The sequence below is a fragment of the Zingiber officinale genome, chromosome 8A, assembly GCF_018446385.1.
Source record: "Zingiber officinale cultivar Zhangliang chromosome 8A, Zo_v1.1, whole genome shotgun sequence".
NCBI classification, from domain to species: domain Eukaryota; kingdom Viridiplantae; phylum Streptophyta; class Magnoliopsida; order Zingiberales; family Zingiberaceae; genus Zingiber; species Zingiber officinale.
In genome coordinates this window covers 31,094,963-31,167,051 of record NC_056000.1, presented here as the reverse complement: position 1 = coordinate 31,167,051, position 72,089 = coordinate 31,094,963, and the positions used below count along the sequence as shown (strand labels likewise).

The 72,089-nt window shown below is 40.8% G+C and overlaps 2 protein-coding genes and 1 pseudogene across 9 annotated transcripts; 1 reads left to right on the top strand and 2 right to left on the bottom strand.

Moving 5' to 3' along the window:
* Positions 1-21,029: 21,029 nt before the first annotated feature.
* LOC122011663 lies at positions 21,030-21,510 on the top strand (annotated as a pseudogene).
* A 14,908-nt stretch (positions 21,511-36,418) lies between these two features.
* Positions 36,419-38,957, bottom strand: LOC122008296 (probable leucine-rich repeat receptor-like protein kinase At1g68400). The gene is made up of 2 exons (XM_042563995.1): positions 37,418-38,957; positions 36,419-37,335 (listed from the first exon to the last, which is right to left on the bottom strand). Exons 1-2 carry the CDS (start codon positions 38,799-38,801, stop codon positions 36,680-36,682), a joined length of 2,040 nt encoding a protein of 679 aa, XP_042419929.1. The 5' UTR covers positions 38,802-38,957; the 3' UTR covers positions 36,419-36,679.
* A 4,626-nt stretch (positions 38,958-43,583) lies between these two features.
* LOC122008294 (chromatin modification-related protein EAF1 B-like) lies at positions 43,584-62,110 on the bottom strand. Of its 8 annotated transcripts, XM_042563993.1 has the most exons (24): positions 61,623-62,106; positions 58,534-58,743; positions 58,397-58,451; positions 58,205-58,302; positions 56,827-58,097; positions 56,675-56,727; positions 56,473-56,592; positions 56,134-56,385; positions 54,394-54,516; positions 53,250-53,330; positions 52,814-52,874; positions 52,148-52,734; positions 52,008-52,073; positions 51,639-51,690; positions 51,362-51,555; positions 51,012-51,065; positions 50,841-50,921; positions 50,276-50,413; positions 50,078-50,194; positions 49,701-49,801; positions 49,360-49,575; positions 48,867-49,254; positions 45,444-46,894; positions 43,584-43,884 (listed from the first exon to the last, which is right to left on the bottom strand). In XM_042563993.1, the coding sequence occupies exons 2-23, from the start codon at positions 58,620-58,622 to the stop codon at positions 45,512-45,514; spliced, it is 5,580 nt and encodes a 1,859-aa protein (XP_042419927.1). In that variant the 5' UTR covers positions 58,623-58,743; positions 61,623-62,106; the 3' UTR covers positions 43,584-43,884; positions 45,444-45,511. The 8 variants fall into 8 exon arrangements, with proteins under 8 accessions (XP_042419927.1, XP_042419925.1, XP_042419926.1 ...); XM_042563991.1 differs by lacking the exon at positions 52,814-52,874 and having other exon boundaries at positions 52,148-52,813; positions 54,364-54,516; positions 61,623-62,107; XM_042563992.1 differs by lacking the exon at positions 52,814-52,874 and having other exon boundaries at positions 52,148-52,813; positions 61,623-62,107.
* Positions 62,111-72,089: the final 9,979 nt, after the last annotated feature.

Below are 72,089 nucleotides of genomic sequence, written 5' to 3'. Positions count from 1 at the left end.
GACAGTTGGAAAGTCCTGGTGAGTGAAGTCAGGCAAGGGAAATCCAGATAGATCAAGGTTGACCAGACATCTGGTGAAAAGTCCAAGCAGGGAGCTTGGCACGAGTAAAGTCCAAGTATGGAGACTTGGCACGGAAAAGTCCAAGCAAGGAGCTTGGCACGGGAAAAGTCCAAGTATGGAAGCTTGGCATACGAAGTCAGAGAGGGCTCGGGAGCTCGTTCTCTGGACCAGACAGAGTTGGAGAGGGCTCGGTAGCTCGTTCTCCGGACTAGGTCAGAGAGGGCTCGGTAGCTCGTTCTCTGGACCGGATGAAGTCGGAGAGGGCTCAGTAGCTCGTTCTCTGGACTAGGTCAGAGAGGGCTCAGTAGCTCGTTCTCTGGACTGGACGTGGAAGTCGGAGAGGGCTCGGTAGCTCGTTCTCCGGACTAGGTCAAAGAGGACTCGGTAGCTCGTTCTCTGGACCGGATGGAGTCGGAGAGGGCTCGGTAGCTCGTTCTCCGGACTAGGTCAGAGAGGGCTCCCGGACGACGTCGGAGAGGGCTCGGTAGCTCGCTCTCGGACTAGGTAGGGTTTAGGGCTGGGAAACCCGATCTGTGACCGACCGATCAGATCTTCGGTCGATCGGTCTGGTGACCGATCAGTAACCAAACAGTGTGTTTCTGTGAATTACCTGATCGGTCTGGTGACCGATCAGAAGCGAAGAAGATCGGGAGAAGAAAGAGGGGGGATTGGTCTGTGGACCGATCCACCTGAGTCCTGATCGGTCCACAGACCGATCAGAGACGAGGCCAACTCTCACAGAGAGTTGGCTGATCGGTCTGGGGACCGATTAGCCTAAGGCCTGATCGGTCCCAAGACCGATTAGAACACTCCTGGATCGATCAGGAGTGTGCATGATCGGTCCAGGCTCTAGCCGTTGCGACACAACGGCTAGTTTATGTGTCTTCTTCTTCGCAGGTTATATATCGAGGTCGAGGACCTCTACAGTACTAGTTCTTCTTCCTCACTCTTGCGATCTGAGCTTTGCTGAGCTCCCTATTCCTGAAGCTTCGTGTGAGCTTCCCTCGACTGGGTGATCAGCTGCTGTTGACATCGTGAAGTTGCTGCTTCATCGAACTCCAGTCGACGAGAAGGCAAGCAAGGTGTTTTTACATTTATATTGTTCTTGTTTTCTTTCTCTATTTGTTGTACTCCATTCTTGCTGTTGCAAGAGAGATTGTGGCGAGGTTTCTCCACCCAGAAGGAGTTCATATTAGCCGGTTATCCGGGGTCTCATCCACCGACGGATTGATAGGCTTCGTCCACATTACGGACACGCCGAGGAGTAGGAGTATCATCTCCGAACCTCGTTACATCATCGTGTTTGAGGTTTGATATTCTCCACTTTCATTTCTACATTGTATTTCTGCTGCGCTAACTAAAATTATAGGAAGAAACGCGAATTTGGGGTCGGCTATTCACACCCCCCCCCCCTCTCTAGTCTCGACCATCGATCCTAACAGTAATAACCTACTAGTACCTTAAATGAATGCAAGAAATAATAAAGTATACTAACAATGTTAGAATGTAGATGAAGCGTAGGTTATCGGTGCTCCTCACAACGTCGTAGTAGTATAAGATCTTGCACGAACAGTATCAACGGAGATGAAATGAAGTAGAGATAGAGTTGTTCTTCGGCTAAGACCTTAAGGGATCTTTATAGGCAACGTTCATTCGACTAAAAAGATATTCTGTTGACTAAACCTTTTAATTTGGTTGACGAAACCTCCTATTCGTCAACTGAATCTTGTGCCTTTACTTATTTGCTTTGATCAGATCCATCTAATCCTATGATTTTTGGTGTTCGATTGACTGATAAAGTTGATCCATCGACAGAACCCTGAGTATACCTTTTCTGCATGATCCGATCTAATCCAGAATCTCTTACCAAATGTGGATTAGTTGACAGATAAAGCTTATCGGACAACTGAACAATCTCTGTTCCAAATTTACTGAGCTTCAATTTGGTTTTGTATTGATCCGGCGGTTAGAACAGGGGACCCCTATTCTGAGGGGTCCATGCCACGCTGGAGTCAAAAGGCCAAGTGGCCGACCGGATAGGCAGACCGACCGGCCTATGCAGATCGACCGGTGAATAGCTGAGGCAATAGGCGCCCCGACTGAAGTTGAGGTTCCGACGCTCAATAGAACAGTAGCAAAGAGCCGAGCGGAAGGCCTAAGAGAAGGTGATGTACTGCTAACAGTTCTTACATAGCACCCTACCGAAGTTCTCCCCAGCATATCGCTGCAAACGGCAGTCCGGACGTGAGGAGAGTGCCGCCCGGACTGCGCATGAGATGAGATCCGTCCGGCCGGCGCGTGAACTCCCCGTTCAGCCGGACGGACAGACGTCCCGACCGGCGGTGTGTAAAGGAGAACAGGAACATCTTCTGACAGCCGTCAAGTCCTATGGCTAGGCCATACTCCAAGTCTGACAACGGGGTGTTCTGCTGTCCCATCGAAGACGTGATTGGACTGTAGCAGTATGGCGTCAGGTAAGCATTCTAACAGACACATACCGAAGTATGGGCTACGGACATGTATGTGCCTCGGTGGGCGCATAGGAACCTTTTCACCATCCTATATAACGAGCCTCATACTTCGACGGAGGTACGCGTGAGACATCTTTGGAGCTAATTTTTCCACCATCTGCTTACCTGACTTGAGCGTCGGAGGGTCGCCGCCGGGAACCCCTTCCCGGCCCGACTTCTGTGCAGATTCGCCGGAGCTTCGTGCCACCAGTCGAAGATCCACGTCAGCAGTCGGAGAGCGCCACGTGCCCAGCGTCCGCTGATTCAACATTCGGACAGGATCAAATTGGCGCCGTCTGTGGGAACGCTCCTGCATCCGAACGGAAACAATGGACGAGGCTGGACGACAACACACGGTGACGCTTTCGACGGAGGAACTCGACGCCTTGATCGAGATAAGGGCCGCCAAGCTTGTGGAGCAAAAACAGAAAGTCACAGCCGAGCGGTCGGAGCAGCAAGCAACGTCAGCGTCTGGTGGCCGAGCGGAGGCACCACAGGCCACCGTTGCATTTCATCGGGCCCTATTCCGCACCCCCGAGCCCGCAGCAACTAGAGATCGGGGATCTTCTTCTGATGAAAGGCCTAGACGGGATGACAGAAAAGGAAAAGCCCCCCCAGCGGATGCATCGCCCGAGCGAATTAACCGCCAATTTTCGGAGGTCATTCTAAGAGACCCCTTGCCGAAGCACTACGTGCCTCCGACGATCGGCGAGTATAATGGGACGACCGACTCGGATGATCATCTGGGTAAGTTTGATAATACAGCTACGCTCCATCAATACACTGATGGAGTGAAATGTCGAGTTTTTCTTACTACTCTCTCGGGATCGGCTCAACGGTGGTTTCGGAGGCTGCCGGACGGATCCATCACAAGCTTCAAGGACTTCCGAACGACCTTCCTCCACCATTTTGCGAGCAGTCGGCGCTACCAGAAAACGAGCGTGAGCCTGTTCGCCATCAAGCAAGAAGCCCGTGAATCGCTCCGAGCTTACATCCAGCGGTTCAACAAAGTGGCGATGGGCATTCCAACGGCCACCTCGGAAACTATGATGAATGCCTTTACGCAAGGCCTCGTGGACGGGGACTTCTTCCGCTCGCTCGTTCGGAAGCCTCCTCGAGATTATGACCATATGCTACACCGGGCCAACGAATATATCAACGTAGAGGAAGCGCAAGCGGCCAGGAAAAAAGAAACTCCAACCGAGCGGGCTCCTCCTGCCGAGCGGAAACAGCACGCCGCTCATCAGCCGCCCAGAGGACCAAGGGCCGAAGCAATTCGATCCCCCCACGCCAGGTCCCATGTGCAAGAGGTAGCTGCCGCCCGGCCCAAGCCAAGGAAGAAATGGACCCCGATGTTCTGCTCCTTCCACCGGACGGATACACACAACACAAGGGATTGTCGAAGTCTTCCCTTCGTGACTCATCCCGTGCCCCGGAATGTCGGACGACGGTCTCCCTCAGTCGACAGGCGACAGAGACCTAATGAAGCCGATCGGACGCGAGCTGATAGGCGACAGCCACAGACTCCCGATCGACATCGTTCTCTAAGGCAAGAGAATCGCCGAGCGTCAAGAGAAAGGTCTCGACCATCCGCTCGGGAGGAAGAAAATAGAAGCAATACTTCCCGAGGCGAGATCAATATCATTGCTGGTGGGCCGACCGGAGGAGACTCCAACCGAGCAAGAAAGGCGGGCGTCCGTCAGCTCCAGATCCATGCAGTCGGCTGTAGCCGAGAGCGGGCGAGCGGACCGGAAATCAGTTTCGGTCCAGGGGACTTGGAAGGAGTTGAAGTACCCCACGACGACGCTCTGCTCATCAAAGCGGTAATAGCGAATTATACTATCCACCACGTTTTTATTGATACAGGGAGCTCGGTCAACATCATCTTCAAGAAAGCATTCGATCAGCTGCAAATTGACCGTGCCGAGCTGCTGTCCATGACAACCCCCTCTACGGGTTCACGGGCAACGAAGTCCTGCCGGTCGGGCAAATCCGGCTAGCCATCTCACTGGGAGAAGAGCCGCTCAGGAGGACGAGGACAGTGAACTTCGTGGTGGTGGACTCTCCCTCATCCTACAACGTCATTTTGGGACGACCGGCGCTTAGCGAGTTTCGGGCAGCCGTCTCAACCTTCCACCAGAAGATCAAGTTTCCCGTCGAAGACAAAGTAGGAGAGGTACGGGGAGACCAACTGGCCGCTCGGTGATGCTACATCGAGATGGTCCGAGCAGAAGTCAATTCCGCTCGGAAATCACCACGGATCGAGGTGAATGCTATAACTGAAAAGCTTCCCTCTTTAGTTTACGAAGAAAAAGAGGAAGTACAGATACACCCCACCCGATCGGAGGCTACAACATTCATCGCGTCCGATCTGGAGGCCAACCAGAAAGAGGAGGTGATTCAATGCCTCAGGAGAAACCACGATGTCTTCGTCTGGTCGACACACGAGTTGCCCGGAATTTCACCAAGTATAGCGCAGCATGAACTACACGTCCGACCGGACGCACGGCCCGTGAAGCAGAGAAAAAGAGATTTCAGCGCCAAGCAGAATGCCATCATCCGAGCGGAGGTGGAGAAACTCTTGGAGGCCGGCCATATCCGCGAGGTGCAGTTCCCGAGCTGGTTGGCTAACGTAGTATTAGTCTCCAAGCCGGGCAACAAGTGGAGAGTATGCATAGATTTTCGGGATCTCAACAAAACTTGCCAAAAAGACTTTTATCCTCTGCCTCGGATATATCAGCTGGTGGACTCTACGGCTGCCTGTGAATTAATCTGTATGCTCGACGCCTACCAGGGCTATCACCAAGTGCCGCTCGCCCGTGAAGATCAAGAAAAAGTCAGCTTCGTGACGGCCGACGGCACATATTGCTATAATGTGATGTCGTTCGGATTAAAGAATGCGGGGGCCACATATCAGCGCTTGATGAATAAAGTATTCAGAGAGCAGATCGGGCGGAATCTAGAAGTTTATGTGGACGACATTCTCATTAAGTCCGTCCGAGCGGAAGACCATCGAACTCCGACGTTAAATATCGAGAGACGAGCCGGCGTCTATAAACGTCCGAGCGGAAGACCGTCGAGCTCCAACGTTAAATATCGAGAGACGAGTCGGCGTCTATAAACGTCCGAGCGGAAGACTGTCGAGCTCCGACGTTAAATATCGAGAGACGAGCCGGCGTCTATAAACGTCCGAGCGGAAGACCGCCGAGCTCCGACGTTAAATATCGAGAGACGAGTCGGCGTCTATAAATGTCCGAGCGGAAGACCGTCGAGCTCCGACGTTAAATATCGAGAGACGAGCCGGCGTCTATAAACGTCCGAGCGGAAGACCGTCGAGCTCCGACGTTAAATATCGAGAGACGAGCCGGCGTCTATAAACGTCCGAGTGGAAGACCGTCGAGCTCCGACGTTAAATATCGAGAGACGAGCCGGCGTCTATAAACGTCCGACCGGATAGCCATTCACATGATACAATCAACGATAGCCTGGTTGTTAAGACCAACATACGGCTGAGCGGCTCGCTTATCAAAAATATACGGAAAACCCCTTTGGGGGTAAGGCACAAAGCAAAAATTGGTCAATGAGAACTAAAGATAATTACCATACCAACGAAGGGCGTTCTCATGCCGAGCAGCTGCTCAGTCGCATGATGAAAGACGTTATTAAAAACAATCGACTTTTGTCTGACAGAGCGTGGTGCCGAGCGGAGGAGTTTTAAAAAACACTTTAGTTATGACGAGAGAAAAATTTCTTGCCAAAACAAAAGTTGAAGGAAAGGAAAAGATTATCTATTAAGCACAGGGCTAACCAAAAAAGTTACAGCAAAAATAAGTTTGGCCGAACGGCGGGGATACAAAAAAGTTCATAAGAAACACTCCTCATGCGTCGAAATCAAAAAGAGCATCAGGGATGGTGCCCATCACGGTCGCGAGGTCCTCGGGAGGGATGGTCAGCTCGGCGGGCAGGTGGCCTTTGGCCTTTAAGTGATCCACAGCCGCTTTGATCGCCTCTTCAAAGGTGAGGGAGATCTTGTCAGTAAATTTCTCCCCAAAGGCATCCGAGCGGACGAATGCCTTCCTCACCTCGTCGGAGCGAGCCGACTCCCCCTCTTGATACTCTTTGAGTTCGGCGTGGGCAGCGTCGCTGGCAGCTTGGAGATCCTTCAAATTTCCATCAAATCTATGAAGATCGGCCGAGCGGCTCTCCTTCTCGGTGGCCAGAAGAGCATCCAGATCCTTGATGTGTTGCTCCAGCCCTCTGATCTCCACCTTCATTCGGTCCATGTCATCGATGGCATGTCGCTTCCGAGTGGTCGCCGTCTTGATCTCCTTGTCTTGTTGTTTGACCATCGCTTCAAGCCGAACGACCTTGCTCGCCAGATCGGAAGCCCGTTTCCGTTCGGCTTCCAGTAATTTTTTAGCCTACTCCAAAGCGGTCGTTGATTGTCGGTTGTCCCCGACGGCTTTAAGTTTTTTCAATTCATCCTCCAGCTCGTCCAACCGATTGCTAATGGCAATCTGCTCCACCCAGTTCTACGAGCAAAAGTGAACAGGTTAAAAACTTAATTCAAATACACGAACAAAGAAAAAGAGCATACCCCGGTGGCCTGTTGGAGGTTGTTGTCGCCGAGCTGCCCGGGAGTCATCCCTTTTATTCGGCGCCGAGCGTCCTCCCAAGCTTTTGCAAGAGGGCCCGTCAAGGTAATCTGCTGCTCGGGGACCACTGGCCGATCAGCAGCAGCCATGTATTCCTCTGAGGGGAGGCGCAGAACGGTTTTAATTAAATTCGAGCCGCTCGGCTCGCTCTGAGAAGCATCGGCCTTACCGGTGGACGAGGAGGGAAGCTCGCCCAAACGCCTGATACGGCGCAGAGTTCTAGAAGGGCTGGACGACGGCACCTCATAGCTTGCCCTCGGAGAGCCATGTTGGGTCGGGGTACTCTCTAGAGAAATGGTCCCCGATATCATCGGAGCATCCGCGCTCCACTCGGGCTGTGGCTCATCCAAGGCAGTTGATGCAGATGCCTGCTCTAGTCGTCTGCGTTTCCGAGTGAGCAGGGGAACATCATCGGCCGAACGACCTTCCACCTCGGCTTGGGTAGAAGGTTCTGTGCCGCCCGCTGCCTCGTCGTGGGAGGTAGCAGCTGCTAAGGCTTCAGGGGCATCCTGAGTCCCCTCACCTAATTCGTCGGTCGGATCGGCTGGATCAAGGCCCCGCTCGGCGACCTCCTTGTTCGTCACCGCCTCAATCTGAGCGGCTTTCAATTTGAGCTTCTCGGTCGCCTTAGCACGCCACATGACTTCAGCTGCAGAAACAAAGATTAAATCAATTAGAACAAAAGAAAAAGGAGGGATGAGAATCGCTTACTCATGCTGCAGGGCAGATCGGCTGGGGTGGAAGATAGGCCGAATATATACATTACTCCTGGGAGGAGCAGCTTGTCAATGTGATAGCGCTGACCCACCAACCGCTCGGCCGCATGAAGGTAGGCCGCATCACCTCTAAATTTGCCGAGCTCCAGTTGCGCCGGCATCGCCGTCTGCCACTTGGTACGAAAAGTTGGCAGCTCGGGAAAACACACATAGAAAAAGTGCTCCTTCCAATGTTTGTTGGAGCTCGGCATACTATCAAAAAGGACGAAACCTATCCTAGACTGGAAAATAAAGGTACCCCACTCGGCTTGCTTGGGATAAAAAAAGTAGTGAAAAATCTTGGGGTCAAGCGGGATGTTGTTCAGTTTAAAAAGGACTATCACTCCGCTCAACAGCCTAATGGAGTTAGGGACTACTTGGCCGAGCGGAATGCGAACATAATTGCAGACTTGTAAGAAGAACTTGTGGGGTGGAAAACGCAGCCCGGCCAAAAATTGGTCTCGGAAAAAAAGAACTGTGCCGGACGGCGGTTCATGAGGCCGATCGGCCGGTGTGGCTAATACTATTTGGTGGTCGGAAGGAATGTCGTAAGTCCGAGCGAGACGCAACGCGTCCTCCTCGTCGAACCGGCTTTCCATGGTCGAATATCAAAGACCCGGAGCACCGCCGGTCGGCTGTGAGGTGTTGGTCATGGTATAAGGCTAGGGATGGACGCGCGATGGAAGGAGGGAGAAACAAAAACAGGGAAAGAATGCGGGATGATGAAAGAAATAGCTAATAGAGAGAAAAAAGGAGAGGCAGCAAGGAAAAGGAATCCTTACGGGCAAAGAAGATGATCGAAGGGGGCTGTAGAGTCGTCGGAGAGCTGAAACGCAAGGTCGCCGGAAAAAAGGAACAGAGGGATGGCTGGAGACGATAAGGTCGAAATGCGGCGAAGAGCTAGGGTCGGGAGCTTTATAAGGGTGGCCGCGATCAATTTACACCGTCCAATCTAGGTCGTCGATAACGAGGTCATCATCTAGCCGTTCATTTCAAACGGCGGATGTCCCATCAGAAGTGACGCCACCGCCATACTCTGACAAACGCACGATCGCCACGTGTCAGCAGAAGACTGGTCGCATTTAATGAGCGCCCCTTACTGTGCGCAGCACACTTGATGGGCAGTAGGGGAGAGCATTGGTCATGGAGTCCAGAAGAATACAAGGCATGGACAAGATACAGCCGAACGGATGAGCACTCCTAAACCTGGCCGAGCGGACTAATGTAGTGGTCGTTACTCAATCAGATCGGCAGTCCAGTCAGTCGGACTTCGCCTCCTTCGACTAGACTTGAGGGGGAGGCAAGTGATCCGGCGGTTAGAACAGGGGACCCCCATTCTGAGGGGTCCATGCCACGCTGGAGTCAAAAGGACAAGTGGCCGACCGGATAGGCAGACCGACCGGCCTATGCAGACCGACCGGTGAATAGCTGAGGCAATAGGCGCCCCGACTAAAGTTGGGGTTCCGACGCTCAATGGAACAGTAGCAAAGAGCCGAGCGGAAGGCCTAAGAGAAGGTGATGTACTGCTAACAGTTCTTACATAGCACCCTACCGAAGTTCTCCCCAGCATATCGCTGCAAACGGCAGTCCGGATGTGAGGAGAGTGCCGCCCGGACTGTGCATGAGATGAGATCCGTCCGGCCGGCGCGTGAACTCCCCGTTCAGCCGGACGGACAGACGTCCCGACCGGCGGTGTGTAAAGGAGAACAGGAACATCTTCTGACAGCCGTCAAGTCCTATGGCTAGGCCATACTCCAAGTCTGACAACGGGGTGTTCTGCTGTCCCATCGAAGACGTGATTGGACTGTAGCAGTATGGCGTCAGGTAAGCATTCTGACAGACACATACCGAAGTATGGGCTACGGACATGTATGTGCCTCGGTGGACGCACAAGAACCTTTTCACCATCCTATATAACGAGCCTCATACTTCGCCGGAGGTACGCGTGAGACATCTTTGGAGCTAATTTTTCCACCATCTGCTTACCTGACTTGAGCGTCGGAGGGTCGCCGCCGGGAACCCCTTCCCGGCCCGACTTCTGTGCAGATTCGCCGGAGCTTCGTGCCACCAGTCGAAGATCCACGTCAGCAGTCGGAGAGCGCCCCGTGCCCAGCGTCCGCTGATTCAACATTCGGACAGGATCATGTATCATGTGTAGGATCGAAAGCGCTAGAGGGGGAGGGGGGAGGGGGGAGGGGGGGGGGGGGTGAATAGCGCTCATGACTTTCACTTTTGTTTCGGAAAACTATCAAGTAAAATATGCAGTGGAAATAAATAAAACAATTGCAAACACACGAACACCAAGGGTTTTACTTGGTTCGGAGCCTGGGGTGACTCCTACTCCAAGGCCCATACTCGTTGAGCGTTTACTTTGGGCAATCATTATAAGCTCGGAAATATACAATTTTGATTTACAAGATAAAGCAAAATAGAAATTATATCGACAATGAAAAATAGAGAGTTTGAAGCTTCAGGTCGTCGGTGTCGAGTTACAACTTTATAGAATCGATCTTTGAGCAGCACACAGAAGAAGGATTGTCAATTTTCATTGTCCCCTTGCTGCTGGTCGAACTGGGCTTAAGTAGCTCGTGGAGGGTGAATCCAACACCATGGAGGGCGCCTTCAATCCCATCGAAACCGTAGCGTGGATGAGCTCTGAACTGGTTGCTACTTATCCGCCTGAGGGCACCTCCAACCTGCATGGAGGGCGCCCTCGCGCCAGTGTCCAGGGTACCTCCAAGCTCCATAGAGGCACCCTCGCGCCTTGGTGTGAGGCCATCTCTGCAAGCGACCCTGAGGCGCCTTCAAGCTCCATGGAGGGCGCCTCGGGTACTGTTTATCCGAGGCAAATGTGTCTAATTCGCTTTCTGTAAAATAAGTTAGTCCCAGAAACTAACCATACCCTGCAAAACAAAGTTACAACAACATAGACATGATAAATAAAGTATTTGACAGTCTCTGGACTGCCCCGGTTCTGACTTCGAATTTTTCGTCTGAAAATCCTAGGTCGAACCGACACTTACTGCTCCTTCTAGGGGTGAGCAGTCAACCCGTTAAACCGACCAACCCGCTTATATCGACCCAAACCAACCCGAAAAGAAAAATCCGTCGGATATAGGGTCGGATGTAGGGTCCTGATATTGCATTATCCGATCTAGTAGGGTCGGATAGTTTTTTATCCCAATAATCGAACCAATCCGATCACGATCACTCCTACTTGTAGCAACTACTGTCGATAAATTGCTACACGTTGTAGTAATTACTACCGATAAGCTATTATACGTTGTAGCAGCTAGCAGCTACTGGTGATTAGCTGCTACAACGTGTAATGAATAATGTCTATTATCATTTAAAAATATTTTATTTTTTTGTTGTTTTATATTTATATTTTATATTTCATTGGATATAGGGTCGGATATCCAAATAACTGACAACCCATCGGATATCTGAAACATAATAACCGCCGGATATAGGACCGGATGTAGGTCCTGATATTGTATTATCTGATCTAGTAGGGTCGGATAGTTTTTTATCCTAATAACCGAACCAACCCGATCCGCGATTACCCCTAATTCCCTCACCGGGGAGCGCGTCCTCACCTACTCCACTTAGGAGAATTTACCTGTTGCCAGACCGGTTCTCTAGACCGACTGGACTTTTGTTCAGCGTCCGAGGCTCTAGGACTTTCTACTGGACGTCCGCTCCATGACCCGTCTAGTCTTCCACCTGGTTCGCAATACCAGGGCTTTCGACCTAGAGTCCCCGACTCTAGAACTTTTGCCCGAAGCCCTCGATCCGCCAAAACTTTCCACCTAAAGTTACCATCCCCTAGGACTTAGGGTTACCACCCCCTAGGGTTTTCAACCTGCCTAACCGTAGCTAGGACTTTTGCCTAAGTACACTTAGGACTTTCTTGTAAACTCATTCAAACATGTTAGACAACAAATTACCTTAACTTTGAACCCTTCACCATTATCAAAACTTAGGTTCGATCGTCAGATGCTTCCCGCACCAACAATCTCCCCCCTTTTGATTATGGCAACAAAATTCAAAGTTAAGTAAAAACATAAAATCATAACATAAATGCAACATAGCATAACAACATAGCTAGATCATAGCATAAATGCAACATAGCATAGCAATTTGTTTATTGTATCTCCCCCTTAATCACTTTGCTACTTAACTTTCACTTTTCTCTCCCCCTTTGCCATATATCAAAAGTCCCACTTCAAAAATAATAGAGAAAGGAGTGTAAGATAAAAGATAATTAGCTCCCCTGAAAGGTAGCTATTACTTAAATGTAGTTTTGCAAGAAGAAGCAAAAATTTGAAAGAGATTTTAATTAAATATTGAAAATAACTTAGCTTTAAAGTACAAGCTTTAAAAGAAGTTAATTAAACACTTAGCTTTAAAAGTACTCATCTTAAAAAGTTCTGATAAAAGCGTCAGCTTAGTTAAGTATTAAAAAAAAATTGATAAACACTAAGCTTAAAAACTAATTTTACTTCAAAAATTGATATTAATTCAACAATAAGCTGAAAAAATAATTTTAATTTTGAATAAACACTAAGTTTAATAATAATTTGTTTAAACACGAAAAATAACACCAAGTTTTAAAATGACCAAAAAAAAATTTTAAGTAAAGTTTAAAAAACTTCTGTTTGAAAAAAAAATATGAACTTGGATTAATTTGAAAATCTTTCTTTTACTCCTTTTTTATTAATGTCAGTCAATAAAAAATTTAATGTCCTAGAGTCCAAGTATGAGTAACCAAATATCTACTTTCAAACAAATGTCTAACCCTTAGTTACTGGTTGTTTTACTATAAGGTAGCAGCTTTTACTTGGTTAGTCAAATTAAGTAAGTGTTCCAGTTAGTTTGACTAAGCATGAACAACTTAATTTGATTAATATGAATTTGATATTTAATGCCCAAATTTATATTGATGCACAGACATAAGCATTCTGAAGTCCAAGCAGTACTCTATGCATCTCATACCATTCTAAGTGTCTTTCATACACAAGTAAGGTAATCCTAGTGTGCTTGTGAGATGCTCTAGCTGAAACCTAGGGGTATATGCTTTCTAGGAGGTAGATACCTAAACTAAGTCGAAATTTTGAAAGTAACTAACAAAAATGAAATTTTGAAAAATATTTTCCCTAGAATTTTAAAACAAAAAAAAAAACAACTTTGAAATAGCAATTAAAGAAGAACTAATTTTGAAAGTAGATTCTATACTGCTAAGCATGTTCATTAAACAAACCAAAACAAACTGTCTATAGATAGCATGTCAATCATATACAATACATAGGAATGTATATAGTCTGATCAAGTCAGATCATCACCAATAGGTTGTGGTAGTGGTCGCTCAGGAGCACGCAGAGTCTGAAGAATCTGCTAAAGTCTGGAAGTCATGTCATCCTGGAAAATAGTCATCTCCCCCCGGAGAGCGTTGAACCCATCCAAGATGGACCGCTGTAACTGTATGGAGGACTCCTCGAGACGAGTTAGTCGATCCTCAACAGACAGTGAAGTCGAGGGCTGGGTCGAGGTCGAGGGTTGTGCCGGAGAAGGAGGATGCCCAAAGATCTCTGCCTCCGTAAGCTCTAACCCCTCCTCTCCCTTGGCTGGGACATAAAACTCATCTCTCGCTGGAGCAACTAGTTGCGGCCGACCTTTCCAAGCTAGGATTCCCTGAGCGGTAATGTCTACATGCACTAAGGCTAACTGACACTAATCGAACTCGTCATAAGGATGTAACTCTCCCCTGGGTCGTGTCTATCTCTAAGGTCGAAAACATATATGTCAAGACATGATAATAGGGCATATGGACCTCGAGTCTAGTGACAAGACCGGATGCACGTATGATGTTATGAAACATATGTAATGCTATATCTATATCTAAATGTTGACTGAGGGCATACAAAAAGAAGGAATGAGAGGGTTGCATCGTCGGAATGTTCCAAGACGTGATCGACAAAATGCAGGCAGTTAGGACCCGATACATGATATAGTCCTGGACCCTAAGAGAGAGTGACCCAAAGTCAGTCACTACAGGTGGTCTCTCCTCCCCAAAAAGATACATATAGATAGTATCTAAGGTAATATGGAAGTAGGGCTCACCAAATGACAGGTCCCTACTAGGGTAACACAAAAATGAACATGTGAATGGCCTAAGTCCTAGACTAGTGCATAAGAGGGTGGGAGAAAACTGAAAATCTTTTCCACCAACTCTGGTGGAGTAAGTCAGATCATCTACTCTATCTAGATTGTTATAAAACTGAGCACACAAGTCGTGGTTAACTGCATGGTTGTAGTAAACCATCTTATCTAGCTGGTAATGCTCAATCATTTGGATAATAGTAGTATAATATTTAGCAAAAAAAGATCTACTTAAATATCTACACTTTAATAGGGAAAAGATATATGCCTAATGAACTCTAGCCTATGCCGCTCAGTAGGAAACCTAGCATCGGTGGATGGGGTACTATTGGTTGCTACACTTGGATTCTGTTCTGTTTCCCCTGTACAAAAATTTGTACAAGCACAGAACTTAACCTAACTACCCATGTGCTCTACTGAAGTTAAACTTGGATTGCAAACGATGCTTAACATTATTAATCCAAGTTGCTCTTCAGAAGTTAAACTTTGATTGGAAACGATACTTAACATTTTTACTCCAAGTTTAACCGATGTGAGTCAATCCAATTTGGATCGTCTGGTCTTGACTTTTAGATTTTCAATGAAACCCTAGGTCAAACTGACGTCTACTTCCCTATCAGGGAATGTGCTCTTGCCCACTCCTCTTAAGAGAGATTACATGTTTGTCAAACATCTAGTTCTCTAGACCTGTTTAGATTTTTACTCAGCATCTAATCTTGACCTTTTGGATTTCCTGGTAAACTTTCATATTAGGATCAAAAGAATTCACATATCTTCATAATGATATGATATTATCCACTTTGGGCATAAACCCTTATGGTTTTATTTTTGGACTTTACCCAAAATGTCTCATATCAATAGAAATATATTTCCCTTAAAAGTTTATGATATTTCCCATGTATTTTCAATGTGGGACTTTATTTGTAACCTTACAATCCCAACATTCCCCCCCCCCCCCCCCCCCCAACAAAGGACCACAAGGTCCCCCTCAAGCGGAAAATATATCCGTTTGACGCCTGATCCTTGACCCACTAGGTCTTCTTGCCTCTCGGTTCAACCAACCTATTAGGATTTCCTTGCCTAGCGACAACTAGGACTTCTTCGTCTGGCTGTCCACCAGGACTTCATATCTGGTGTCTGGTTCTCTTGATTTGGACATGGGAGCTCTCATTTTTTTTGTTCGATGTCAATATTCTACTTACATAGCTCGATTAGACCATATCTCTTATGCACAATTGGTGGTTAGATCTATTGACAGTCCGAACTCTGATACCAATTGTTAGGATCGAAAGAATTCACATATCTCCATAATGATATAATATTATCAACTTTAGGTCTAAATCTTCATGATTTTATTTTGAACTATACCCAAAAGGTCTCATACCAATGAAAATATCTTTCTCTTATAGTCCCATGATCTTTCTCGAATGTTTTCAATGTGGAACTTTAATTTATTTACAAGCTTACACCTCAACAGTCTAATCTTCGACCCGTCTAGACTTCTATTGGTATCCTCGCAATCGACCTACTTCCTCCTTTGACTACACTTATAGAGGAGACTTATGATGTGGTGTAGACGTCAGGGGCCACATGGTAAACCCAGAACTCAGTCAATATGGATCTCGATCAGGTCAAGCATGTCGAGATGAACCAGCTCTTTTGAGATTGACTCCAGTCAACTAGCCTAGGACTTGGTCAACGCATTCAGAATGAGTCAGCCAACTCATAGTCAAACTTAGGCTGAGTCAACCAACTTATGATCTAACTCAAGTCAAATCAGCCGACTCATGGCCGAGCTCAACCCAAGTCAGCCCAAGTCACATCCAAGTTAAGTCTAACCAGCCAAAGCTCAGACATGACACATCAGTTACAATAGCATCAATTACAAAAAACTTGCGCCCTTGGTAGAGAGGAAAGAGGTACATCCCTTGGGAATCTTGGTCAGCTCTTCGCTACTTATATAAGGTAATAGTAGCAGCGATGCACATTGTGATATTGATATTTACAGCCTTAACTTTATTATTATCATCTATCTTCTCTAGATTTTGACTTCAGAGGGTCTCGCCAGGATACGGCGCCTTGGCCTTCTAATCCCATTTTTTCTCCTTTCAGTCGTCGTCGGCATACACCCTCACCGAATTCCTGTGTTGCTCGGCCTGACAACGGCCAACCTAGCAACCGCCAAATCCAACAGAAGTCGAGCTGAGCTGAGATAAGCCGACCCAAATCTGACTTACCAAATTAAAGAGCTCGGCCACGAAGATATCAAATTAATCTACCCCTAATCTCAAACCGGATCATTTAATAAATTCAAGATTTATCAACGATACGTTGATCAAACAATTAAATTCCACTCTTCATGAGCAAATTAACGTCGTCATTTAATCCTAATGAATTCGGTTAATTATACAGTCCACGTTGGATTAGATTGCTTTATGTGACTTCTTTTAGCCAACGGCTAACTCGTGACATTGCGTCTTACATGTTGCTATCGCCTACGGTATGTGATATACATGAAAATAAATAATAAATTAATAAGGACCACACATTTATACTCTGTTTGTTATAAGACATTAAAAAAAATGTCAAAACAACATCCATGTATTTTTCATCTCAAAATATTCTTGTTTCTCTCTCTCTCTTTTGCATGTTAGGAAATTCTTCTGTTTTTTTCATACATAGTTTTTAATATAATAATTTTCATTTTCTTGAAACTTTGATTTCTCAAAATTCTATTATATTTTTTTTCAACCCAAATGGACTCAATAGTTTTTTAAGTTAGTCAAAATTAGTATATATATGAAGCATTGTTATATTAAAATGCTGTTTATCAACTTAGTTAACTAAGTTAAAGTGGTTTCAATGTTTAATTTTTTTTACCAAATTGATAAAAAAAAAAAAACAATTTGATATAAAGGTGTTTCATATGCAGTAATTTTAATAATTTTGCTTTATATTGTAACAGCTATAGTCTAATGTATCTATATAATAATATTAGAATAAAGATATATTTAGATAAAAATATATATTAATATTTTATAGGGATTTTTTTTGTGCAACTCTCAAGTTTTAAGAATCTTAGAAAAAATTCAAGGATAGATAAAAAAATAATGGGCCCATAAAAAATAAAAATAATAGATTATAAATTTATATATCTATCCTTAGATTTTTTCTTAAGATTTTTTCCCCTACCTATAATAATTATTCTATTTGAATATGAATATCCCATTAGTAGTATGAAAATTTAGGATTTTAAATTACAGCACTAGTAAAAAAAAGATAATTTCAGTTAATTTTATTAATTATTTATGAAGTGATCCTCTATTCACGCACAAGTATATATTATTATTGATAAAATCTAACTCCGGATAATGATATATACACACTTTCGTCCGCGGGCAAATTGAATCATGAGTATATGGACTGTGCGGAGGATTTATATGGACAACTAGGCACCCTCTAATATGGCAAACATTTGCATGTCCAAAGAGCAACGCGACTATGAATTTTGAGACTAAAGGTGTGAAATAAGGTTTTCCTACCCAAAGTCTTATGATCATGGATAAGCAAAGTTCATTATGGATTAAATGAATTAATCACATATACTTGAGGCATGCAAACTTACAGCCCTAATAGATGAGTTTAGATCCCTGGTTTATAAAAAAATAGACTAATTAATGGACTCATTATAATTACGGTTAGATTGTAGTTGTGATCTAATGATAATTGATTACGATCTCTTTTTAGATTCATCTCCCTTAATTTGTAGTCTCGTCATTTATCCACCATCGGTAGTCTCCGGACGGTCTATGACCATTTACTTCGATCCAAATTATAATATAGAGAAGACGGTGAACCTAAGAGGAATCACAATTAATTATGATTGGATCACTATTTAATTATACTTATAAATGATTCATTTTTTGATCCCCTTTTTTAGACGAGAAGATCTGTCCTCCTAGAGGATACGTATTAGGACTCAGCTGAGAGGAATCAATTACACAAAATCCAACGGACTTATAGTCTGATTCACCCAAGCAAACAAAGGGGTTGATAGAGTTATGAGTACTTCAAGAGAACAGGGTTCATGCAACCATGGGTTAGCACTGTGTGAAACCCATATATCCAGTTTATTGTTGGTTTATGGTCAACTGACCACCAGAGCCGACTTGTCATTTGTAGAAGTTAAGTCATGCTCTTTTGTGCCGATACAAATTAAGGACACCAAGTGTTGGTAATCGACCTTTAAAATTTAATAATTATTTAATAATATATTTATCGGTAAAAGCTTAATTAATCAAAATTGATGGAATGACTGATAAAAAAACGAGTTAGTCAGAAATCTAAAAAATTTAAAGTTGATCATATATTTAATAGTTAAGTGTGAAGTTTTGACAGGTCAAGATTGATTTAAACAAGTAAAAAGTTCAATCGGGTTAAGGTTGGTCAGATGATTAGCAAAGAAAAAAATCCAAGTAAATTAAGGATGATCAAATGTTGACAAAGGAAAAAATTGTAGGTGAGTAAATCTTATGAAGTAAGAAGTTTTAGAGAAGTGAACTACAAACAAGTGCGATCGATCAAGTATAGTGTTGCTAACACTATTTTGAATTACTACTTCTATCTATTGTGATAATTTAATGTTGCAAGAAAGTCTCAGTGGATCAAGTCGATTAGACACTAAGTGAAGAAAGTCCAAATAAATCATTTAAACCAGATGTTTGACAGGTAAATAAGGTAAAATTCTAGAGAAAAGAAGTCCTTTTGAAAAGGTGTGAGGATGTGTTCTCACTTTGAGAACAACATTAGGCGTTGATCCAACCAAAAAAATCAACAGAGATTTTTAAGTTGAGATCAGACAATCGTACTATCAAAATGAAACAAGTATATATAAACTATTTCAAACTCTGTTTTATAAAACTATTATTATTGTTATACTAATTTTGTTTTATCAAAAAATAAAGTCTCTTGTGACCGAAGGATTCGGTTGACTGAATAAAGTGCTTCAGTCGATCAAAGATAAACACAAATCAAAGTCAATCTGAACTCAAAAAGAAACAAAGGTTTAGTCGGCTAATTAGGATGATAATTAGTCAACCAAATGCGTATAAAAATCGAAGATCGAATGCGATCATATCAAATAACAAAGGAATCCTTGAGGTTCAATCGACGGATTAGAAGGATCAATTAACTGATCCAGCAAAAGCAATGATATGATTGGATCATAGAAAGCATGAAAAGAATAGCAGTTTAATCGACTGATAGGAGGCGAGATTTGATTGGGTTTAGTAGACGGCTCAAAGCTGTATAAGAATCTCGGGATCCAAGACACAATAACAAGTCTCAATGATCTCTCTCCGCTCCTCCGTTCATATAATTAAGTATTGTTGTTGATATACCGAGAGACTCTCCGACAATCTATCATGAAATTCTATTCTTTACATTGACGATATATTTTAATAATTATATTTAAATTAAAAGAGATAATAATATATTACTATTCTCTTCAGATTTTGTATGAGCTTTCCTCCTTTTCTAAAAGTTCTTCTGTAAGGAAAGCATTAGTAAATTGTATATTCAAAATGATTCACAAGGAGATCACCTTAGAGTAGCAGTCGGATTGTGAATAAAATAACTGATAAGTTCATTCGTTTTAATATTAACGCTGCAACTATGTTTTGTTTTCTAGAATATATTTTTTTTTTTCAAAGAGTGATATTCAATCATGATGGTAAAAAAATGAATATACATTTACCCCTAATGTCTCCGTCAATTCGTCCTAGGATCAACACGAAGAAGAAAATAAATCACGGATGATTATTAATTTTTAGAATAATAATTAATATATAAAAGATGGATTTATTTCGACTTTATTAAAATTCGAAATTTAAATTTAAAATCTTGATAATATTTTATGTATTAATCACTGAATCATTCCGAGAAGAGAGTGATATTCAATCACAAACTTTATTACAGAGGATCATTCCGAGAAGAGAGTGATATTCAATCACAAACTTTATTACAGAGGACGATCTGACCATACATAATACATGTAACAAGTGATATCTATACACGGGAGAATGTCCAGTCTACAGCAATATCGAATTCGGATATATTCTTTAATTTGAGACTATCGTGAGAATAATGGATAAAAATGGCATGGTTGTTGAGTTTTGTGCTTAATTCCAAGTATTTTTTTTTATTTTAGTTATTATGGTAATGTATATGTGAATGTATTTAGTCTCATCTATATTACTAAGCTAAGAAGGTATGGATCCCTTCCATCCTTACTTAGTAAAGTTAAGGAGACCTGTACGTATGCGCGAGCCGAGCCCAAATCAAGTGGTTTCGGGGGGGGATTGGAATCGGAAATCTATAAATCGGGCGCAACACACGTAATCGTGCAAATCCCCAGCTCATGAGTCTTACGTTTGCAGGCGACCTAGTTTGTTTTGAATCGACGCTTTTGTTCGTTGCAGTGCTTACTGCTTCTAAGCGAATAAATATTGTACCTCTGTTCCTCGTTTAAAATCACTCGAACATTCTGCTCTTCTCCTTCTTCCCTCTCTTTGTGTGTCCTGAAGCTTGGTTCTGAGGTTAAGTTCGAGTGCGTCGTTCGTCTGCACCTACGGACGATGCGAGTAATTGTAGGATCTTTAAAGGATTAAACGTACAATTTACTATTGTTTAATACCCTCATACAACAACAATGGTCAGGGTCTGCATCTTTCTAGATGCTTCGAATCTACCTACGTGGCTATATGAGCGCTCGACGCCATGGCAGCTCAAACATCGAACAAGAAGCCATAGACGCTCTCTCGAGTAACTCAACCAAATCCCGTACGTCTGTAACCGACAGTATCATCGCAAGCCTACCGATCTCATCAATGTCGATCGTCAGACGCAGCAACGTCTTCGATCCCTTCTCCTTCGACATCTTGGATCCCCTCCAGGGATTCCCCTTCGACGCCTTCAGCTAGCTCGCCGAGACGCGGCCCGGGTTCGTCAGCGACACCTCCGCCTTCGTCGACACCCGCATCGATTGGAGGGAGACCCCCGAGGCGCACATCTTCAAAGCCGATCTCCCCGGCCTCAACAACGAGGAGGTGAAGGTCGAGGTGGAGGAAGCTGGACGGGTCCTCCTCATCACCGGCGAGCCCAGCAGAGAAAAAGAGGAGAATAACGACAAGTGGCATCGCGCGGAGCACAGCAGCGGTAAGTTTCTGCGGCGATTCCGGCTGCCCGAGAACGCCAAGGCGGAGCGAGTGAATAAAGGCGAGCATGGAGAACGGCGTGCTCACGGTGACTGTGACCAAAGAAGAGGTGAAGAAGACGGAGGTGAAGTCTATTGAGATCTCCGGCCAGTAACTAGCTAGACGCATGCTCAGGTTCGTGTATGTTCTCGGCTAAGTGAATTTTCTGATATGCGTGTACTCGTCATATGAGTAACAATGTGCAACTTGTACGAGTTCTTACTTCTTACCAATAAAATTAATAGCAGCTTTCCTCACATTATTACTGAAAATATGTCTACTGTTGTCGTAAAGGTGGTTTTAAGAACACCTCAAGTAGACCATAAATAGGATGTTAAATGGATATTATAATATCTATTTAACATTTTTTTTAATTATGAGTGAGTATTATAATACTCATTCATAAGAAAAAGGAGAGAGGATGTTCAAAAAGATTTGAACATCTTTCCCATTCTTTCTCTTAATTTTTTTTATTTTCTTTGTTTTTAAATTATAAATTTTTTTATATTATTTTAAAAATTAATAAAATTATTTTTTTACAAATAAGATTATTATTAAAAATAATAATAATAATTTAAATATTTTAAAATATATTTATTTAATATGATATAATTTAAAAATGAACGGTAGAACTCATAAATAATAAGTGTTAATATTAAAAGGGATGTAAATGAAAGAGATATGTTGTTATAATGAGTATATGACAGTTGACTCCATATTTTTTAATGAGATGGTGAGTGTTATAATGGCAATGCATTGTGGATGTTCTAATAATTAATAAACAACGGTCCATTGTATTGGTGGATTACGATGGACTCGACTTCTTTAACGAGGACGGATCCTTTGGTCCTTAAATTACGGATCAAAGGATGGTTCATTTTTTTAAACCCTTGATTTAGATGGATCTCACTTATTTAAAAATAGAGTCCATCCAAATTAAGAAAAAATTATCTTTTGATTATAATTTACAGACTAGAGGATCACTATCGTTCTTTAACAACAGTTAGATCCATTCCAATAGATTAATCCATACAGACTCCGTCCCCATTAATGAGAGCATCTATAGGAGAGAAGCTGCTTTATTTTTACCAAGTGTTTCTTCAAATTTTTTTAATTATTAAAATAATTTTATTTTTTTAATATTTGTAAGAAAAAAACTATCACAAAGGCTAACAAATTAGCCGGTGGTGTACAACGGTTAATTTATTAGGAACTTTTCATAATAAAATTTTAATTTTTTTATTAAAAAAAAAAGTTATAGAAACATCTCCAATCTCTAATTTTTTTTTTATTAATCATATTCCCTTATCTCCCTACTTCTTTCTCTCTTTCTTTCATTTATTCTCGATAAAAATTTTAATATTTTTTTAAAATCAGTTGAATTCTTCAAATGGGAAAGAAATGAAATGTCCAATATCCTCACACACATAATACCCTCTAAATTTTTTAAAATATTTTGTATGCTCCACAATATCTTCTAAATTTTCTAAATTCCCAAAGTCATGCCTTCGAATGAATCAAGGACATCTTTCAGCGATAAAGAATCTCTAACATCATCATTTGTTCCAACAACTAAGTGGCCAACTCATCACAAGAAGAGCATAAAATTAAACCAGAGAAAGATGACTTAAAATGAAGATTTTGGTCTTTCAATGAAGACGTGGTCCTTGCAAAGTCATGGGCAACTATTATTGGGACCTTTGTGCCCGCTAGAGGGGGGGTGAATAGCGTTTCGTCGCGCTCCTTGTGTCGTTTGCTTCGTCTTGATAATGTACAGCGGAATACAAAGACAAAACAAAACACAATACTCACAACGCTAACACCTATGGTTTACTTGGTATCCGCCTCAAGAAGAGATGACTAATCCAAGGATCCACACACCGAGCACACACATCCACTATGAAACACTCCTTCTCGGTCGCAGCCAAAGGCGGAGAAGCCTTACACAAACACCTCACAACAATAATCACGCAAACAAGAAGAAAATACACAAGTATATAAAATAAAACCTCTCCTTGCTTGATCTTGCTGATGTAGGTTGCCTCTTGAACCTTGGAGATGCACCCCAAGAGCTTTCAAGAACTGGCGATGAAGATCGGAAGAAGCTCGGTGAAGATCGCACAAACAATCGCAGGAAGAACGCAAAGTTCTATCGAAGAAAACGCTCCGCGCCAGGCTTTATACAGTGCTCCCAATCGATCCAAATTAGTCCCAATCGATTGCCACGGCACATTTGCACAATCCCAGCCGTCCATTGCTCGTTTCCTACTCAACGGTCACTTCCCAATCGATCGACCGATCGATTGGGATCATCCGAATCGATCGGTCGATCGATTTAGAACCATTCTGTGCTCTCGTGTCCGTGAGAGAGCTTTTCCTCCCTAATCGATCGAGTGATCAATTAGTAGCTCCCAATCGATCGACCGATAGATTGGGATGGCTTCTGTGCTCGCGAGTAATGCTCCCAATCAATCGACCGATCGATTGGAGCCATCCCACACTCGAGCACACTCCAATCGATCGACCGATCGATTAGAGCCTGGTTCAATCGATTGAACAACCTGGACTTGACTCAAACTCAAGTCCAAAGTCTCCAACCCAACTCCCGGTCAACCGTGACCTGTTGAGTCTCCATGCCTAGCATTTGGCCACCCCGACCAACCTCGAACTAGCCTTCTAGCCTCCTCCATTATTCTTGCGTCCCTCGGATATCTCCCATCCTTCACGCCTTACCTTCAGGAGCTTCCTTCGGCCTTATCCTAGTTGTCGGATTATACGCGACACTCGATCAACCTCGAACTAGCCTTCTAGCCTCCTCCATCAGCCTTGCGTCTCTCGGATATCTACCCATCCTTCACGCCTTACCTTTAGGAGCTTCCTTCAGCCTCATCCTAGTTATCGAGTTTTCCTTGCCAAATCACACTAGGACTTACCTTGCTAAGACCACATGCTTGGACTTACAACCTTTGTCAAGATCACACTTGGACTTCCCAATTGTCTGATCTCACTTATCAAGACTTTCACCACCAAGTCTGGTCAACACTGACCTACTTGGATTTTCACTCCTGCCAACCTTCTTGTTGGGCTTACCTTTGCCTAATCTCCAATTAGGACTTTCCCAGTCAAGTCTCCTATCAACTTTGACCTACTTGACTTTTCTCTTGCCTAACCTCCAGTTAAGACTTTTCCAGATGCCTACTCTCCAATTAAGGCTTTCTCATTACCTAACCTCCAGTTAGGACTTTTTCATTACCTAAACTCCAGTTAGGACTTTTCCATTGCCTAAACTCAAGTTAGTACTTACCCGATCAAGTCTCCAGTCAACACTGACCCACTTGACTTGTCTTCTCATCAACCTGGTCAATCCCTTGACCATCTCCATAATCGGACGACTGCTCCAGCAATCTCCATATATTGTCAAACGGACGATTGCCCTAACAATCTCTATATATTGTCAAACATCAAAACTCAAATCCCGACTCAAGCTTGACTCAACTCAAGCTTAGTCAAACTGGTCAAACTTGACCTAGGGAAATTGCCCCAACAATATTTCCCTTTTTGATATTTGACAATTCCTCTAAGTTAGGCTAAATCTCACAGCCTTAACTTCTTCCTTAACCCAAGGCTAAATCTCATAGTCTTAATCTTTTCTTTATCACAAGGCTAAATTCCATAGCCTTAATCCTCTCATGAGAAAGCATGAATGAAGGTTTCCTTCATTCTCTCCCTTTCCTAGAGGGCATACTCCCTCTGCTTGGGATGAAAGCCTAACTCAACCTTCCATTCTCTCCCTTTGTCACACATCAAATCAGAAAACAAACTCTTCTCCATAAGAGTTAACTCTATGATGTTTACAACCTCATATGTTGTTAACAACCCCACAATGACGATCTCATATTCTTCATTGTCTCCAAAGCTCCCCCTTGAACTCTATTTCACTTCACAATGCTCATCCGAGAGCATTTTCCACTTTACCAATGAAGGTCTGATCCCCTTAATTAAACTCAATGCTCCCCCTTGAGCAAACATCTACTCCAAAATACTCATCCAAGAGCATTTAACATCCTAGCAATGAAGATAACCAACCTTCCATTGCTCTCCAATACTCGACCCTGAGTATTAATTCATCACGAAGGTTTAACCCACCTTCCAAGGTCTTTGAAAAGATTTTTATGTTTTCAAAAAGTAACTCCCCCTAAGAACATGGTCAAATTTTTATCATTGCACCAACAATGACTTGGGGTTCCTAAATAATTAGGAAAACCAAAACTCAAAGTTTTGAGGTTCAAAATTCACTAAAGAAGCTAAACCTCAACCTAAACTTCACCTAAGTCTACCTTAACCAATCCATACTTGCTTTCAATATGAAAACTCCCCCTAAATGGATACAAGTGTATGCCAAAGGGTTAGGAATGGTTAATGACCCTTGAAAACCAAAACCTGAAGTTTTAAGGTTCCAAAATTCAGAATTGAAACTAAACCTTATCCTAAACTTCACTTTAGTTTCTTTTAACCAATCCATACTTGTTTTCATCATGAAAACTTCCCCTAAATGTCTACAAATGTATTCCAAGGGATTTGGAATGGTTATTGGGACTCGAAGTGACTTGAAGTGCTGAAATCAGGCCCTTCCAGCCAAACTCAGACTTCCCAATCGATTGAAATCACTTCAATCGATCCATTGATCGATTCCGCAAGCTATTGCTCGCAGAAATACCCTCTGAATCGATCGACTGATCGATCCAGACTGGGTCAATCGATCAGCTGATCGATTCACTATCCTTCTGTTCACGGGAATTGGCTTCCCAATCGATCGACTGATCGATTGAACCCAACCCAATTGATCGGTTGATCGATTGGGTTTCTGATTTCCTGAAATTCAATTTCAGCGAACTTCAGAAACTCCCCAAAAATTCTACAAAAATTATGAAAATTCATGTAGACACTACTTAGAGTATATACTATCAAGGAAAAATAGTTTTCTATGAAAATACTTCCTATTTTCAAAGATTGATACAAATTTTAAAACTTACAAAAATTTTAGTGTTTTCTTCAAGTTTGTGTCTAATTATTCTATGATGATTACTATCAAAAGATAGTCTTCACCAAGGTTTTCCAAAAGCATTTTAAAATTACTTTCAAAACCAATATCCAACCATGTTCTTTGGGCTCAATGCACATGACTTGTATATTAGCTTTCCCAATGATTGGAAAACACATAACTATGTGTTTTGGTGAACCTAAAACTCAACAATATGCACTAAATCAACATCTTGAGTTTTGTTCACCATCCTAACATCTCACTTGTATCTAATGTGTACTAAAACACATACAAGTCATTTTATTGTTCTTTGTGAGATGTATATTTGGTTTTACCCTAACCTAAGGGATCATGTATATCTATCTAGGCATTATAAGACTTATGACCATTCACCTAGAATGTCATTTGGTATAATCCCACTAATTGGGATATTTACCATTCATGATAAATACCTTTTGTCCTTAATTACAAGGAAATTGACATAATGCATGATGATCAATGGCATACATCAAAATAAGCAATTTTCAAAAGAAAAGCATGTTATAGCTACATGATGTATGTATGACATGACATGATATTTTTGGTATTTTTCATAATAATCAAGAATACAAAAATAAATATGATGTCATGACATATGATGGGCAAACAATCATGACATTTTAGCATAAACAAAATATACCTAGATGATCTATCTAAGTACCCTTAATTCTTAGCTAAGCCTTAAAATTAAATCCTTGATTGCCCAATGCCTCCCTTAAGAGAATGTCAAAACCCAACTTGACATTTCTTTCCTTTCTCTATATGTACCAATTTTAAAATTAAAATTGAATCCTCGAATTTTACTTGGCACGTTTTACTTCTTTTAAGGATTAATCTTTGAGACTCAATTTTGCTCTTGCGTCCTTAAGAACATACTGAGATCTCAACTAGTCATTCCTTATCTTTCTTCCAAGTGTGCCAACTTACATTAAATGTGATTGCTTAAAGTTTGGCACAACCTTTTTGCTCTTTAAGGCTTAATTGCACTTGATTAAGGCTTGGGCCTTCTCCTCATTTCTTAAGAAAGTATCAAAATTCTAACTTGATTTTTCTTATGTCTTTCTTAAGTGTGTCAATTTAGATTAAGTTCATCTTTTTCAAGTTTCGACACATATACTACTCTTTCCAAGAGTAACCCTATAATCCTTTTCATTTTCAAAGGTTAACAATAAACTTGAAAATGCTCTTAAGTGTCAACTTTAACAAGGTTGGGTTAACTACCCTTCCAATTGGAGTTGACACTCTCTAAACTCATCTAGGATGTAGAGAATATGCTCCTAAGAACCCAAAACCTATTGGTGCTCCTTGTGTTCTCTAGGTGCTCACTAGGGATGACTTCCCTAGATACCTTCCTAAGGACCTTTCTAGGCTTCTTAGAAGCCTTGGTCACTTCTACTAGGTCACTTCTAGGGATAACTTCCCTTGTAACCTTGTTTGTGACTTTGTTTGGCCTTTTTGAAGCCTTAGTCACTTTTACTAGGTCAACCTTAGGGATGGCCTCCCTTGTGACATTCTTTGTGACTTTGTTAGACTTCTTAGAAGTCTTAGTCATATTTGCCTTGCCAAGGATACTTTTAGGGATTCCTTCCCTAGAATTTTTGGCTTGACCTCTAAACCTAGGGTTGGTATCATAACTATATGGAACCCTATGAAAAGAAGTCACATCTTTCTTGGCTTTAGGTTTGTATCTCAAACCTCTATAGTCATTGGATGGCTCTTGTCTAGCTTTTCCTAGGTTATGCTCATTTTGACCCTTTAGAAGATTTTCCACTCTTGCTAGGGTTCTTTCCAAGTTATCAAGTCTTGACCTCAAGACTTGGTTTTCCACTCTTAAATCCATAGATTTAGATTTTTCTTGATTCCTATGAGCATTCCTAATTTTAGGCATGTATCTAACGTCCTTAGAGTTATTGCCTAAATTATTACTATCTACCTTCCTAAACTTAGTTGTGGTAGTTCTAGCATAAGGAGGAATGCATTTTTCCTTAACACCATCACACTTTCTATTTTCATGATAATTTGTATTAAGAAGATGAAAGTTATTTCTAACATGCATTTTATCATGACTAGGAGGAATTACACTATTAAATGTTACCTTGGGTTTGCTTTTCAAAGCTCCCCCTTGATTTGTGCTTCCTCCTTTAACCTTGGTTGGCTTCTTCCCTTTAGGACATTGACTTCGGTAATGTCCTCTTTGATTGCATGAGAAGCACACAATATGTTCCTTACTCTTGCATTCCATGGGACCAACCACCTTAGCCTTCTCTTTAGCCTTAGTTGTCACTTGGCCCTTTTTCTTGGCCAATTTTGAACACTTGCTATTATAGTGTCCATGCTCCCTACATTCAAAGCAAATGATATGATTTTTATTATTTATAATTGAAATTTATATACCTTTACTTATAGGGATGATGCTCGATTCTCCATTTGATGTAACTTGAATTGTGGATGTGACATCATCTTCTATTTCTTCTTCTCCTCTTGAGAGTGTGGGTGCTTCCACCTCTTCAACCCTTGAGGATGTGGACTCTTCCACTTTATCATCTTTTGAGGATGTGGAAGATCTCTCCTCTTCCACCTCTTCCTTCTCTTTGTTTTCTTCCTCCTCTTCCTTTTCCTCAAATGTTGACCTTGTGTCAACATCGGATTGGTCCTTTTCCTCTTGGACCAAAGAACACTTCTCCTTGGACTCCTCCACTCCTTGGAGTTGTGTAGGGTTCTCATGATGGGCAATGATCTTTTTTCAAAGATCACTTGCACTTGTATATTCACCTACACTCACAATGACATTAGACGGTAATAAATTTAACAATATATTTGTTACCTCCTTATTGGCCTCCACTAGCTCCTTTTGTTCCTCGGTCCAATATCGTGCTTTAAGGCGTTTACCATTCTTATCCGTTGGAGCTTCAAATGGGTCCTCCAAGACCACCTATTGGTTCCACTCCATTTGGAACTAAGTCTCCAACATTGTCCTCCAAAAATTGAAGTATTCTTTATCATATGGAGGTGGGATTCTGATATCCCATCCAAGTGGACCTCCCAAGTCCATCTCCTTCCTCTAGCTTATTGCTCTCTTGGCGGTTTGTCCGTAGAAGAGCGACCTCGCTCTGATATCAATTATTGGGACCTTTGTGCCCGCTAGGGGGTGTGAATAGCGTTTCGTCGCGCTCCTTGCGTCATCTGCTTTGTCATGATAATGTGCAGCGGAATATAAAGACAAAACAAAACATAATACTCACAACGCTAACACCTAGGGTTTACTTGGTATCCACCTCAAGAAGAGGTGACTAATCCAAGGATCCACACACCGAGCACACACCTCCACTATGAAACACTCCTTCTCAGTCGCAGCCGAAGGCGGAGAAGCCTTACACAAACACCTCACAACAAGAATCACGCAAACAAGAAGAAAATACACAAGTATATAAAATAAAACCTCTCCTTTCTTGATCTTGCTGATGTAGGTTGCCTCTTGAACCTTGGAGATGCACCCCAAGAGCTTTCAAGAACTGGCGGTGAAGATCGGAAGAAGCTCGGTGAAGATCGTACAAACAATCGGAGGAAGAACGCAAAGTTCTATCGAAGAAAACGCTCCGCCCAGGCTTTATACAGTGCTCCCAATCGATCCAAATTAGTCCCAATCGATTGTCACGTCACATCTGCACAATCCTAGCCGTCCATTGCTCGTTTCCTGCTCAACGGTCACTTCCCAATCGATCGACTGATCGATTGGGTTCATCTGAATAGATCGGCCAATCGATTCAGAACCATTCTGTGCTCTCGCGTCTGCGCGAGAGCTTTTCCTCCCTAATCGATCGAGCGATCGATTGGTAGCTCCCAATCGATCGACCGATCGATTGGGATGTCTTCTGTGCTCGTGAGTAATGCTCCCAATCAATCGACCGATCGATTGAAGTCATCCCACACTCGAGCACACTCCAATCGATCGACCGATCGATTAGAGCCTGGTTCAATCGATCGTCCGATAGATTGAACAGCCTGGACTTGACTCAAACTCAAATCCAAAGTCTCCAACCCAACTCCCGGTCAATCGTGACTTGTTGGGTCTCCATGTTTAGCATTTGGCCACATCCGACCAACCCCGAACTAGCCTTCTAGCCTCCTCCATCAGCCTTGCGTCTCTCGGATATCTCCCATCCTTCACGTCTTGCGTTCAGGAGCTTCCTTCGGCCTTATCCTAATTGTCGGATTATACGCGACACTCGATCAACCTCGAACTAGCCTTCTAGCCTCCTCCATCAGCCTTGCGTCTCTCGGATATCTACCCATCCTTCATGCCTTACCTTCAGGAGCTTCCTTCAGCCTCATCCTAGTTATCGAGTTTTCCTTGCCAAATCACACTAGGACTTACCTTGCCAAGACCACATGCTTGGACTTACAACCTTTGTCAAGATCACACTTGGACTTCCCAATTGTCTGATCTCACTTATCAGGACTTTCACCACAAATCTGTTCAACACTGACCTACTTGGATTTTCACTCCTGCCAACCTTCTTGTTGGGCTTACCTTTGCCTAATCTCCAATTAGGACTTTCCCAGTCAAGTCTCCTATCAACCTTGACCTACTTGACTTTTCTCTTGTCTAACCTCCAATTAGAACTTTTCCAGATGCCTACTCTCCAGTTAAGGCTTTCCCATTACCTAACCTCCAGTTAGGACTTTTCCATTACCTAAACTCCAGTTAGGACTTTTCCATTGCCTAAACTCCAGTTAGTACTTACCCGATTAAGTCTCCAGTCAACACTGACCCACTTGACTTGTCTTCTCATCAACCTGGTCAATCCCTTGACCATCTCCATAATCGGACGACTGCTCCAGCAATCTCCATATATTGTCAAACGGGCGATTGCCCTAGCAATCTCGATATATTGTCAAACATCAAAACTCAAATCCCGACTCAAGCTTGACTCAACTCAAGCTTAGCCAAACTAGTCAAACTTGACCTAAGGAAATTGCCCCAACAACTAGCAGTACCAACATAGTCATTAGTAATGACCAGAAGGATCAAGCTTTTTGGAAACATATAGCATTGATTACCCCACTAGAACTTTGACGAGAAATCGATAGTAAATGAATATTTTGCAACTTTTAATAATTTGTATACTTGTCATCAAGGTGGTTGGAGTGATGAGAATGGGTTGAAGAATGATGCATGTGTGGAGGGTTCTCAAAGAGTATGAGAAATATGCTCCACAATCAATTGCTCATTACTCTAACAAGAAGGTAAGAACATCTGAATCAGGGGAGAACACTTCAACATCAAATTTAGATAGGAGTTTTGATGTGGATGACTTTGAAATCCTCATTCGTCTGATAAGGCAAAAGGCAACTGATCTAGTTCAGAAGCTGAGTTGGATGGAGGGGAACCTAGAGAGGACTGGGGCTGGAAACCGAAGATACATCGCAGGCTTTGGGCCCTCAAGTGGAGCAGGGGGAGATAATAGAAATGGTACCCATGGACCTCCACACACCACAGACAGCTCACACGAGGGCGTTAGAGCGAGAACCAGGAAAGAAGTCTCTGGCGTTGGCACTCCGATACTCAATTCAGAAAGAGGCCTAGCTAAAAGAGTACGAGAAAGTAGAACAGTAGTAGATGTGTATGTGCGTGTGTACCTGGCTAATGGAGAGGACTCTCTTTTTATACCGCATCTCGTAACCTTTGCAATAATGAGGCAGTCATAGAATGTTTGGTATCAGAGTATGTCTAGTGATGTAGGATGTATGATGGGCTTCTATTGGGTGAAAGAAGGTTCTGCAACATGCATGTGGTAGAGCATCAGAATATTCCTTGACAAATGGTCGTTATTCTCTGACAGGTGTTGTAATTCCCTGACAACGTTATCTCCTGAAGGTAATACGGCCAGCTTTGAAACCGACTAGGAGTGAACTGGGAGTCGTGCCTATGAGCGAGATAAGTCCAGAAGATTTGACTTATACTAGGACTGCCCGAGAGTAGGCTAGTTGTCTTGGAGACCCAATTAGTACTGTAACCGATCAGGAGCAGACTAGGAACCTTGCTTATGAGAAGTGACTATTTTGGATATCTGACCGACACTGGGATCAACTGAGACTAGGCTGGGGTAAGAATCTATGAGACGCGTGAGCCATGCATGCTTATAACTCACACTGGGGCGAGAGTCTAGACCCGACCGACTAGTCATTCGACGTGTGGGCCATGCATACTTATAACTCGCACTGGGCCAAGAATCTGGGACCCGATTGGCTAGCTGTTGGACGCGTGAGTCATGCACTCTTATAACTCGCACCGAGAAAAGAGTCTGGGATCTAACCAACTAGTCGTTGGGTGTATGAGTCACGCATACTTATAACTCGCACTTGGGTGAGAGTTTGGGACTCAATCAACTGGTCGTTGTATACGTGAACCATGCACGCTTATAACTCTCATTGGGGCAAAGTCTGGGACCCAACCGGCTGGTCGTTGGATGCATGAGCCATGCACTGTTATAACTAGAACTAGAGCTAAAGTCTGAGACCCAACCAGCTGGTCGTTAGGTGTGTAAGGCATACACACTTATAACTCACACTGAGGACGAGAGTTTAGGGCCCGACTAGCTGGTCGTTGGGCGTGTGAGTCATGCACACTTATAACTCGCACTGGGGCGAGAGTCTGGGATCCGACTGACTTTAACTGGTCGGGAGTGGAATGGGAACTATGTCCAAGAAGGACTAAGCCATGTGTACCCGACCGGTTAGGTGTTGGCCGATAATATATAGGGAGCCATGCCCATGAGGTGTACCCGACCGGTTAGGTGTTGGCCGATAATATACAGGGAGCCATGCCCATGAGGTGTGAGGGGAACTAAGCCCTGAGGATCTAACCAGCGTTATGAATCACCTGAGAATAAACCGTGAGCAATGCCCATGAGACGTGAAGGGCTGAGCCCTGAAATCTTGGTCGGTACTGGAACCTGTTGGTGCAGTCAGCACCAATGGTCAAATCTAAGTTTTGATGAATGACAAATAGGTTAAAGTTAGACGTGTTGCGATCTAACCTTGTTACCGAGTGTACAAAGTTGACTAACCCTGTCAGGATATTTGATTCCTGATTGGTTAAAGATCGGATGTGTGATTCCAACAAATCAGGATGTTCAATTCCCGATAGCTTGAAATCCATATGTGGGATTCTGGCAAGGGTCAGGATATGCGATTCCCGATTGAGAAGATCGGATGTGTGATTCTGGTAGGTCGGGATGTGCGATTCCCGATTGGAGAAGACCAGAAGTACGATTCCGGTAAGTCGGGATGTTTGATTTCGGAAGGTAGATCTACACCTAGTAAGTAGAGGTAAGATACTAGAGAAGAGTGACTAAGTGAGGACGCACCCCCGTTTGAAGGGGCATTAGGCGAGGGCTGGAGGGGGTTTAAGCCCTAGCCAAGATTTGCTGGAGAAGGAGCCAAGGAGGAGTCTGTGGCGTGAGACGTTCGACGTCCAACAGAAATGCAACTACGCAAGCCTAGGAAGAAGGTTTTCATCTATTTTTTATAAATAAAATACATAAGCCTCACTTTACAGCCCAAGCCCAATAGGTCATCTATTTTTTTTCTCTTCATTGCACTTGCGCTACTCTCCCTTTCCACGACTCCGCCTCAGCACTATGTTGTTTTTCTTTGCCAATGCCCGTCCGTCGTTCGTCATTTGTCATCTGTCGCCCTTCAGTCCGCCACCCACCGACTGCAGCAACCGCCCACTAGGTCTACGACCTCCTCTCTAGTTTTTTCTCTACTTTTAATTTCTTTATTGTATTGATTCATTAATTGGATTATGTGTGACTTTGTTCTCTTCTGTTTTAAATTGTTCTATTGACTGCCAACTACCAAGTATGAAAATCAATATTATTTTAGTGATATTCAAAGTAAACAGTAAACTCATTAAATGTATTGTTTTCTTGGCTTCTCACTTATTTTGCAGAGTCATTGCCTTACTGGGAACTAGGAAGCCCCAGCCAAAGTCATTCACATAATTCAAAGTTATTTTTTTTTTTTACTTTTTTATTTCAATTTAAATTAGAGACTTTAGGGTTTAAATTAATTAGGAATATTAATTTAATTACATAATATATATGAATTTATTTTTAATTATTTATTTATATAGATTTTGAAGAGGTTTTTTTAAACATAAACGTTTTCATGAGAGTTCTTCCGGATCCTAATATTAATGAAGTGGTTGAAATTCAATCTAATGTGGAATTAGAATATACAAAGAAATATATTCGATAACTTAAAATATACAAATAAATATAATTAAATTAAAATTCATAAATTTATGAAATATTAAATGGAAATGATAAATTAAATTAAAAATTATACATTAATTAGTTTATTAATTTAAAAATATAAATAAATTAAATTAAAAATCATAATTAATTAAAATATTAAATAAAAATTATATAAAAATATTAAATAATAATAACAATAATAATAAAGAAAGACACGGTAATATCTGACTTAAAACAATGTATTGAGGTTTTTTTTAGTGCCAAGAAAGTAGTAAATCTTATACTTATGATTTATGATGTGACATATTAAAAATTATAAAAAAAACTCATTAAATGATTTAACCATTAAATTTTTATACTTATAATTTATCGATCAAACATTAATTTGGTGAGGAATCTCTTGTTATTTAACGTTGTGCGCCGCAAGTGGGAGAAACTAACCTTATCCCAACGTTTAGCCCAAGTACAGTCACCTGCGGACGTAGCCCAAGAACAAAAATTTCGTAGCCACGGCCCGCCGTCGTTCAAGCTTAATTGGCTATCGTTATTGGCTAACCTAAACGACATTCCATCTTTTTGTCCCTAATCTGTAGCTCCTTATCTATTCTATTTTCTCCGTCAATGCCTCTTGAATATAATTCTCCAACAGCAAGAAATCGAATATGACAAATTAATTATTACGTGCCCACCCGGCCGTGTTTAAACTTATCGACCTACATTACACATACATGTATACTGGGGCTGCAAGGTGGTGTTTGCAGTGGCAAAGTAATAATAATATTCTCCCAAAAGGTTTTTAAAATTCTCCACTTGTAATCTCTGAGACGCCATACTATTCGTCCGTGTTAAGCGTTCAATGATTGTTTATTTAGTTTCGTTAAAAATAAAAAGCATCTTATGAACGTGAGATCCAGAAACTCAATTGCACTGTTTGAGAGATTAAGTAAACACCGAGATGAACTCCTAAACTGCTGCCCTGTAGCCGTCACATTAGCGTACAGTATGGACAGATGCTAAAGACTGTAGCCATCCCCATGCAGCACATCACGGAACAGCGATGGTCCCGCGTTGCTACCTGCCGAACTGTACATCCATCCCCAATGTATTTATCATCGCACAAGAGACAATATATCTACAGCGACGTAAACCAAGCCAACCACGCAATCAGTGCGCTCCTCACCTGCCCACTCAATCCCCTGTGCAGGGAGGGAAGGGAGGGGGATCTCACTTCTCACCCCATTTTTACATTATTAATTATTGTACTGGTCCTGCCGTTTTAGCTGGCAAGAGGAGGATTCCATTTCCATCCCAGCAGTTTTGCAATTCTGCTCGCGTTTCTTTAATTTCTAGCCGCCCTTGTCTCAGTTTCAGTAAAAATAATTAGAATCATCAAAAGCAACGTCTGACACCGAGGGTCCATGTTCTAAATGCTCCAACCGCTATCTTTCATCCCCACTGCACTAGTTATGCGTGGATTCCGTTTTCTTGTCCCTTCTATTCTCAATTCTCAATTCTCATTCCACGAGTGGCACGTTACATGAATGCTCAGTCGGTGCGAGCGCCGGTGCGACTTGTTTCGTCAAACAAATTTCAAAAGGTTTCGAACTGAAATTCATCAGATTAAATAAATTTAGAAAGAAAGAAAAAATTATATATATAATTGTTTTTAAAGAGCAAAATGCAGTAGAAATTGTTTTTATTTAAAACCAAAATGACACGTAGTACGGATACAATTCATACGGACCAATGCTGATATTGTCAGTTCACAACAACGTTGGAACTTCACTGCCAGTGGCAAGACTTCGACACACGACGCACGAGCAAACTGACTCGATGTGATGTCGTTCGAGGAGCTTTAATGGGATGGATCGCAATGGATTTGGACTAAAATTGAGTGGAGATAAAACAAGGGACGTCCGCGATGTTTTAGATTCGACCAGTCAAGTGGCGTCGGAGGCGGAGGCGGAGACGGAATCCGATGCCAAGTGGCGGGATTGCGAGAAGACGCCTCCGCCGCCGCCGCCGCGAATTTCTTCGAGCATATTCACGACGCTGCACATCTTGGGTCGTTGGTCCGCCGCCACCACCGTGCAGCTAACCGCAATCTGCAGCATCGCCACCATCTCCCCCTCGATTCCCTTGTACCGCATCAGCTCCAGGTCGAACACCTCCGACGTCCACTCCTCTCGTACCACCGACCGAACCCACCCCGGCAGATCAGCGCCCTCCACGACTCCGTCGCCGACCACCACCGCCGGCTTCCCCGTCAGCAACTCCAGCAGCACCACCCCAAAAGCATACACGTCCGCTCGCTGCGACGCCCACGAGCGCCGCCTGTCGACCGGCGCCTCGGGGGCCCGGTACCCGCCGGTGAGGCAAGCCGCCGATGCTGGACCCAACGACGACAGTCCGGCGTCACAAAGCCGCGCGTTGCCAGCATTGTCGAGGAGAATGTTGGTGGACTTGATGTTGCCGTGGGCCAATTTAGGCGACCGAGTCGTCCCCTGGTGAAGGAACGCTAATCCCCTCGCCGTCCCTACTGCAATCCGCACTCTCGACGCCCAATCCAGCGGCATCCTGCCCGGCCCTCGGTTGCCTGCAATTAAAAATCGCATTTTTAGCACGAAATTTTAAATTGTCAAGGCAAGTTGCAATTGAGGAGCGCGGCATTGACAGACCGTGGAGAAGAAAGAAAAGATTGCCATTGGGCATGTACTCGTAGACGAGGAGCTTCTCGTCGCGAGCATAGTAGTAAGCTTTGAGGGAAACAAGATTCGGATGCCGCAATTGGCCGAGGATCTCCAACTGGCTCTCCAAATCGCGCTTGTGGGTTTCACGGAGACGCTTCACCGCGACGACGGTGCCGTCGTCGAGCACCGCCCTGTAGGCCGTCCCATATCCTCCCTTCCCCAGTATCTCCGCCGAGGACCGTAAGAGATCTTCCAGCAAGAACTGCTTCGTTCCTTCGAAAAAAATCATTTTCCCCCTCTGGAATCCGCCACCGGTGGTGGTACCGGCGGTGCTGACGTGGGATGACGCGTAGGGACTGGAGTAGACTATCTTTTCCCCCTCGCGAAGGCTGAGGGGCGCTCTTCGGGCGAACTTGCGCCAGAAGTAGCAGAAGAGGAGGCCGCAGACAAGGATGAGCACGATGAAGTCGCCCACGACGATGGTGACCACCACCACTCGATTCATCTTCATCCCCTGGCGATTATCGCCGCCCGCGGTTTGGCCTGGATTTACGAACTCAGGTTTGGCATGGGGAGCAGACGCCACGGCGGCCGGTGGGACGGTGTCCACCGCACCGGCGGTGGGGCGGCAAGGAAAGAAGGGCTTACCGCAGAGTGCAGTGTTCCCCGCGAAAGCGGCAGCGGGGAAAGCCGAAAACGAGGGGGGCATAGCGCCAGAGAGAAGGTTCGAAGAGAGGTTAAGATCCTGGAGGCGAGGGAGGACGAGGCCGGGAATGGAACCGGATAGCCGGTTCCGGTCGAGCCGGAGAGTGAGGAGGCGGCCAAGCCGGGCCAGCGAGTTGGGGATCGAACCAGTGAGGTTGTTGGAGGCGAGGTCGAGGCGGTAGAGGCGAACAAGTGAGGAGATCGACGGCGGGATCGGACCGTAGAGCTGGTTGTGGGAGAGGAAGAGGAGTTTCAGTGCGGAAAGCGGGGCGAGGTCAGGGATGGGGGAGGCGAGGCGGTTCGACTTGAGACTGAGGACGCGGAGCTGGTCGAGACGGGTGACGGCAGGGAGGCAGGCCGGGCCGGCGAGAGAGAGGCCCTCGAGGACGAGGCGGGTGACGCGGCCGCCGACGCAGGTGACCCCGTGCCACGACGCGCACGGAGACGGGTCAGAGGAGTTCCAGCTCGCCAACCTCCCGAAGGAGTCGCACGCCGCCTTCAACTCCAACAGTGCGATCCGGTCTGCTTCCAAATTACCCGAAGAAGAAGATGATGAAGAAGACGAGACCGCCAAAGACGACATTTTGAGAACAAACAGCAGCAATAGCAGAGCTGTTTGAGGTAAATGCAGAGAGAAAAACAACTTCTTCTTCTTCTTCTCCCCCATTTTCCACCGTCTTCGAAGAGGAACACGATGCAGGGAAACAGAGAGCTACGAGAGGAGTCTGACAGGCCCAGCAGCTAGCGCCGCTTACATTAATACTTGATTGCCATTTTATTGGTTTTTTTCATTTCTTACCTCCATAGCTCGCTCGCTCTGTGGCCTGTGTTCCATGGTCAATGAGAATTCGTTGGCGGAGGAGTAACAGTCAAAATTTAAGCAGGACGATTATAATACAACCTGTAAAGCATTATATATATATATATATATATATATAAGTTACATAATTTTATAAATTACTAACAAATGATCTCAACCGTATCAACAATTTTGGAAGGCCATCGTGCCACCGAAATCTACCATCGTGGTGAAATGCCAAATTGAACCATAAATCCATAATGAAGCAAAGGTTGATGTTGCTGAGGTAGAGGTCATTCAACTTAAGGTGAATAAAAGATTGATTAAATCAAATTAATTAATTCAATCAATCTAATTATCTTATTAAGTAGGGTTAGTTATATGAATTTTTTTACATCATTAAACTCTATCTTTAATTATATCATCATCTATATTTAAATAAAATTTATCTTATTTTATTATTACTAATCAATTTTTTTTTGTCTTTCTCTTTCTCATTTAATATATGTGGTTATCATAGTTTCACATCGTCTAATTGAATATTTATTGGTCGTCTAAATACATACATGCCCGTACCATCTTAAACGTGTTTCTCAAAAAATTTTCTCAATAGATACAACTCCGACTTTCTTTCTAATGCTCTCATTTCTTATTCTGTTCATTCTCGTATGTCCACACATCCACCTTAACATCCTCATCTTTACAACTCTCATCTTCTGCTCATGTGCTCAAGTCATATCCCAACATTCAGGTTCATATAACATAGTAAGTCTAAATATGATTTTATAGATTTTTTTTTTAATTTTAGAGGTATTTTACGGTCACAGAAAACACCTTATGCTCTCTTCCATTTCAATCATCCTGCTTGTATTCTATATAAATCATTCTCTCAATCCCTCTACTATTTTATAAAAATGATCCTAAATATCTAAACTTCTCGATTCCGAGTAACTCATCGTCTTTTATCTTAACAATTGTCTCATTATATCTAATATTACTAAACTTAAATTTTATATATTTTGTCTTTATTCTACTAAGTCTAAAATCTTTCCCTTCTAGTATTTCTCACCAAGATTCTAGTTTAGCATTTACTCCTTCACGTATTTCATCTACCAAAATAATATCATCTGCAAACAACATACACCACGGTACTGTGTCTTGAATATGTATAGTAAGTTCGTTCATAATTAGTGTAAAAAGATAAAGATGTAGAGATGATCCTTGGATCCTTGATGTAACCCTATCGTTATTGGACATGTTTTAGTTGCTCCTCCTAAAGTTTTTACTCTAGTCATTACATCCTCGTATATATCCTTACTTAGTTCAATATATATTACGTTAACACCTCGCTTTTCCAGAATTCTTCATATAATTTCTCTTAGGACTCTATCATAAGTTTTTTCTAAGTCAATGAATATCATGTGTAGATCTTATTTTTGCTCTTGATATTTTTCAATTAATTGTCTATGAAGATGTATAGCTTTTATTGTCGACCTTCTAGGCATGAACCCAGATTGATTTTCGATCACCGTGTTCTCCTTCCTTAATCTTTTTTTATTGTTTCATGGTATGACTCGGTAGTTTAATATACCCTTATAGTTTGCACAATTTTGAATGCCCCCCTTGTTCTTAAATAAGGGAACTACAGTACTTATCATCTATTAATCAGACATTTTTTTTATTTTTAATATCATGTTAAATAATTTTGTAAGTCATTCAATACCTTATTTCCCTAGGCACTTCCATACCTTTATGAGAATATCATCTGGTCCAACGATTTTTCCATTGTGCATCATATTTAAAGCTTGTTCTACTTTTGAAGTTTGAACTTTACGATAAAAATTAAAATTTCTATACTCATTTAACCTACTTAAATTATCTAAGTTAAGTTGATCATAAATCTTCATTAAAAAGTTGATGAAAATATTTCTTCCTCTTTTATTTCCTCCTCATTTACTAATGCCCTATTACATTTATCTTTAAAACATTTTATTTAGATAAGATCTCTTGTCTTCCTTTTTCTCACTTTAGCTATTCTATAAATGTCTCTTTCTCCTTCTTGTATATCTAATTCTTAATATAATTTTTCAAAAGTTTCATTTTTTATTTCATTCACTACTCTCTTATCTTCTTTCTTAGCAATATAAATGTATATTAAATTTAAAAAAATTCAATTAATAAATATTAATTATTTTAATTAATTCGATTCAGTCTTATTTTAAAATTTTTAATTGATTAAATTAAATAAATCAATTTATTTTAATTTTTTTTTACTGCCACAATTATTAAATATTAATTATTTGGACATAGACGGAGCCATCACAGCCCAATGTGAGCACCCACACTGGGCCCCTGGACACAAAAAAACAAAAAAAAAACTACTAGTCAATAAAAGTATTTCACAGAAAATTTTATTAAGAGTCCTATTAACTGAAATAACGATGAATCTTCCACATTTCTTATTTGATCATATCAACAATAAAAAAAGAAAACAATTAAAGAGTATTAAAAGAAAATACTTGATAACTTCAATTCCTTCCCTAACTTTTTCTATAGGGTCGTTGAGAATACCAATTTGTCTCCAAGCATTATTAATTTGTAGACTTTGGTGTGAAGATTGATTTTGAAATCAAGGAGAAGACTTTAATAAAGTGATCGAACTGATTAGAATAAACTTGCTAAAACAAAAATTCAATTGTTTGCTTTACTACAAACTCCATGGCATATGTCCTTGTGTTCATTTTACAACTATTGGCAACCTAGTGCAGGGCATCAGAAATTATACATCATTAAGAAATAATAGCCATATTTTATGAGGATAATGGACCTTATTTACAACTCAAGAAGCATCCTTATTTGTTATTTGGGATAATTTCCAAGGATTTTTTATTGTTGTTTATGCTCATCTCACCCTAAAAGCATTCCTTGTTGCTTGCAAGCACTACTCACGAGCTGCAAAAGCCTCTAGCTATCTTGGTACTACTATCAAGCTTGTCGTTGGAACTAGACCTAGAGAGGCACCCTCCGTAATGTGTCCATCGGTGGTAGCCACAATTTGTTTACACTGAACCAATATCCTAGCTCCGTCTATGTATTTGGACAAAGAATATTATATAACTTGTGATTTTGTATAATCTTTAATGATATCACGTTCTCAAAGTTGTCACTAGCAATGATAGGCAAACATACATTCTGAAAGTTGTTGACTTGAAAGTTAAAATCGGATAGAAATATATTATTATTGAAAACTTTGATTAATTTTGTCGAAAATTATTTTATTGGTTCAGTTTGTTCGATTTTTATTAGAAAGTTTGATCGGTTCGGTTAGATCAAAAAAAATATATATTGTTCAATTTCAATTAAATCGGTTATATTTAAACCGATTGCTCAACCCTAATCCAACCCAACGTGCACAAACTAAAAAGAGCATCAAAGAGCAATAGAGTTATCAAACAAAATCCCTCTAATATTTAAGTTACACACGAGTAAAAGTAAAGAGAATGCAATGACATTAAAAATAAAGAGTGCGAGATTAGGAACTTTATTCTAGTATATATATTTTATTATTTATAGATGTTGATAGGTGGAAGATCATACTCAAATATAGCCGAGACATACCAACATGTTGCGGTATGATCTGGGCCTACAGGAATAGATAGTATGGGGGACCATATGCAAGAACTTGTTTAAGAGCAGGTATGAGTATCAAGAGCAAGTAGAATGGAAGGTTGTGTTTAGGTATGGTTCCAAACAGCCTCAAGAACTTGAGACAGAAAGCTCGAGCATGCCAACCAACCAAGTCGGTGAAGCCGGCCTTTTGACTTGGGACGTGGTCTTCGTGCATATAAACAGTGAGTTGACCTGAAATAAAGACATGTGGATATGGCTGGTTAATCCGGAGTATGATCGTCCATATGAAGGTACGAGTCACTTTGCTCATTTCAGATATATCAATTTTAAGGTTAAATTCGTGAAAATTTAATGGATGTTAACTTTTAATATGATTTATAAATGTTATGTTTTTCTACAGAGAACAGTAATTATATTATTTTGTTATCAATTTAAGTTTGCGAGAGCCAAATATTCTGTTAATTTCTAAATTGGGTGATTGGTATCAATCTCTGCTTGCATGCTGGTGAGCTTCGTGCCACACTGAGATTAAAACAACTTGGATCACAGGCAATGAGTTCAAAGTTGGACAGAAGAAAAGGAATAATAAACGAGAAGAGAGTTTCAGTGTATCACTAACCACTAACAAGTGCAAATCCATCACATAAAGAAACGACATAGTAATTGCCAAACAAGTGCAAATCCACTCAGAGCTACGCAAGAACAATTAAATATGAAGATATTAATCGAAACTAACGTAAATTAGTTACAATAACAAGCTAATCCTTGCTATATCTCCAGCAGAGAGATTTATGACTGGCATGCATGTACCTAGAGTCAGTTGATTCGACCACCCGTGTAGATCATTATGCCTACCCAACATCTGTACAGTTTGATTTGAACAGTGGGGGGCATAATAGATTATAAATAATGTTGTGAACATTCTGTTTTGAACAATTTTTTTTTAAACAAAAAAAGAGAGGCAATTTTTATTAACCAACTTGTATTACTAGATATTTCGGCCAAAAAAGGAACAAGAACTTCTATACAAATTTTCATTTGCACTCACTAAGCAGGTCCAACAACTGTACTACACGGACAAGAATGTGATGGGCACAAAATTTAATTGAATGCCCAATTACAATGCATAACTACAAAAGCATTTTGGCTTACAATGACAGACATTTCTGTCCTGCATGCTAGAGTATTTTGATCGAGTTGGTGTGTGAAGCCTACATTTGAGAACGCAATGCGCAAATTGTGCCTGTCCCTTGATAAACTGAACACCAAATAAGAATGAAAGAGCACAGGCAGCGTTCCTCATCCTTCACTACCTGCAAATCTACAAAATGGAGCAAATTTAGGCAAACCAAAAAAGGTATCTTTTCACATAAGAGCACAAGTCATACAGTCAAGTCATTTATGATCATTATATCTCTAAATGTGAACTGCATTAAGCAATAATGGCACATCTTCAGGAATACCAGTTATTTAATTGATTCACGTAGCAGACAACTAAGAGAAGCCAGTTTAGGTAACTCTTGATTTATGTTAATTTAAAATCATACATAGTTGTTACATGTATGCTTGAATTAACTGTACCATATGTTTTTTTCCCCAGAATGCTGCCAAAGTAATTAACTTCATAGGATAGGCTAAGTATAGGCACTCATGGCAAATCTCAAAGTTAGCCAACAAACATTGATCAGAAAACATGCTCAAGCAAGTTTTAAAGAATCCATGGGTATCTAGAAATCTGGATGGACTGGTAAAAATATATCCCCTTTCAAATGCATTCAGCATAATCTAGCAATATGGATGGACTAGTAAAAATAAATCCTATCTTGACTGATTCAGGTTCCCATGCACACAATGAACCACTAACCATCTGTGAACAATCATTTCAGTGATGTGTGCAGACCTCAATAAATCATGTGGCAAAAGGCGATTCGCTCGCCCCCAGCGCTCCCCGCCAACCCGTCCCTAGACCAACACGAAGAAGGTAAATCACAGGTGGCTACTAGCCATTAGTGCAAATGGCCAAGACATAGGGGAGATTATGCTCGGTCACGCCGAGTTTCAACCCCAAGACCTCATGTGGCAACACCCCATGCCTTAACCATCGCACCGCCCCGACGGGACAGACCTCAATAAATCAGTCATGGATAATCAAGTACAGTATGAATTATACTGATAATAATCTGACAATTCTAATGAAAAGTATCATCCGAATACCCAATTAAACTGCACTGGATTACCAACCTGGGCTGCCTGCGACTTCAACAGCTAAGAAGTAATAACAAAGCCAGATGGCAAGTCTAAGCACAATGTCGCATCCAAAATCAAATGAGCAACAAGAAAAATACCTAAGGGATGAACTAGTAGAATTTGCAAACAGCAAGAGCATGAACAGTGAACGTACTTATCACTCAAAAATGAGTTGGCATATTACCCATGATATTTAACAAGAAAAATATTTGCACTCGCCAAACAAAAGATGCACACCTATTTGTGTAATTACTTTCTCCAATTATTTTCTATAATTGGATAACGAAGTGTGAGTTATAAAGGAGGCATAAATTCTTAACTAAAAGAAATTCAATTACCCCACTGAGAACAAACAGCATGGCTTAGTATATAATATCTGTAGCCACAACCCAAAACAGTGAGGTTGTACACTATGATTAGCTGTATTATTTGAATCTTTTACTTCTTTCACTATAACAAATATACAAGATAATCCCATTAGTATTGGCTTAGGATTATTCATCTTCAGGTATATGCTCAATCTGTTAGAACATTAATCTAAGAGGACTGAACTGCATGTCACGAGCATGAACTCCTGCATGGTTTAGTCTATTATTGACTACCCAAATTAATAGTATGGCCTACAATGTTTACCTGTACACTAGTGCTACATAAGAGTTGGAGACTGTCTTGGAAGGGAAGGTCCAAGTACTAATACTCAATCACCCAGCTCCCAAATCTGAATTCCGAGAAAGCTGTTGCTCATGCTGCTGCTGAGATTGATGTTTTAGTTGTTGCTGCTGCCACTGTCCCCCATTGATATTACCATGCACTGACATATCTCCAGATAATTGATGTGATAAACCCTGACTTGAAGAAGGTACTAAAGTGTCACTCGCCATAACAGTTTCCTGTGCTGAGCTAACCACATACCTTGTTGGATTAGGTGCATCCTCATCGTATAATGGCTCTGGATTCCACTGAGTTGATGATGAAACCACAGAAGAAGTTGAATCAGCACACTGAGCAATTGATGCACTTGTAACCACCTGAGCAACTGAATCCTGATCAGTTGATGCATGTGTCGTCCTATCAGAGTTGATGTGACGATTTTGCTGAACTGATATTCTCTGAATGCCAGGTTGAGATTGATTCAAGTAGCGATGCTGAGACTGTTGTTGTTTAACTAGAGAAACAGATGGGACAGGAGCTTGCTGAGGCATTAACATGCTATGTCTGGGTGAATTTTGAGTTGAGCCCTGATTGCTTGTATCAGAAACTGGTGATGGTTGCTTTGTAGATTGTGGAAGTGGATGAAGGTAGATATTTGCTTGATTTCCAGGTTGGTTCGAAGTTGGGTTCAGACCTGAGCTAGCAGGGAAAAAACCTTGGCTTTGTTGCAAGATGTTTTTATCAGAAAGTTGATTCTTTGAAGCTGTTGAAAAGCCACTTACTTGAGAGGAATCCGCTGATAAGTTATGGTTAATTAACATGCCTCCTCTGCCTAGCCCTTTCATAAGTTTGGCCTGCTGTTGTGAGGGTTGTCTTTGCTGTTGTTGTTGTTGTTGTTGTTGTTGTCTTGGCTGATTTTGTTGAAGCTGTTGCCTTTGCCTTTGGTTTATCTGATTTGGCATTCCAGATGATGGGTTCCTTGATATGTTTTGCTGTTTCTGTTGACCTTGTGAAGAGACTGGAAGCACAGGAGAAGATGACGGTGACTGAGATTGGACTTGCGCATTAGTTTGAGTAGGCGGTACTACATTTGGTCCAGAGATGTGACGTTGCAGTTGAGGTATCATCCGTTGATGCAGTTGCCTTTCTTTCGCAGCTCGCATGGCATATGCCTGTTGATGAGAGCTTGAATGGTTTGTGCCTTGGATGTGAGGGTGAGAGTTACCAAGTATGTGGGGTTGTTGCTGCATCATTTGATGAGGTTGTTGGTGTTGCTGAACTGGAAATGTTTGAGCTGATGCAGGAACTGTCGTTGCATTAGGGAAGGAGGCACTAATACCATTGAAAGGAGATACAGGCTGCCCATTTGTCTGTGAGGATTGCATCTGCATTTCTTGCATCATCTGTCTGTGTTCATCAGGACTTTGACCGGGCTACACAAAAGAAAATTGTAATAATCAGGCTAATCACCATCAATCAATAAATAAATGAATCTCTACAAAAAAAAGGTTAATGATATTCCTGAAACATATTTTCTACATATACTGAGATGCCAAATTTGTTCATTATCTTGGTGGACTAGTTATTCACTGTTTTGCACACTTATTATCCTTGTACAGTCAAGGAAATGGTTCAAATTAAAAAGTTGTAAGATGAATCTGAGTTATGATGACAAGTAAAACATTGCAACTCATTCTTGAGCTAGCAAAAACCAAGTCATCCCTTAATTCACAAATTAATAGATAGTCCCATGACGTGCATTCCAATCCAGTTTGTTTAACCAAATTCCTTTAACATTTAAAGATAGTACAACAAATATGCTTCAAGTTGTATCTTCACATACACTGCTTTATAGCCTTGATCATTTTCTTCGCTTGTTGAAAAAAAACCACAAAAAAAAAATCTGTATCAACCCTACACAATTATGCATCAATTTTATATAATCTCATTATTATTTTATATAATACTATTTGTTTTATTTCTTTTTCTTACTTTATATGCAGATCTAAATGAACATAGATAAGTAAAGGCTATTACAATTTATTGTTATGTTCAATCCAACCGTGGCCAAGTGAAATGCTGCATCTTTTAGATTAATACTAGACGCCAAGAAATGAGAGAAAGAAAGGAAGAGGGAGAATAAGAAGAGGAAGGTTAGATAAAGAAACATAAAGACAGTGTAAGCAGTGCTCCACGTGTCATCTAGGGCTCAACCTTCCTGAGCAACAAAGGATACCCAAAAATTTAAAAGCGAAGGACATTGAGAGTTCCTTGGTTCAGTTTTGCCTTTATAAAGATTCATGAAGAATTATCTAACTTGCAAGTTAGAATATGAAGTACTGCAATTTTGTGGGCTCAAATGTAGCATTATCTTTAATGTATTTCAATGAAACACAGACCATGACGATCTGTATGGCAACCAGATGCAAAACTGTGAAATTTCCATTAATTTTTTTATAAAATGAAGATATGCATAAATAAACAAGTGATAATATGGTGGTGTTTAATAATCAGCATGATTGCAATAACAACAACAACCAAGCCTTATCCCACTAGATGGAATCGGCTATATGGATCCTTCTAACGCCATTTCGCATTATCCACTACTATATCATCATCTATATTTAAATAAATTGTATCTTATTTTATTGTTGCTAACTAAGTTTTTTTTGTCTTCCTTTTCCTCGTTTGATATGTATTTATCATAATTTCACATCGTTTAACTGAGGCATTTATTGACCGTCTAAGTACTTATTCCTACAATATTAAGCACGTCTCTAGGAGTTTTTTCTCAATAAATATAACTCCGCTTATAACTAATTACCCTGCCATGGCCGGTCCTAAGCCCGGATAATGGAGGCGGGTTGCGTTAAGTTGTCATCCAATAGTAAAATATGGCAATCTGCATGATTGCAGCATAATTAAAAACCTAAATTTGATGATGTTCAATAATCCACATGATTAAGCATAATTAGAAACCTAAATTTAATAACAATGATCACTAATGGAAATAATGGAACAGAAAATAACTTGTTGAATGTACACACTCAAATCAAAATTTAAACCAAAAAATTGTGTTATGTCTACTAAAAGAGTAATCATAAAACCTGTTTGTCCTTTTTCTTATTTTTCTTTTTTGCTTTGTTTCCTGTGAGAAAACAGAAGCCTTTTCAGAATAATAAGTCATGTCCGATAGAAATATGAATTTAAAATGATGAACAGAATAACTATAAGGTCAACACAGAAAGACATTATATTTGTCTGGAGATTGCCATTCATATTGGAAAACAGTTATTTTTGTCAAATAAGTCTTTGAAAGGGTGTGAGCAACCGACAGTGTAGAAATGCAAGTTGTACTAAAACTCTATCTGAGATAAATGAGAAAGCCAAAATGGATATTCTAACCCGTATCATTTGCAAGGGATCCCGTGACCGCATCGTTGAGTTTCCTTGGCTAGATACAGCACTTGGATGAACATTGACTGGGTTTTGAATTCCATGTGAACCACTTGAAACCATGTTTCCACTCGTGACCATGTTCAACATGGCAGGGGAACTTATTCCTTGAAATGTTGGCCTTGGCATTGGAATTCCTCTCCCAGACATCAGCCCCATACCACCAGGAACAGGCAACATTCGAACACCACGGTCAGCTCCCATTGGTAAAGTCCCAGATAACACATTCGGTTGCTGATGATTTCTTCCTGGAATCATTTGGCTATATTGCTGCATTCTTTGTGGATCATCAACAGAAACTGCAGATGGTCTTGGCACACCAAACCTCTGGGGTTCCCTATAGCAACACATACAATACGATAAGAGCCAGAAGTACAGATGAATGCACATAAAATTCAAAAGAGTTCACCATAAGCACGAAAATAATTATAATTCTCATTACCTAGAAGAGGGATTCAACGGACCAGATGTTAAAGGTAAGCTACTACTTAGGACAAGACCAGTAGACCCTTGTAACATTGTAGAACTCGATGTGGCAAGGGCAGAAGTAACAGGACCCTGATGGCTTGGGACTGCTAAGCTACCAGTGTGAGGCCCCTGATATGCAAGTGAATAGACATCTGGGCTTGAAGACATTGATTCACAAAAATCAAGTGGCCTATACAAAAAAAAAAAAAAGGAGATCTAAGAAATGATTAAGCAAGCAAATATCTAGATAAAAAGACTGAATAACATCTAAGCAAAAAATGACAACCATAAAGGCAGATAAAGAAATTAGCTTACGTCAAGATCCCTCCATTCAAGTTGTTTGGGCATACTTGGGAAAGAGCAACTACATGAGAACTATGAGCTGTTGTAATTTGTTTTGGTTCCTGATTACCAATTTTCAAACAAAAACATAATATTTAGATAGAATCCTTTTGCAAAGTAATAGCTATTGAGAAGAAAAACACAAAATTGGAGAGTTTGCTATCAGCTTTTATAAATACAAAAAATCAGAAAGAACACTTTAAACAGAAAATCATCACCACTTTTACAAACCAAGTTGCAATAACTTGGGAGAATACAAACGAAATCTCAGAACATAACAAGTTAAAAAGGGAAACGACTATCAAAGTTATTGATACAAAAATTAAAATGTGATGAATCAATATAAGGACCTGGCGACTACAGGAAGAAAGCTTCTGCCTATGTGAAATAATCTTCTCAAAATGTGTCTTCAATATATCCTCTTCCCTTGGTCCCTGAAGACGCTGAAACAATTGCCGTGCACTTCCCTGATACACATTGCAAAAATTAATAATGTACTATCTGGGGAAAACAGAAACATATGAAAGGATAAGCAACCAAAAGCTTGCCTTTGGAATGCCTGGCAGAGTGGATGGATAAGGTTGTGATGAGCCAGAATCTTCTGCAGAATCAGCTCCATCACCTGCACTTTTGTCCATCAAAAATTTGTGTCGTTCTTTGCATTCTTTGGGTTTCCGGAATATACACTGATACATAAAAGCATGAGTTTCATCAATACAATGAATACGGTGGGCAGATTAAATATTCCTAATGAAAAAATTTTCACCAAGTAAAATGAATTAACCAAACAAAGTGCAGAAAGGTGTTCTTAAGAAATCGACCATACTAATTTCCAAGAAGAGCAACATATGGCTCAAGCTACCACAAAGTGGCAGATTGCGGAACTCATTGCAGTAAGAAAAAATATGCATACACCATTAAAAGGTAATCATGCAAGAAATAAATAGAACAAATGGAAAGTTTTATGAGAAATATATATATATAAAGTCTGGTTATTGGTTAGGAAGAACTTAAAGCAATACCAGAAAATAAGCACAGAAATAATAACTGTAATAGCAAGATTATAGGCCCATGAAAGTTATTCCGAGCAAAGGACATAATTAATGACTCCACCTTGAACTGGAGCGTGCTGTTCATTGCATCACTGACTAGCTCCCAATTTGGACCCAAATCATGTACAAGGACAACAAGTGCCTGTAATCGGCATGGCATTAGGTATTGTTCAAGAACAAGGAAAAACATTGTTACAAGTAGAAATGACAATTCAAATAAACAAATAGCAACCTGATCCTCAAAATTTGACCATGGACTTCCAGGTCCAGATTGTCCAGCAGCCATCTGCCTCATGGAAACAGTTAATTTTTCAGTAACAACAAAATGCTGATGTCAGGATAAATATGAATATGCACATAGCACTAGCAGACTTATAGATTTATTGTTCCACAAAGAACTTCAGATTAGAAAATTAGATACCCAAGGAAACAATTTCAAAGAACTGATGAAACCAAAGATAGCTAATGAGCTTCCAAAAACAACTTATATATAATAAAAATACTCAGAGTTCCCTATAGATCTAGCTATACTATATTTCAAGTAGAGCTTGCTAAAAAGTTCAAAAAAAGAAAATATTGTACCTTTAATGTGGTACACTTTCTGGCACGATCCCTGCTAGCTATGATTTTGAGAAGCTTATTTGAGTTGGACATATTGCTCATCTGGGAAGCTACCGGTGAAGGCAATGACCCAGCAAAAGGGATAAGGCCATCAGGAGATCCCTCAATCATTTGCTTCAATACTTTGGGCTTCTTGGCAGCATGTTGCCCAAAAACTATTGTAATCATGAAATAGTAAATATCTTATTTACATTCCAAAATTTTAAATATTCAGTTTAAGGAAATAAAAAGGAACTACCTGTGTTTACATTTGAATCAAAATTTTGAGATTCCATTCTCCTTTTAGAATTCTGTAATAAACATGGAGCATAGACAATTAGTGTAAAAATGCACTACAACCATGCAATGACTCAATGGAAAGCGAGAGGCTCGGTAACATTTTTTGGATGCTAGGGAATAGGAATAATTTCAAGGCTCCTCCTATAAGCTACATATTTAGGCAAAAAATGAAAAAGAAAAAGAAAAAAAAGGGTGGGAAAAAACATGGGACTCCATAATGGAACATTCTTGGAGATGGCAAAATTCATATGGATCTCATGTAATGGTCCTTCAATTTTCATTAGACCGCATCATGTAAAGCATTCCGCAAAACATATTCCCAACACACCTGTTCACGCTGAATTGTAGAGTCAGTTTGCAACCTTTGCTCATATGACGACCGAATTGAACCATGCTATAATAGATATGAGTAAGCGCTGTTACAACCAGAAATACATATAAAATGGTAAGGAACAAAAAAGATTTTACCTTTTCAGGAAGAACCAAAAGACCAGGTTCGCCCATATTTAGCGAATTCTTATATCCTAAATGCTTCGGTTTCTTCTTCTTTTTCTTAGATTTTGATGAAATTTCACCATCAAATGGCAACTGCCTGTCAAAGTCTGCAATAGTTTCAACTCCCATGTTTTTCCTAGCCATAGGTCCACCATGTAATGAACTCTGATCATCTAGGAAAGAACTTGTGTCTTCACTTGATGCATCAGTTTTACTAGTCATTTGCAATGGCACAAGAGCTCCAGAAGGATAAGGACTGACAAATCGCTGTCTACTAGCTGTCCTCACACGTTTTGTTGGAAATGAACCCACATGAAAGGTACTTGAATTTCTTTTCCCGGTCGATATAAAAGGTTGATTTCCCGATTTGCGTTCTGAGCAAGGTTTATAAGAAAAATAAGCACCATCTCCATTGTGTCTCATGGCACTGGATTTTTGCCTCGTATGCTTTCTGTTCTTGTGAGCAAGCCTTGATGACAGGCCACCTTCAAATTTTACAGGCAGAAGATAAGTGCCAGTTTCACCTTCCTCTTCTTCATATACATCCTCTCCATGTTCAGCTATATCGAAATACAATGACAGTAAGGGTTTCTTCACCATAATATCAAAATTGGAATGCTTGAAAGTAATAATGGTCACCTGCAATTGAATTACAAAGAGATGTCTCACACTCTTCCTGATGCACAGAATTAGCAAGTTGCTAGGAAAGATCAAGTAAAATATTTGTGTTAGTCAAATATTTCTGAAGTTTGATGATGGTGAGATAAAAGAAAATTGTTAGTGATCTTGTTAGCCAAGCCTCACAGCATACTTAAGTTAAGACTATGCAAGTTATGAGCATTCACATAATAAACTGGTGAAAATGATTTTAACCTGCTATAGTTATTCATTTTGAGAAATTAAACTTCAGAAACAAATATTTCTGAAAAAGATTGTCAGGATACAAGCACTAGAGGATGTTTTTATTGCTAGTGTCAACAAGTATTGTTCTCCAAGAAAATTGAAATGGCTGCAAACAGCTTGCTTCATTTTATAAGTTTCGGTAACAAACTAACATAAAGGAACAAGGATTTACTTTGTAATCCATCCATTGGGTTTCCATGGCTTCTCTGTATGCTTGCATCGCACCATGAGGAACTTCATAGAAAAATATTTCCTACAAAAGCAAACCAGTGGCAGTATGAGATGAAATCAAATGCAAGGTTCCCAAATTGAACTACATATTGAGAATCCATGAATTTTGGAATAGTTAATCATAAATACTGTTAAAATTTTGTAAAATAGGTTCCAAAGTTTCTACATAACAGTTTATATATATATATAAGAATGATATAAGTAATGTAGCATGGAGATCATCACACAAACAAAACAATAGAGTTTCAAATCTCACCCTGATCAAAAAATTAGAAATTAGTTTCTATTACACTTTATCTAAATTTGAATTCAAATGGACAATGGGACATTTGATCCTTAATTACTTCCAACAATAGTATACTCATAGTACACTTCACCTTCATCATCAATTCAGAGTCAATAGGATTAATGCAACTTAAGAGATGAATAGGAGAAAAAAGTAGCACAACATGAAGAGAGGAAGGGGAAGATGAAGGAGGCTTCAATCGGCAATACTTCTTCTAAGCCACCGTCAACTACATTCTCACTCAAGTCTTGATGTGGCAAGACTTATGTTTCTTTTCAGACTGTGTCAAGTGTTCAATTTTTCCTCATATCATCTTTGAGTCTCCATACTAAAAGGTTTCTCCTACATAAGACTTCTAACAATTTGACTCTCAACTCTCCATTTTTATTGTTGTACCATGTAATAGAAAATTCATCTTTCCTTTTTTATATATGGTTTCAGGTGGAATGAATTTATTATGATTGGTTGAACTTAATTCTGATTGAGTTTTCTTTCTTGTCTAGAATCATACTAAAAATGGATTCATGAGACATTTTCCAATTCACATACGACATGTATTGTTACATGTATGAATGATATCTTACAATAAGAGTTATACATTATATGATTCTTACAACTATGACGATATGTGATAAAACATGAGGCAGAATGTCTGCAAGAATACTACCACTCAAAGAAGTACCACGGATATGAAGCACTTTCTAAGATCAAACTGCAAAATGCCATAAGAAATTATGCTATGTATAGTAGGAAGTAATTTAATCCATACTTCAAAAAGTTTGCCTTCTGAAGGTATTACCAAAATGCCTGGACCATTTTGGCAGTCAGGAGTTGTAGGTGCTTCTACCAAGGTAGAGTGACATGATGTGTCGCCATTATGTTTCAGGAACCTAACTGCATAATCCATGACAGAATCTTGAACCTACTCCAAAAAAAAAAAAACAAAAGAAAACATATCATACATCTATACGAATAACACCGCAATGCTTTATAAGTCTACAAGAATGCAACAGAATGATACTTAACAGAGGATAGAAAGTATCATACAGCTCATGATGCTATTTTAGCAAGACAAAAGCAGCATGCTTAACAAGATGGCATTTTATTTCTACCAACTTATCATGGTAGTTTGATAGTTAATTGAAGAACAATACAAGTTCGTTAATGAGATCTGTAGTGCATGTAAAGTAACACTGGTTAGAGCACCTAGGAATTCATCTAAGCATTCTTTTAAGATGGATTGAAATCTTAAGCCGTGCTGGATATTTATCATTCCACTGTGAAATCGTGATGCAGAACAGCTCTGGAATATCAAAGAGTTAACAACAATAACAGAAAACCTTCTTCCTCATGATTCCTCATTCTGATTTGATGGCAGTGACCAAATCAACTATAGCGAGTGAGGTTGCGAGCAATCCTCCTTGCGATCTGCCAAAAGTGAGCAAGAACGTCGAGCGATTACTCCCTTTGGCAACAATGAGTGATTCTCTCACGGTTCTACAACGTTGGTGATGCGAGTGATTCGTCCTTCAAGTGATTCACGATCCTTCCTCCTTTTAGGTTCTCCAATGCAGTGACAAGGTAAGCTTCTTCCTTATTTTTCTCCTCGGTATATGTCTGCACTGGTAAAACAGACCTACACTATTTCATTCCAACCAAGGACTAAAAGCCTGGCTAGGAACAAAATTTAAACCTTATTTTTTCAGTAGCAAAACAACAGAGAGATTACTCCACAATGACCCAAAAGACCAAGATTCAAGTTCTGAAAAAACTCCTTTGAAATTGCTGTTGATCCTCTAGACCACACATTGGTGGCTTGAATCCTCCAAGATTCAAGCCATCATCAGACCAACGAATTTATTAAAAATAAAAAATAAAATTGACTTTTTAAGTTTATATCCTATTATTATCTTAAATGATTGAAAAATCTATATAACAAAATAATAAGTATTTCCCTCATTCTTTCCTTCCAGGGAAACGGTGGAACAAAAGACATAATGAGTATTCCCCTTTCCTTCCGAGGAAAGGTGCAAAGATTCCATCCTAGTTGCAATCCTCCCAGGAAGCACAAATGAGAACAATTTCTTCCACCTCTCCCTTGATACTTCTTTCCATTCACTCATTTCTTTTCCTTTGTGCTTTCTCTCCTTTATAGGAAACACATCAATGAAGATATTAATTATTATTAATCTGTAGAAAGTATCACAGAATAACCATCGAAATGTTATTATTCTGAAATTTGATTGTGGTAATTCAATTATTAGCACTAGAAAAATTCCAGCATGGAACCATTCATTTTACTATGGAAATGTTGAATTTGATAAGGTTGAGAAGTCTGATTCTATAATTTTAGGCTCTTAACAACAATAGCAATTTGAACTTACAGAAATGGTCCAAAATAAATCTCTAGATATGAAAGAATGGAGAATTGGATGAAAAGCAATCGAAATCATATTAACATGAAGTGTTTTAACCAGCCCCACTATTGTAGAGACATAAACATGAACTATATAATAATACATTGTACTAAAAGTCAAACCTGCTCTCTCTTCACTTTAGCCTCGTTGGCATCTGATGCCCTAATACTATCTGATTTGAACTCTTTTCCATTAGTTGTCTTGTCATTACAAATAAGCTTAGCTGTATGCCAAAAATTGATAACAGACTTAGCCAAACTTCTAGCAGTACTTTTTTGCTTGCACAATAAGTTTTCCTGTCTGAACTTCGCTTGACCACAAGAAGCAATTAATCTAGAAATTCGAGAAGCAACTGTAGTCTTCCATAATCGCTCCTGTTTAAAATTAGTTTAAGTAACGTTGAAACAAACCATTAAGACACTGTAACAAAATGATGACAAAGAATCCCGCTCTAGATGTACCTGCATAAAGTCATTTGCCATCCATGCCATTTCTTCAAGCACAAAATCCCAGTGACATTTATGATGCTTCTCAAGATACATACTACTAACGGATAGTTCTCCAGCCTTTTTAAGCCTTGCCTGTAGAACAAAATTTATTGGATCTTTCTAGTTGAATAATCACATGAATTTGGCATGCACCATGACGACATATGCATTATACCTCTATTAATTGTGCTTCTTTTAGTATAGCATCTTCATGTGCCTTTTTTTGATCTGCAGTGGAAGTTTGAAGGACAGTGATCAACAAGGAGCCTTTGTTGTTGTGGATGACCTTTGCATATTCAGAAGCAGAGGAAAGTAACAAGCATGTACCTGCTTTTTGTATAGAACTTGGTTGACTTAAAGAATTATCCACTTTTATTTCTGACTCACATATGATTTCATCATTCAGTTTCTCAGGTTCTGAGTTGGTAGCAGGCGTGACTTCACTTACAATCACAGTTTTACCATCAGAAACATTATCTTTCATCCAGACAACTAAGTCACTAAGGTCTTGATGAAGTGGCCTAGATTTGTTATTAGCATTAATGGAGGCATCAGAATTGAATGCCTCGTTGTTTTCTTTCAAAGTGCTAGTATCTAGCAGAGACTGTTCAGCGGTTATCTGCTCCCTAACATCTCCACCTGATCTACCATTTGTGGACCTTAGCATCAAGGACTGATCATCATGAGGATGTTCACTGTTAACAGCACCATTTGCAATAGTATTTTTGTCCCTAGTATCTGAATGTAAGTTTTTGCTAGTTGGGCCTTCAGCAAAATTCTTAATTTTTATATCATCCTCATTGAAACTGGGCTTAGTTTCATCATATCCATTGAGTTTTCCAACATCACATGAGTCCTTAGAGTCCAATGGGGTAGAAGGCAAACTAACTGGAAGAAGACCATCCTTTCCTATAATAGCAAAAGACTGAGAGGAGGTTTCTTTAAAAGCTTTTTCAGGAATAGATGAATGTTTAATACAGGAGTCACCTAACTGCCTAATTTCAGTAATCTTGATTTCTTTCACTTCCTCAGGCATTTCGTCTACAGTCATGTTAGTGCTTGTGTTATTATTCTGCTCCATATCTAAAGGGATATCCACTTGATCATCTGCCACTAAAACATTAATAATGCAATTTTGATTTTCTTCCTTTGCGCTTGAAATAGATGAGAAAGAACTATCTTGGGCTTTTATATCCTTAGGAGTAGGCGCATTTGACGATGCAACAGAAGCTTTGTTGCCATGACGGGAAGCAGAATCAGTCAAACTTAGATTACCAGAATCACGAGCTGTTCTCGATCTATTACGCCGTGCATATGCTTGTCCATTAGCCCCAGGGCGAAAGATAACAGAGTCATCTGTTTCTTTCATATTGTGATTTACACCAACTTGAGATGATTGTTCCAACAGAGCAACACTACCTCTTTTACCTCTATGTTTCGCATATCTCTCTCCATGAACTTTGATGTTTTCCCATTTAAAAAGCAACAAATTATCTCCAATATTAGTTTCACGACTCATGGAACCACCAGGTTTCCCACTGCTTTCAACTGAATCTCCATGTGGTGAAGCATCCAATGTGAAGCTACCTTTAGCTTCACTGTCAAGCAAAACCAGGGGGGAAAAGAAGGAAGATAGCTCAATAATAGAACTGTAAGTGATTATTACTATAAAACCATCTTATGTACATTGACTGAGGAACAAAACCTGGTTACATATGGCTCAGCATGTTGATCTGTAAAAGAAGTAGATTGTACACTGGCAGAAGCTCCATGACCAAATTTAAAATCCAAGGGATTTCCACCCTACAACAACCAAAAGTAGACAACCAAATAAGGAAAATGCTGAAACGATCAGCATGACAGTTCAATAAGAATTAAGACATTAATCTGCAAATACTTTCTCAAGAAATTCCAGCTCCCTTCTTCGCGCTTCCTGAATCTCAAATTCGTGCCTGTAGTTAAGAGATGAATACATTTAATTCAAAGCAATTACAAATTTTATAAGCCGAAACAACTTTATCAGCGAAAACCTACTGTAGCTCAGCCTGAGCCCTCTCAATTTCTGCACGACCTGGTGAGAGTTTGGTGTCTACACCAAATGCACAGTCTACAACGCCTCCCATGGGCTGTTCTTTAATCTACTGGAAGAGAAAACACTGGGCTATGCCCATACTTGTATTTGATGCTAAATCATCACTAAACCAATTGTTCAATCTCTGGTCTACACATTTCTACTCCTGCAAACTAAAAGAATATTACAGTCAGCAACTATCATAAATATAACGGGAAAATAAACAATGTGTAAGCCCATTTCCACATCCAAAAGGTTTAAATAAAAAATATAGTTGAGGATCAATGAAGATTTTTTAGTTTCTTAGATGATTAACATATACTTGTAGCCTTCTGTATGGGTAGAGTGAGGTTAAACATGCATCTACACTGTTTCTATCTGGAATTATTTCTGAAAATGCTAGCCAAAAGTTATAAGTTATAAGGTACATCCCTAAACATAAAATATAGCATTAGACAAGGCATGGTAGATGGAAAAAATGGATTCCTTAACCCCAAATCCCTTTTCTGGAGACCCTGCAATAAAAAAAAAAAGGACAGCCCGGTGCACGAAGCTCCCGCCTTGCGGGATCCTGGGAAGGATCCATTGTACGCAGTCTTACCCTGCTTTTTGCAAGAGGTTGTTTCTAGGATTCGAACCCGTGACCTTTTGGTCACATGGCAACAACTTTACCGTTGCGCCAAGGCTCCCCTTTACCGTTGGAAACCCTGCAATACATTTATCTAATTAATTTACAACATTTTGATACACAAAGAAGTAGCTCCAATATGCTAGTTGGCTCAATTATGATTTTTGTACCTTTAAGTCCTCAATACAAAACATAAGTAGTAACCCAATACAAGAGCAATGAAGCTGCTTCACAAAATAGTATTTTAGCCAAGCTCCAGCAGCAATTTCAAAGAAGCCAACAAAATGATAAATTAAAATTTAAGGAGTGTAAAGAAATACTTTGATGCACAATGAAACTTTGTTTCAGATTTCATGCGAATATTAAACAACTATATGATTATTGAGTATAGAACAAAAAATAGTCTCATTATGAAGATGATAAAATATTAAAATTTAAGATCTATATACTCTTCTACTAATCAGAATTTTTAATTTCTGTTTGTTTGTTCAAGTGCCTTTTTTTTTCTTTTCCAAACTTACAGTGCTATTGCAACCAAAATGGTCACAATAAAGGGCAGTAATCAGCCAAAAAGGAGAGAGAGAGAGAGAGAGAGAGAGATGCATTTGAATAAAACAGTTAGTTCTTGACAAGAAATGAGACTACAACAAATTAGGAGAGGAAGTGTTCCAGGATGAGATTTTACCACGGGATAAGAATTGCAGATAAAATTCACAGAAACTTCTGAAAAGGTCTACTGCTAAAACAAGCAAAAAAAAGCATTAACATCTTATCCAGCAAAAAGAAAACAATAGGATAGTGATCCTGTATTGAGTCTTCTTCAGACAACTGAGGAACAAAACCAATATTCCCTAGCCTGTGGGAATATTTTGGTTACATTTACACATTACAAAACTAAGACACATTGGCCCAAACTGGTATTGGAGAATCACCTAGACATTAGCTGATGATGGAAGTGGTGAATGCAAAAGTTTAGTAAATTTAGAAGTACAATAAGTGTTCTTGTTCTTGACTATTCTTTCTTCTCATATGTGGCTAATGGCTGGTCATGTTCGTAATTTGATTATCAATATGGTACTGGTAAGTTAATTCAATTACATTAACTAGAACTCATAAACGAGGCCACATCTGTATCTGGAGGATCTTTCTAAACCGGGATATCAGAATCCAACCTCAAGCATATCTTGGTTAGCCAAGGTCTAACCCTGGAACACTAATTACACCAGCTAATTTATCCGTGCAGTTCTCAGTTACAACTTCTGGGGACAAGATGGACATCAAGTAGCCACCAGGCAGTTTGGACTCCCATTTCTTACGCAATCCCTTGGGATTAGAATTTTTTCAGTCAGATGTAACAAACCAACCAAATCAACAATGGAGATCCATCTAATTCAACTCCATGATAGATAATTATATCGTTGGTCATCAGCATCTGTGTTGTCACCTTTATTTTGTTTGTAAATGGATTAAAGAGGTTCTTACACGAATTAGGTGTGTATGGCCACTTCACATCATGTCCATACCAAACTACTCTATATATGCTCCATCAGAAGTCCTTAGAAATGCAAATTTCTATTTTTATCCCCAGCCTTATATAAATTAGACAAGGGACAAGATACCAACAGAACCCACTCTCTATGGACACTCTTGATTGACAGGTTCACCCTCCATAGTCTTAACACGCTATTAATTCCACTTTCCACATTCAGAGTGTTCTCCTCCAGAGGCTGAACCCAATAGAAAATTGACTCCAAGCATCATTATAAAGAGAGCCTTCACCACTCAATTTCCAATCTTGTTCCTTGTTTCATCAATGTCGTGTTTAGTTGTTTTTCTATTCTTCAAAACTTTAATCTTTGTACAATTCCATTTTAGTGGACAAACCATGTCAAGTCTATCTAAGACGAATTTCACAAGCATTATGTAGCATACTTCACCATGAAATGTATCAAGAGAAACTATCATCTTGCTCGTAGGGCTTTAAGCAGTTATTTGTGGATAAATGAGAAAAAAAATTAAGGTAGTAGAAATAGCAGAGAACAAACAAAATGATGGAGAAAGACCACACGGAACAATTTCTGGAAGCAACAAGAAAATTAACATCGATGAACTTATTCCTACCCTATGCATCCTCTCGCGAAGCAAAACAAAATCGATGGAATGCATAGATACACCTTTATGATTAAGGTTATATAAGCAACATTGGTATTCCTAAAGCAATTTGCTCAAGACGGGTAGTAGACCGCATTGAGATCTCATTCTAACAAGTGATTGCACACGTGCAATGACTAGTAGCAGCATTGAATACACGAGAAATAACTGACGATATACTAAACCAATGCTAAAGAGAACAATTCAGAGCTTACAACTGCAAGACCATATCATTTGCATTCAGAAAAACGAAGCAGGACTGAGAAGTAGGACCTTTGCAGGAAAATTTAAGAGCTGGAAGTCGTTTTCCGCGCCAGGATCACTTCAATTCAATCGAAAGGAATGGCCCAAACCAGCGTAGCAGGCAAAGGTCGTGCTCCCTTGCTGAAGGGAGGGAACAAAACAGCGTTCTCTGACGTCGGCCGGAGCACGGAACTTAAATAGTAAAATGTAGAAGAATCAGAAAGAGGTAATTGGGGAAGAATGAGCTCGCCTGAGGACTAAGGAGGCGGATGGATGGCTAGGCTAGGGTTAGGGCTCGACGTGCGAATGAATGGAAGAAAGCGCCAACAGGGATCGAGTTGAATGCCAAGATTTTGCACAGCCGGAGGCCGAGAATCCGAGGAGATCGCGGGAGGGGAGAACAGTTAGGTTCCTCGGAATCGAGGCTTACTAGGGTTCGTGATCGAAGACGAGAGCAGAGGAGGGAGGAGAAGGTCGCGAAGGGGAAGATGGGACAAGGAGATGTAAGAGCCCCAGAGGTGGTCTGGTCGAATCCAACCAGCTTGGCGCCATGGACAGAGCCCGACGCCGCACTCGAACGGAACGCAAACTAACGGGTCCGGATTTAGAGGATCCACTTACTCGATCTGGAGACAGGAATCTGGAATCCAATTAGATATCTCTCTGACGAAGACTAATAATGCGTACTCGTAGATGCAGTCCTACTGCTATCTGATCATCTTGAATCACAACGAGATTTGAATCTCAGAATTGGATAAGTACTTTCCGATTTACATAGATTGTGAAATCGAACTGTCTATTTTAAAAATAATCAGATTATAAGATTTAAATATCTAATAAGAAAATAATAATAATGTTCATCCCTCTCAGCTAGATTAATTAATTCTTGGCACGTACAATAAATATAGAGCATATTATATGAGTTTTGAGACTATAAGTGGCATCGGCGCTGGCGCTGGTGCCGGTGCTGGGAGACAGTGGCCGGCGGCGAACGGCGGACTGCTACAGTGGTGGCCGGCGAGCAGCTACTACGAGCAGCTGCGACAGCTGCTGACTACGATGGCTAGTGGTGGCTAGCACGGCTAACGACGATTGTGATGTACCAATTAGTACCGGGAATAAATAAAGAGTATATTTAACATTTAAATTTTAACAAATATTAAATTTGGAATATAATCCAGAGTGATTATATGTTGTTTGTCTTATAAATCATATTATAAAATTTTATTATTTTTTATAATTTAAATTACATTCAATTATAGTAAGTGCATTAAATTATAACAATTTATTATTTTTATAATTCAAATTACATTAAATCATAGTAAGTGCATTAAATTATAGTAAGTGGATATATCCGTGGCGTAAATATCTAAATGAGTCAATTTCAGTCGTACTAATTTATTTATTCATTTATTAAATATTTTATCAAGCTCGAATTAAATTTAAAAGTTAAGAATATTTTTTTATTTTTTTTCATCAGAGTGTTTATTTAATATATAAAATTTATATTATTTTTTATTTTAACATATGTAATTTAAGATTATAAAATTTTATGAATAGATATATTTTATATATTTAAATAAAAATTTAATAATTAAATTATATAACTTAATAAATAAATGTATTCATAAATAATTATATTTTTGTATATTGTGCACTATCAAACGAATATAAATGAGATTTATTGAATGGGAAAATAAATTTATTCATAAATATCCAATTTAAGTTTTTGGAAAAAAATATATAACATAATTTCAAATCAACTTTTTTCTAAAATCAAACTCAACTTTGTGCTCAGTCTCTAGTCATAAAAAAAAAAAAATTTATTCTGACTCTCTATATGTAAACTTTCTTTACTTAACTCTATTCCAACTCCTTAATGCAAGTGATTTATCTCATTATCTTTATTATTTTAGTAAAAAAAGTCTAAAATAAGATATAATTCCTCCTAAATATAATACATTTAAATTAAAATTTATTATATTTTCTATCAAATTGAGCACAATTTTTTTTACTTGACCAATCGATTAATATACTCGTTTTTAGTTAAATAGTGTTGAATTTAAGAAGAATTATACCATTATTTTTATCTAAATTCAGCATCATTTAACTAGAATCAAGTATATCAATCAATTGATCAGACAAAAAAAAGTCATACTCAATTTAATAAAAAATATATTAGATTCTATTTTAAATATACTGAATTTAGATGAATTATATCTCATTTTTTACTTTTTAAATTTTAAAAAAAAAATAATTAGATAAATCGACGTGCATTAGGTAGTTAAACAAGAGTTAAAGGAAAGAAAAATTTACATGCAAAAACATAAAAATAAATAAATAAATAAATAAAACTAACATAGTAGGGAGTTAGCATAAAATTGAATTTATATAGAGAGTGAGAGTTATGTATATATAACAAACTCTTTCCACTAAAACCATTTTTCAAAGTATACTGATCATGTCCGAGCGCTGAGTCGATGGACGCTGGGGACGTGGCACGCTCCGTTGTCTCCGAATGTTGGTGTAAGTCTCCGGCAAACCTGCAAAGAAGCCGAGCCGGGAGGGTTTCCCGACGACGACCCTCCGACGCTCAAGTCAGGCAACGAGAAATAAGAGAGGCAACGTAACTGTGGCTACAGTAAGGGATCGCGCATACCTTCGTCGACGTCTGGGGGTCCTTATATAGGATCCCGGGGAAGCACGGGCACGCTTCTCGATGCGTGCACGCTTCCCCAAACATACCTTAACGAGCCCATGTCAGAAAAGTACCCCTGACGCCATTCCGCAATCGTCCGAGCATATCCCGGATATGACAGTGGAAGCTTCCACCATATGATCCTGTGTACGGCTCGGTCGCCAACCCTGCTGCCTGTCGGCGGCAGACGTCTCGAGGATGATGTTATCCCCTGTCTCCTTTCGTCCTCTTGCGCCTCCTGTCTGTTCCAGGGCCGAGCGGATCTGCCGCTCGGCAGGCATATCACTTCTGCCCCGGTTGTAGGTATCAGTCTGACTGGGAGGACTCCCGGTCGTATGCTCGAATGAGATTGCTCCTGCCTGTCTTTGTTGCCTTGTGCCCCGGCCGAACGGGCATCCCGCTCGGCCCTAAAACCTTTTTACCTTGAGCATCGGAAACCCGACCCCTAGTCAGGTTATCTTTCCTTCGGCTCGGGGGATTCCCGGCCGGTCAGCCTTCTCAATCCGGTCGCTCGGGAGGCCAGTCGGCCCTCTCAGTCCGGTCGATCGGGTCTCAGGGTTGAATCTCTTGACCTTTGACCTCCACGTGTCGTTGACCTTTCGCCAACGAGGGTCCCCCGTCCTTACCACCGGATCACATGCCTCCCCCTCAATTTTAGTCGAAGGAGGCGCTAAGTCCGACTGACTGGACTGCCGGTCGGCCGGAGTGACACCGCTCTGCCACTTTCTGGAATGTTCCTCCTCACGGTCGCTTGGCCTCTTACTGCCGCTGGCTTTGCTACCGTGTCGACGGTCAACGCTGACGCCCTTCGGATCTCCTCGGGATTCGTGTAAATCCTTTCCATTAAGACCGGGCACGCGCGCTGCGCGCCGTAATGGCGCTCATTAAATGCGCCCCTATGGCATGGTGCCACGTGGTGCCTCCGCGGGCATCATCGTACGCCTCGGCGATGTTTCCTATGGGGCATCGGCGGTTTGAAATGAATGGTCCGATGCGGGCCTCGGTTCTTGTAACCTGCATCCGACGGTCGAAGTCGATCGGGCCCGACCTTATAAAGCCTTCACCTTCTTCCTCCGCCGCACCTTTGCCTTCGCGTGTCCCGTAGCCTTCTTCGGTGCTTCAGCGTTCCGGCGACTCCGATTTTTCGTTTTTCGACGATTCCCCGCCTACTTCCTTCGATCCCCAGCTTCTTTGTAAGGTTCCTCCGCCTTTCTTCACTATTTCCCTTGTGTTTTTTGTCAAGTTCTTGTCTTCTGGTCGCTGTCCCCTTTATCATCTTCTTCCTTCTGCCGTGTGTCTTTTTCTTACCTTTTGCTTTCTTGCCCGGTCGGACAATGACCAGTTCTTCCCGACCCGCAGATCTCACTTTAGGCCCCTGGTATACTACCATGGAGTCTCGCTTCGATCGGCGCAACGCCAAGGCCTTGCTTGATGGTTATGATATTTCGTCCGACTTTGAACTCGTTCTTCCCTCACCATCCGCTCGGCCTCACAAACCGCCGAGCGGAGCTATCTGTTTTTTCCGCGACCAATTCACAGCCGGTCTGCGGTTTCCTCTCCACCCCTTCTTCGTCGACGTTTGTAATTTCTTTGGTCTTTCGCTCGCCCAATTAGTTCCCAACACTTTTCGCCTTTTATGTGGAGTGGTGGTATTGTTCAAGATACACCGCATTCCTCTCCGCCCGGAAACTTTTTATTATTTTTATTATCCCAAGCAGTCCGAGCTGGGTACCTATCTATTCCAGGCTCGGCCCGGCCTAGTCTTCTTTGATAAACTTCCCTCCTCCAATAAACACTAGAAGGAGTATTACTTCTATCTTCGTCTCCTCGAGTGAGCTCCCTTCCAAACCAAATGGCAGGTCGGGCCGCCTACTTCTCCCGAGCTAAAAAGATTTAAGACCCGACCGGACTATCTCCAGGCCACGAACATGCTTGCCGGTCTGAAGCTCGATATCAACAAGCTTCTGCCTGAAGGCGTGCTGTACATATTCGGCCTAAATCCGAGCCGAACTCCACTCCCGAGCAGCTTCGGTAAGAATTTCACTTGGGTATGTACTTTGAGTGCTAACTGATTTTCTTCTTTTTCCTTTGCAGCGAATATCGTCATGGAGTCCGTGATACTCGAGATTTTGAAGAGAAAAGCGGAGGCGCTTGAGGCGGCAGCCGCCAAGGAGATGGAGCAACTGGGCATCACCTCGATCGGCTCTCACGAGGGTGAGAGCGGGACCAACGCGGAGGAGTCGGCCGCTCAGGCCTCCCCCGTGGAGGTGACGGGAGGCGCCACGTCAAACAGGGAACCGGCCATCCAGGAGGAAGGCTCCGATCGGGAAGGCGAGCGCCCGCTCAGACGAAAAAGGTGCCGAACGGAGATGCCGTTGCGCTCGGCTACTTCCGCTGTTCATGTGTCCGAGCGGACGGGCTCCGATTCTCGTGGGAAAACCCCAATGGTGGAGGCATTATCCTCCGATCGGACTCCGTCTCAACTGAACCCGCCTGCCAACCCTATCGAGGCTGTGCCGATCAGCACTCTTCCACCTACCTCCCGCCGGGTCCAACGCTCGGTCATTTTGTCCAAGTTCTCCGCCCCGGCCTCTGCTCCCTCTGCGTCTGCTCACACGACTCCCGGCCGGAGCCGCACCATCAGGGCCACCCTGCACCTTCCCACCGAGGAGCTTTTGGCCGAGTCTGATCGACCGACAGCGCCCGAGCATACGATCACCATGAAGGGGCCCCTCGCCGAGATGTGGACCGACGCTCGGGCCCGTGTTTCGATGATTCCACTCGGCAAGCTGGTTAATACCACATGCAGCAGTCCACAGGGGTAAGCTCTATTTCCTCATCTTTATATAACCTTCCCGATTGGCCTTTTAATCTTACTGTGTACATCAGGGATGGGTGGAAGAAATTGTTGTCTCCAACCGACTGGCCATGGTGGATGAAGAGATGAAGAGGCTAAAGAGTTTGGGCGGCCCGTCCTCCCAGGGCCCTCATATGCCGAGCTGCAGAAAGAGCTCAAGAGGACCAAAGATTTGTTAGAGGCCGAGCGAAAGAAGACAGCCGACCAGGCCTATACGCTGGCCGAACTCGAAAAACAGGTGAACTCTTGATCGAAAAATAAGCCTGGTCACCGATCGGAAGAAGCAAGCTATCGCCGATTTGGATAAGAAAAAAGTCGAGGCGCGGGCCCTGGTGCAACGAGTTAAGGAGTTGAAGGTGTAGGACTGTTAGATTCGATAGAGGGGGTGAATATCGATTCGAAAATATCGAGTATAAGCGCAGCGGAAAAGTAAAGTAGACACAGGATTTTTTACTTCGTTCGGAGCCTGTGACGACTCCTACTCGAAGGATCGTACTCCTTGAGTACTTTCGTTGGGCAATTCACTAGCAATTCGGATAATTACAATTTAAGTACAAAAAGATGCTAATGAAAAGAAAAACAAAGCTGTACCGACAGACAAGGAATTTAAAAGAGCGGGAACGTGTCGTCGGAGCTTTGTGAGCGTCGTTGGAGCGCAGAGCAGCAGAGCGAGTAATCTCAGAGTTCTCAGATGAGAAAGATGATTCTGAAGCTCCTGCTTGGGGCTTCTTTTATATGTTGCTCCGGGCGCCTGGATTCCTTCCGGGCGCCTGGAATGTGACGTAGCTGCTCAAACCGAGATGCTCCACTGTTGGTTGCTACTCGGAAAACCTAGAGGTTCCACTGTACAAAAATTTTGTACAAAGGTCTGAACCTTTTCCTAGCTACCATGTGTTCTTTTAAATTAAATTTTGGATCGCCTGCGGAACTTAACACGTTTGATCCAAAACTTAATCTATTCGTTCTTTTAGGTTTTGACTTGGGTCTCCTGCGGAACTTAACACGTTCGACCCAAATCTCCTTAAGTTATTAATTTCATTAAATATTAATTTCCATAATTGGTTCCCAGTACTGACGTGGCGAGGCACATGGCCTTCTTGGATATGGGAGCAACCACCACCGACTAGACAAAATCTTTTATAGAAAGCTAATATTTAATTTCCTAAAATAACTTTAGGTTAACCGAAAAGAACAATCAAATCACAAGGAAAAATAAAACAAAAGAACACAACATCGAAAAACATATTCGAAATACTAGAATCGCATGCCTCTTGTATTTGGTATTATTTCCAAAAATAACTAGTATGATGCGGAAAGAAAAATTACTAGTTATACCTTTTGGAAAGACCTTTTGATCTTCTACCGTATTCCTCTTCTAACCTCGGACGTTATGTGGGCAACGATCTTCCGAGATGAGAACCACCAAGCACCTTCTTCTTCCTTACAAGTTTCGGCCATCAAAACTTCTCCTAGGATGAAGAGCTCCGGCCACCACCACCATGCTCCAAGGGATGCTAGAAAAGAGGCTTCTTTTCTCTCCTTCTTCTCCTTCTTAGATCCGGCCACCAAAGCTATCTCCACCATGAGTAGGTTTCGGCCACACAAAGGAGAGGAGAGGAAAGAAAGGGCCGGCCACACCCAAGGAAGAAAAGAGGGAGAAAAATAATAGAGTTATTCACCCATGAAGGCACCTCTACCCCCTCTTTTATAATCCTTGGTCTTGGCAAATAAGGAAATTTAAATAAAAACTTCCTTAATTCTTTTGCCATGAAAAGAAAATTTATTTAATTAAAAATAATTTTTCTCTTCTTAATTTACAATGCCGGCCATTATACAAATCTCCAAGCAAATAAAATTTTAAACACAAATTAAAACTTCCTTATTTGCTTCCGAAAATTTATAAAATTTTTTCAATAATTTTATCCCTTCATGATTGGTTAATAAAAAGGAAATTTTATAAATTAAAATCTTTCTTTTAAACATGTGAATAAAAAGAAAGTTATCTCTAAAAATTAAAATCTCTTTTAATCTACAAATAAGGAAAGATATCAAATCTTTTCTTAATCTCTTGTAGAAACTTATAAAAGAGAATATTTAATTTTTAAACTTTCTTTTAAATCATGAACATGGTTAAAAATGAAAGTTTTTCTTAAAATTTAAAATCCTCCTTTAATCAACAAATAAGGAAAGATTTCAAATTTTAAACTTTCTTTTAAACATGTAGATGATTTACAAATAAGGAAAGTTTTTACCAAAAATTAAAACCATCCTTTTAAACTACAAATAAGGAAAGAGATTAATCTCTTCTCTTAATCTTTTGTAGAAAGCTATAAAAGGAAATTTTTAATTTTTAAACTCTCTTTTAAAATCATGATATCCACATAAGAAATAATTTTAATAAAAATCCTTTTTAATATTCTAGTGGCCGGCCACCTAAGCTTGGGACCCATGCTTTGGCCGGCCACCTACATGGTTCATCCACTTGGTCTTGGCCGGCCCTAGCTTGGGTTCCAAGCTAGCTTGGCCGGCCCCATTGGATGGGTAAGAAGGTGGGTATGCGGTGGGTATAAATCTCTATATACTATAGGCTACGATAGGGACCGAGAGGAGGAATTGGTTTTGGTCTCCCGATGAAAATAAGCATCCCGTGTTCGCCCCGAACACACAACTTAATTTCATCAATAATAATTCATTCCACTAAAGAACTATTATTGAACTACCGCACCAATCCCAAATTACATTTTGGGCTCCTTCTTATTATGAGTGTGTTAGTCTCCCTGTGTTTAAGATAACAAATGTCCACTAATTAAGTAAGTTACTGATAACTCACTTAATTAATATCTAGCTCCAAGAGTAGTACCACTCAACTTCATCGTCATATCGGACTAAGTCCACCTGCAGGGTTTAACATGACAATCCTTATGAGCTCCTCTTGGGGACATTTTCAACCTAGATTACTAGGACACAGTTTCCTTCTATAATCAACAACACACACTATAAGTGATATCTTTTCCCAACTTATCGGGCTTATTGATTCATCGAACTAAATCTCACCCATTGATAAATTAAAGAAATAAATATCAAATATATGTGCTTGTTATTATATTAGGATTAAGAGCACACACATCCATAATAACTGAGGTCTTTGTCCCTTTATAAAATCAGTATAAAAGAAACGACCTCTAATGGTCCTACTCAATACACTCTTAGTGTACTAGTGTAATTATATAGTTAAGATAAACTAACACCTAATTACACTACGACCTTCCAATGGTTTGTTCCTTTTTATCATGGTCGTGAGCTACTGTTTATAATTTATAAGGTACTGATAACATGATCTTCTGTGTGTGACACCACACACCATGTTATCTACAATATAAATTAATTGAACAACTACATTTATCACAAATGTAGACATTTGACCAATGTGATTCTTATTTCTAGATAAATGTTTATACCAAAAGCTAGCCTTTTAGTATACACTCTAACAATGTGGTGACGACTTGGCCTGGATATAATTTGCTTTCCGGGCGCCCGGACCTCCAGGCGCCCGGATCCCCTCCGGGCGCCCGGACCACCTTGTTCCAAAAAACTCCCTTTTCCTGAAAAACAAAGTTAGTCCGAGGCAATATATATCCTGCAAAATAGATTGTTAGCATATTTATGAATTAGCACAAATAGTATGACTTAGATTCCGTCTTTCCGAAACCGGAATCTAGTCACGATCTCGACTTAGACATCCGAAATGGATCTAAGCCGGATCGACGCCTAATGTTCCCTTCCCGGGAACGCGTCCTCGCAGTCACTCCCCTCTAGTGACTTACCTCACTTACCTGCCAGACGTCCGGTCAGCCCTTCGACCCGTCTGGACTTCTTGCCAGCTATCCGGTCAGCCCGTCGACCTAGCTGGACTTCTTGCCAAGCGTCCGGTCAGCCCGTCGACCCGCTTGGACTTCTTGCCAGACATCCGGTCAGCCCGTCGACCTGTCTGGACTTATCCTGCACACTCGTTCAAAGTGTCAGACAACAATAAACCTAACTTAACCTTTTTGTCATTCATCAAAATCTGGGTTAAATCGTTAGTGCTAACTGCACCAACAATCTCCCCCTTTTTGATGGAATGACAACCTGGTTAAGTTAGTGAAGACATTTGCAAGAAAAAACAGATAACATCATTATGTGAAGGTTTTTAGGTTGGTTTTAGTGTTTTCAATTTGGTTTAGTTAACTTAACCACCTAACCCTCCCCCTTTGGCATTCATCAAAAATAGACAAGGGTAAACAAGCATAGTGTAGAGTTACTGTAAGAAACAGCTAATTTTAGAAAATATCTAAGTTTGATTCAAAAGGATACTGATAAAAGTACAAATTTTTAACACCAAGTTAAAAAAATAGTCAAGTTGACTTGGGGGAGTCAAGTTAAAAAAATAAATGTTTAAGTTTAAAATTTGATTTTTCAAAACAAAACAAGAATTAAACAAGTAAAATCAAGTTTAAATTTTGGAAAGTTTAATTTTCAAGCATATGTTGCAAAACTGAATAAGTTTAAATTTGTACTATTTAACTTTTAAAATCAGGTTTAAAAATTAGGTGGGATTAAACTTCCAAGTTTTTCAAACACTTAGTTAATTTTAACTTTTTGAAAACTGGTGTTTAAAAATAAGTTAGTTTTAAAAAGCATTTTTAAACACACAAAATTTTAGTTAATTTCTCCCCCTGAACTTGATACTTAAAATTAAACAGCTGTCTAACCAATTAGGTACTAACTAACTATCAGAAGATAGTAGCTTTCACTTGGTTAGTCAGATTAAGGTGATTATAAGCAGTCAGTGTTTGACTTGACTGATGATCTTAATCTGATTACTGTCTGATTTGTATTTAACGTCCAGACTTATACTGATGCACTGAAATAAGCATCTTAAGTCCAGACAGTTGGCCTACGC

Coding starts and splice junctions, on each gene's coding strand:
- LOC122008296 (XM_042563995.1), bottom strand. CDS start 38,801: ATGGGGGAGAAGAAGAAGAAGAAGTTGTTTTTCTCTCTGCATTTACCT. Junction 37,336..37,417: donor TCTTTTCTTTCTTCTCCACG/GTCTGTCAATGC, acceptor TTTTAATTGCAG/GCAACCGAGGGCCGGGCAGG.
- LOC122008294 (XM_042563987.1), bottom strand. CDS start 58,622: ATGGGAGGCGTTGTAGACTGTGCATTTGGTGTAGACACCAAACTCTCA. Junction 51,066..51,361: donor GAAAGTGTACCACATTAAAG/GTACAATATTTT, acceptor TCCATGAGGCAG/ATGGCTGCTGGACAATCTGG. Junction 46,895..48,866: donor ATCCCTTGCAAATGATACGG/GTTAGAATATCC, acceptor TCTTTTGTGTAG/CCCGGTCAAAGTCCTGATGA.